The sequence below is a fragment of the Dermacentor albipictus genome, chromosome 10, assembly GCF_038994185.2.
Source record: "Dermacentor albipictus isolate Rhodes 1998 colony chromosome 10, USDA_Dalb.pri_finalv2, whole genome shotgun sequence".
Classification (NCBI taxonomy): domain Eukaryota; kingdom Metazoa; phylum Arthropoda; class Arachnida; order Ixodida; family Ixodidae; genus Dermacentor; species Dermacentor albipictus.
The window spans coordinates 52,523,049-52,583,996 of NC_091830.1; the positions used below are offsets into that span (position 1 = coordinate 52,523,049).

General features: G+C 48.1%; 1 protein-coding gene across 1 annotated transcript; it reads left to right on the forward strand.

Moving 5' to 3' along the window:
• The first annotated feature begins 11,346 nt into the window (after nt 1-11,346).
• Nucleotides 11,347-60,157, forward strand: LOC135907687 (chymotrypsin-1-like). Its single transcript, XM_065439390.2, has 8 exons — nt 11,347-11,555; nt 13,187-13,214; nt 15,786-15,859; nt 36,377-36,486; nt 44,446-44,587; nt 51,794-51,905; nt 55,132-55,295; nt 59,854-60,157. The coding sequence occupies exons 1-8, from the start codon at nt 11,454-11,456 to the stop codon at nt 60,076-60,078; spliced, it is 957 nt and encodes a 318-aa protein (XP_065295462.1). The 5' UTR covers nt 11,347-11,453; the 3' UTR covers nt 60,079-60,157.
• Nucleotides 60,158-60,948: the final 791 nt, after the last annotated feature.

Genomic DNA, 60,948 nt, shown 5'->3' on the forward strand with positions numbered 1-60,948 from the left:
GTCAGCATCGTGATGTCTCTCCTAGCCCCTCCGCCTCTTTCCTCCGTATATGTGCATAAGCGCGTGTTATTGTCGTCTTCTCGGTTCGACGTTGCGCGCATGTGATTTTCGCAGCGTTTTCTCTGTGGTGAAAGATTGCTCGTTGGCATGCAGGCTTGAGTTCCGTGCCCTGTTCCAGCCAAATGTACCATCGCGTAAAGAAAGCGAAGCAAGCGCACTGCTTTGCGCCTCTATGCGCGCCCGGTTACGCATCATCAAGGAAGACGGGAAGCGTGTCACTTTGTTTTCTGTGCCAAAGGAGCCCGAACCTTATGAAACGCGGTGGCGGGCTGTCCGTCGGGCTGCAAATTTCTCAACGAGAGATCAGCTCTCTGTGAGCTGCACCTCCAGGTACAATACTTTGTGTGGCACTTCACACACCTGGCCAACGGCGAAACAGTCATGATTCCCCGTGATCAACCCGTGCTTACAAGCGAGGCAGTGCCAACAATTCACCCAAATGCGCCATTGCACCTCTCCAGGAAAGCTGCGGTCACCACTGCTGTTGACAGGGGAGGAACTGTATATACGTCAGATCAGCTGAATACACTGGTGACATCACTGGACAACACTTTCACCCACTGCTTCAGTGTGAAGCAAGTAAGAAGCGAAAGCTTTATGGATCTGGTATCGCTTCTTCAGCTTACCAAGTTGAAACTCATTGGCTGCCATGGACACAAAACAGCATTTACGAATAGAATCATCAAGTTCTATGTGCTCACAAGGTTCCATTTCTGTGTCAAGTCCCAGAACACGAAACGAGGCAAAACTAGGGAGCGAATGAAGATGCTAAAACTGCATCGATTCTGTGAATTCTGCATTGCCAACCTTGCTACAAATCTTTTTTGATCAGCGATATTAGTTTAACTAATGTGTAATTTCTCTGTGATTTGTGTTGAGAAGTATTATTTCCTGACTTTTTTTTATTTGGGGTTCTACGTGCCAAAACCACTTTCTGATTATGAGGCACGCCGTAGTGGAGGACTCCGGAAATTTTGACCACCTGGGGTTCTTTAACGTGCACCTAAATCTAAGCACACGGGTGTTTTCGCATTTCGCCCCCATCGAAATGCGGCCGCCGTGGCCGGGATTCGATCCCGCGACCTCGTGCTCAGCAGCCCAACACCATAGCCACTGAGCAACCACGGCGGGTTATTATTTCCTGACTACAATGTGCAATAAATGTTTTAGCAACCTGGATTTGGCTGCTGAGGTTCATGACTGTTTCTGCTGTGCTCCTCCATTAGTTGGAGGACGCACCGTGAACTCGCGCGGTGTAAATGCAGTTTCTTTCCAACGCCTGAAAGAAGCTGCATTTACTTCAGTTCTTGGCAGGTGTTTACACGCCGATAAACAAAGAGCGCAAGTGAGGACCTAAAGGCCTATAGCGAGAAAAGTTCTACTTCAACTCTTGAAAGCGATTAGAGGACCGCACTCGATAGGGAGGAAACTCGTGATTCTCATACGATGTCCGAGCTCACGACGGCCAGCTTCAACTAATGAAGGAGCACAGCAGAAACTGTCACGAACCTCAGCAAGCATATGCAGGTTGCCAAAATGACATTCGTTGCACATAGCATTCAGGAAGCAGGACTTCTCAACACAAATGACAGAGAAATTGCTAAACGGTGCCCGCAGCCAGCCCGGCCCAGCGCGCTGGGCGCTCCGCGCATCACGCTATTGAAAGCAGCGCCCCTTACGCAAGACATGAATTAGAGGAGCGGTGTTCGCCGCCCGTTGGCGTCACCTAACAACTTCTAGCCACCACACTCCGGCCATCTCGAACGTGTTGGAGAAAGTGTGGCGGAGCTCGCGCACTGTTTTTCGCAAAGGAGCACTGGGACCCCTAACGTCTACGCTGTCATACAAACTGCGTTCCTGTTGGTCTTGCTGCTGCTCTAGACCCCTGAAAAGGGAGAAGTTTCTTCGGCCCGTGTCTTTCTCGCAACAAATTCTGTTCGGGGAACAAGCTTACTTTGGAATGTTCTGTGTAAATTTGAAAGTTGTGTTTCGGTTCTGTGAGTGGGAGTGTCAGCCAACAACAGAGACACTCAAGCAATCAGGGTGCCGGACTTTGTCGTCGTCTTCAGCGTGCTGTTGCGAAGAGAGTACACTGCAGGGCTCTTTGTTTCCGCGACTGTTGTGTGTTTATCGATGCGGGGGAGCCTTTGTGTGGGAATGACCGCGACGGTGAATCGGCCATGTGCTCTCGCCCGGCCGACAACGCCGTACCTTGCAGTCACTTTGTGCACGTGTCGCACGGTCGTCTCACCCTCGGCTGTATCGGGGGACAAAGATTGATTAGTCATGGTCAATTTTGTTGTGTGTGCAAACACGCGGCTGATGATGCGCATCCCAGGTTTGCGGAGCCAAGGGAAATTTTGGCATGATGCAGTTAACACTGCACTGATATGTTACATAGTTGTTCTTGGACGACCTAGTACGAGAGGATCATCGGTGTCAATTGGTATCACGTAAGCTTCAGGAAAAAATGCTAGGCCATCTCCATATAATTTCGCAGCACGTGATGGCAAAACATTCAACGAGTGCCACGCCAGCTTGCACAAGCCCGAGGAAAGGAAAGGCTCGCCGCACGCCCATTACTTGTCACCCGATGAAAAACTATGTTTATCGATACTGCCAGTGCTTTTTACCTTGTCCTTAGAAACGTATAACTTTCTCTTGCAAAAGATGAAAGCACAAATGCAAAGAAAGTAATCGTTTTAAAGCGAAGCTTTGTTTGCTCTTCGTTCTACTTTGGCGTGTCTGCTCTGTTCTTGCACGTTACGTTGAGTGGTTGTTCAGAGCGTGTATAAACATAGCAGGAGCATGACAGAAAAAAACGTCGACGAGAGACACTCGTTTGCATATTTCCATCATGTCATATGTGCACAATGCCCACTGGAGCTCCCTCGGTGTCGCTATATTGGCCTCTTGACAGGTGTAATTACCCGTGATTTGCCTCAAAAACATTGCAGAAGCTGCAGCGCTTACCTTTATACTGATATGCAAGTCCAGAGGAGACGTGTATCTAACTGTAGAGAGGGGGGAGGAAGCAGAACAAGGTTAGAAGCGACGCAGTCGCGAAACGGGTGAATAACAGCCTTGCCACTTTCGTAGCTCCCATACAGAGGGAGAGGGAAAATATGACCTGAGAAGACAAGGAAGCAGCGGCTGCCGGCGGACTGATGATGTGTGGTGTTTTAGGGCGCAAAGGCAACTTATGACCAAAGAGTACCATGACACATGACAATGTGTCCGATGTACTGCGGATGGTATGGACAATGAGTTCATCATGGTAGATCTGACATGGCTGTAAAAGGCCTAAAAGGACTTCCTGTAAATACGTAAATCATGCGTACTAAAACAATGAGACTGACTGGTTAGTGGTGTAGGCTATGGCAATTAGGTTTTGTTAAAAAAATAGATGCAACAAAACATAACACTGACACTAGAGCTTGAAGAGTGCCCTTGAATACAAGCGCTGTTAATACTGTGCTGAAAATTACATGGCCAAATGACTTTAAGAGTGTGTTTCAGGTAAAAACTCTAACACTAACTTCAGGGTAAAAAGTGATTCATTACCAAGAATAAATGCCGGGTGAAAAGGTATTTCTTCACTAAATGCAGAAGGAAATACCTTTTGCTCTCTGCGTCTACTGCAGGACATTGAATGAGAACGTGCAGGATTAGTTGTGAGATTTTTGCCGCGCTTACAAGTCAAAGAATACCCCCCAGTCAATAGATAAGAGTGAGTGCCGTGTGTCCTTTTTCTTATCGGCAAAGGAACACTGAGTTGTATCGTGATGTTTCCTTCAATATACACTGCTCTAACTTGGGTTTGATCAAATGCAGTTTATTGGATATCTGAGTATTCCACTGTTTCTAGCAGTGGATTTTCAGCTTGCGACGTAAGTACGGTTTAAGATCTGTGGCTAGGATGAGTATGTTTGTGTCGGTGTCGCTAAATGTTGCTGATCTAGCTTTCGCGTCAGCAGCTTCATTGCCTTTTATGCTGCTCTGGCCAGGTACATAGCATAAAATGATTTGTTTAGGGCTATAAGCTGAGCATAACAATATATCATCATCATCATCATCATCATCATCATCATCAGCCTAATTACGCCCACTGCACGGCAAAGGCCTCTCCCATACTTCTCCAACTACCCCGGTCATGTACTAATTGTGGCCATGTTGTCCCTGCAAACGTCTTAATGTCATACACCCACCTAACTTTCTGCCGCCCCCTGCTACGCTTCCCTTCCCATGGAATCCAGTCCGTAACCCTTAATGACCATCGGTTATCTTCCCTCCTCATTACATGTCCGGCCCATGCCCATTTCTTTTTCTTGATTTCAACTAAGATGTCTTTTACCCGCGTTTGTTGCCTCACCAATCTGCTCTTTTCTTATATCCTTTAACGTTACACCGATCATTCTTTTTTCCATAGCTCGTTGCGTCGTCCTCAATTTCAGCAGAACCCTTTTCGTAAGCCTCCAGGTTTCTGCCCCATATGCGAGTACTGGTAACACACAGCTGTTATACACTTTCCTTTTGAGGGATAGTGGCAACCTGCTGTTCATGATTTGAGAATGCCTGCCAAACGCACCCCAGCCCATTCTTATTCTTCTGGTTATTTCAGTCTCATGATCCGGATCCGTGGTCACTACCTGCCCTAAGTAGATGTATTCCCTTACCACTTCCAGTGCCTCGCTACCTATTGTAAACTGCTGTTCTCTTCCGAGACTGTTAAACATTACTTTAGTTTTCTGCAGATTAATTTTCAGACCCACCTTTCTGCTTTGCCTCTCCAGGTCAGTGAGCATGTATTGCAATTGGTCTCCTGAGTTACTAAGCAAGGCAATATCATCAGCGAATCGCAAGTTGCTAAGGTATTCTCCATCAACTTTTATCCCCCATTCTTCCCACTCCAGGTCTCTGAATACCTCCTGTAAACATGCGGTGAATAGCATTGGAGAGATCGTACCTCCCTGTCTGACGCCTTTCTTTATTGGGATTTTGTTGCTTTCTTTGTGGAGGACTACGGTGGCTGTCGAGCCGCTATAGATATCTTCCAGTATTTTTACATATGGCTCATCTACACCCTGATTCCGTAATGCCTCCATGACTGCTGAGGTTTCGACTGAATCAAACGCTTTCTCGTAATCAATGAAAGCTATATATAAGGGTTGGTTATATTCTGCACATTTTTCTATCACCTGATTGATAGTGTGAAGATGGTATATTGTTGAGTAGCCTTTACGGAATCCTGCCCGGGACTTTGGTTGACAGAAGTCTAAGGTGTTCCTGATTCTATTTGCGATTACCTTAGTAAATACTTTGTAGGCAACGGACAGTAAGCTGATCGGTCTATAATTTTTCAAGTCTTTGGCGTCCCCTTTCTTATGGATTAAGATTATGTTAGCGTTCTTCCAAGATTCCGGTACGCTCGAGGTTATGAGGCATTGCGTATACAGGGCGGCCAGTTTCTCTAGAACAATCTGACCACCATCCTTCAACAAATCTGCTGTTACCTGATCCTCCCCAGCTGCCTACCCCCTTTGCATAGCTCCTAAGGCTTTCTTTACTTCTCGCGTTACCTGCGGGATTTCGAATTCCTCTAGGCTATTCTCTCTTCCACGATCGTCGTGGGTGCCACTCGTACTATATAAATCTCTGTAGAACACCTCAGCCACTTGAACTATCTCATCCATATTAGTAACGATATTGCCGGCTTTGTCTCTCAACGCACACATCTGTTTCTTGCCTGTTCCTAGTTTCTTCTTCACTTTTTTTAGGCTTCCTCCGTTCCTGAGAGCCTGTTCAATTCTATCCATATTATAGTTGCTGATGTCCGCTGTCTTACGCTTGTTGATTAACTTAGAAAGTTGTGCCAGTTCTATTCCAGCTGTAGGGTTAGAGGCTTTCATACATTGGCGTTTCTTGATCAGATCTTTTGTCTCCTGCGATAGCTTACTGGTTTCCTCTCTAACGGCGTTACCACCGACTTCTATTGCGCACTCCTTAATGATGACCATGAGAATGTCGTTCATTGCTTCAACACTAAGGTCCTCTTCCTGAGTTAAAGCCGAATACATGTTCTGTAGCTTGATCCGGAATTCCTCTAGTTTCCCTCTTATCGCTAATTCATCATTGATTGGCTTCCTGTGTACCAGTTTCTTCCGTTCCCTCCTCAAGTCTAGGCTAATTCGAGTTCTTACCATCCTATGGTCACTGCAGCGTACCTTGCCGAGCACGTCTACATCTTGTAGGATGCCAGGGTTCGCGCAGAGTATGAAGTCGATTTCATTTCTAGTCTCACCATTCGGGCTCCTCCACGTCCACTTTCGGCTAACCCGCTTGCGGAAAAAGGTATTCATTATCCGCATATTATTCTGTTCTGCAAACTCTACTAATAACTCTCCTCTGCTATTCCTAGAGCCTATGCCATATTCTCCCACTGACTTGTCTCCAGCCTGCTTCTTGCCTACCCTGGCATTGAAATCGCCCATCAGTATAGTGTATTTTGTTTTGACTTTACCCATCGCCGTTTCCACGTCTTCATAACAGCTTCCGACTTCCTGGTCATCATGACTGCATGTAGGGGCATAGACTTGTACCACCTTCAATTTGTACCTCTTATTAAGTTTCACAACAAGACCTGCCACCCTCTCGTTAATGCTATAGAATTCCTGTATGTTACCAGCTATTTGCTTATTAGTCAGGAATCCGACTCCCAGTTCTCGTCTCTCCGCTAAGCCCCGGTAGCACAGTACGTGCCCGCTTTTTAGCACTGTATATTCTTCTTTTGTCCTCCTAACCTCACTGAACCCTATTATATCCCATTTACTACCCTCTAGTTCCTCCAATAACACTGCTAGACTCGCATCACTAGATAACGTTCTAACGTTAAACGTTGCCAGGTTCAGATTCCAATGGCGGCCTGTCCGGAGTGTATATATATGGTGCATTAAAGACAGTGCTTTTATGGTTTCGCTGATTTATTAGGGCTCGAACTATTATCAATGAGTCTGTTGGACACAATCGCCCTTGTCAGATTAATTTGCTTGATGTGCTTTACTGCAAAGAGTATTTCATAAGCTTCCTTTTTAAAATTACATCTATGTCGATTCAATGTACCGGATATTAAAAACGATGGTCCTAGTACTGTGTAAGCAACACCAGAAGGATACTTAGAAGCATCTGTGTAAAATTCAGCACACGAATACTTCTCCTGAAGCTCAAGAAGATGTGAATGTATTTGTGCTTCAGGTGGTCGTTTTGATATTTGTATAAACGAGACGTCACATTCGATAGTCTGCCACTCCCAAGGCGGTGGAAGGCGCGTAGGAGCCATTAAGAAATTCTCTAAAAGTGAGGCGCCCGTTTCTTCCGACAGCGCTTTCAAATGGAGGGACAGAGGAGTTGTAGTGCCTGGGCGGTTACAGAACAGCCTGGCCGTTGACAGGTCGTGAATAACTGAATGACATGGATGATGGAAATCTGATTTTCCCTTCAGGACGTAAGAGAAACTTAGATATGTCCTTTGGAAATGTGGAGAGCGTTCGTTTAATTTTAATTGCGGCTGGGTTCTTTGTCTTTTGGGAAAGCAAGGGATTGGCGGTTAATCAGGGCAAACCCCCAAGAGACCCATTGCCTGTTGCTCTCAAGAATGTATAATATAGACATAGACATTTGGAGTTAGACCTATATGTATTTTGGGGGTGAGGAAGAAGAATTTCGCAAGTGATCGTGCCCTTGCATTTAGCTAGCACATGGCACATAGTATTGAACTCGCACATTATCTGCACCCCGATTGAAGGGCTGTGCATAACTTGGCGTACACGTTGTTTCTGCTTAGAGATAATAGGGCCACGGAACCTGCCACAGATCTTGAACGTGTGATTACCATCGGAATTTGTTTTCTGCAATCATCATCATCATCATCATCATCATCCTGGTTACGCCCACTGCAGGGCAAAGGCCTCTCCCATACTTTTCCAACAACCCCGGTCATCACGCGTACAATATAGATTGAGCCCGCAAGAGCGAGCGGCTTCAGCTTCGTGCTCCCTGTCGTTTCTTCGCGTATGAAGCGGCGAGAACACAGCGCGCGAAGCTATCAGCAGTCGGCACTTTCCGTATGCGCCGCATATCGCGTTCAAGATACGGTCCGTGTGGCACATAATAGGTGGACGCGTAGGCATAAGGCACTATAGAGCGATACGAGCTTATAATGATCGGAAGCTGATCCGCGCACCTGGCGCCGCCGACTGGAGTAGTGTACTTGCCTCCTTAATTCGCCTTGCGCAGCCGTCCGCAGCAGTTAGTGCTGCCGCAGCGTTGTCGTTTTCAGCGGTCGTATCAAGTTTCATAACATTGACAATGACACCGGGCTGCCTGGAGATGAGCAAGGGGTACAATGTTCACGCATACTTAGGCAACTCCTGGAGGAGTTTGTGCGCGAATTTGATTATACTTTCCGATTTTCGACAAAACTTTTTTAAAAATTTGATGTCTTAAACCAAATTATCTTTCCTATAGATTTCCTAGAATTAAACCTTCCCTTCGAAATGCAACATTGCGACGCTAAGCCACCCTGGAGCATATCCTATGGGAATATATGGCTATAATACACACTAACGGTGATGTAGCCTCAAACAGCGATAGCCTCCGCGCGCGCTGGGAGTCTGCGTTGCTCAGCTCGGACCTGCAGCGTCAACTCTGGGGAATCAAGCGAACCGAGCAAACCTCCAAGGGCCAACAACCCTTGGCCGAATCCTAGGCGGGGTCCAGGCCCACCTCACCAAATCGCAGGAGGCTCAATAAAGTTATTTAAATGAATGTATGAAATGCAACAAGTTTCACTCGAATCGCCCCATAGAATTATTTCTGCGTCTTACACGTATTAGAATATCAAAATACGGAGTTGGACTGAAGCTAGAGCTTCCTCTTAAGACGACCGTGATTGTACGGGCAGAAGCCTGATTCTTTATTTGCTAGGCACGTCTCGGCGTCTATGTCGCAAAGAGCTTTGCGTCGGTCGTTCAACCTTAGGTGTAAGCAGCAATAACGTTGATGGAGGATTCTGGCCTGAGAAACAAGCCGGCCTCAAACGTATACGAAACAGTAGTAGTCAGCCACTAAAACGCTGTCTAATGCGGCGAATTTTCTGGATTGTAATTTTACGGGGTAAGTTCGAACAGCAAATTTTTTTAATCAAACCAAATGCGAATACACGCAAGAAACGGCCGCTCAATACCGGATCGAACATTTTTTTTGGATTTCTAATCAAAGTGATAGGATAGGTAAAAATAAGAAGTACTCTTTTTCTACACTTTTTTAAGAAGTGCACGTAATATTGTCTACATCTGCACGTACTTCCGGCCCACTGAGTACTTTGTGAATAAGGAACAACTGATGCTCTTGTCTGATGCACCAAGACAACGTGCGCAATGAAAGAAAAAAACAGCACGTCGCCAGACTCACATAGAATTTTCGGTTCATCGAAGGAGCCAAGTTTCATACTACAGCATCGCACAATATATTAAAAGGATGCAAACGTGACGAGACTGACCAAATAATAAATTACCTAGGCCAAATACAGACATTATACCTACATACGGACTAAAAGCAAAAGATTCTTATGAAATGACTGGCAATTATTGAACGGAAGTTACGGGATGCGTGCGTTTGCTCAGGTAACGACGCATGTACGCAACCATCAATGGTTATCATGCCGCAGAATTATTCGAAAGAATCCTGACTTGCCTCGAGTGGTCTTTCTCCCTTAAGGCTGCAGGAGGTGTCATCTCTTATAATCGAACAAAGCGAATATTCGTCAAAGTCGAATACTTTATTTTTGTATCGGTAACGAATCAAATAGCAAATACTATTGCACATATATTTGAAATTTTGAATACTTGCGTCATCTTAGTGCTTACCTTGTAGCATTGCGGCATATTAGAGACATACCACATTTCATAACTACGGATAATTTGCACAAAATTGGCTCTGGCAATAGCGGACATGGTATAGCAATTCCACCCGTTCAATCTCAGCCTCAGCTTGCCGGTACGGTGCAATGTCCTTGCAATTTTTGATCAAAGCTCCTAAAGGCTTAGTCGAAGTCGTGACAGAGTCCATGTAGGCGAAGGGGCACAAGGCCACAAGTGGTCGCCATGGCATACACCGAGACACTTTGCCCTGTTTACAGCACTTACACTTACTGCACAGAACTTTTATCACACTTCACACCGTTTGCGTGGCTATCTCGTAATCGACAGAATTAACATGCGTCAATATTGTGTGCATAAACTAGGAGCTGCACCGTCAAGTCTTGTAAGTTGGCACTTTTTTATCCCATTCAAGCTGAGCGATTCGAAATACCGAGAATAAATGCGCCGATAAAGCAACTCCGCAGCGGGCTGAATAAAAAAAGTCAAAGAAAGAAATGTAATCAGAGCCCTTCCAATTTGATGTTGCTAGAGCGTCTAAATGACGTTCAATGAAATCTTCTCACTATATGTGATGTTGTCCCGACGTTCTAAAAATATACGCACGTATTCTTGGAATTTTGCAGACGTGCGTGCCTTGAGAGAAGCTTCCGGAGTACGTCGTACATCTTGCTACGACGGGCATTCCTTTACGCGGAGACTTACGGGCGTACTTCCAAAAGAAAGGTGCTGCAGTGATTTGTGCAATCGATTTTTAGCAGTTAGCATTTGAATTAGTCCTTTCATTGCTTTAGAGTTAGCAACAAAACTCACGCACAGCTAGTGCATTTCCAAATGATGTCTTCTGCACAAAACTTCGCGTATATGATGGGATACATTGCCCAAGTTCCATTGTCAACGCGCACGATAGGATCGATTGAGAGTCGAGCACACAAAGGCGCCACACGTTTCAAACGCCAAACGGCACTCTCCGCCAACGCTCGGGACCCGATGCTCAGAACAAGTACCATGTGTCACGCGAGAAACATCCGACGGCTAATAGCACGTTCGTTCATCAGCACGACAAACTGAGAATATCGTTAGCGAGCAGTTCCACTTAAGCGTGAAGTGCAACTGCAGCTGCCTGACGCGCAGGATCCAGAAGGGCAGGTAAAGTTTATCTTTTTTTTTGCTTAAGACTCATGTCCGTGTAACTGAATGGAAAGCTTTAGAAATGAAGGCGTGCGATCGAGGAAGATTCATGGCGGCAAGTTCATTGTGCGAAACTTTCTAGTTTCATACATTTATCAGACATTGGCAGCCTGCTTTCTACGTCTGCATTTTAGGTTCGCCTTACTGGTTTATAGGCTGTAGTGACGACACATAAGAAGCATTGAAAACTGCATGCTCTGCCGATGTTTCGTCTTCTTAGGACGCATCCCGATTTCTTGATCTCTACAAGAGGGAAACGTGGAAGGCATGGCTTCCTTACGTAGCGACTGCGTACCATGGTATACGCAACTTTATCTCACAAAGGTTGCTCTCGTAATTTTTGTCATGGCGCTTCCGCTAACTGCTAACGTAAGTTGTTTTACTCGTACATACTTGACTAAACTAATGCATGCTTAACATAGATTGCACGCACCATGATGACCAATCGGCAATGGCGCCGGGTACTCAATGACTGAACTGTTTTGTAGTTTTCAGAACTATGCGTTGATTGAAAGAAACGTTGTCATTTAGGTGATCTTGTGTTTGATAACCGGTATGATAACCGGATTCATATGTCGGTGCGTTGTTTTTTCTACACAGGGATGTTGAGTTGTTGAGAAGACATGGGATGCAGTGTTATCAATCATGCAGCTATTGAATCGTTTATTAACTTAAAATAGAAGAGCACTGAGTACAGCTGAGAAATTGAAATCTGCGCGCTTCCACATTAACGGTTGTCTTTAGCTTTGTCCGTGAAAGCTTGTAGCCGAGATTAGAGCACTATATATTGTGAATACCTTTATATTGCAATTGAAATGACGAACTTCCTGCCGGAAAGAATAACGCAACCGTAATGGTTACATTTAAAGGGGATTATAGAAATGATATAGTGAATGATTAACCCATTCATGTTCTTCCTGCAATATTGTAGAGATTCAAAATCACTATTATAGAGAATTGAAGGCTTAGGAAAATATAATTTGTGGACGCAATCTGCCTCAACTTACCAAAATATTTGCAGCATTAGCCCAACTAGTAGAAAAATAGCCAGTCCTAAAAAACTTTAAACACCAGGAATATCAGTCGGATGTTTAAAATATCGTGATTATACTTTTTTTCTAATCGACATTATAACATTTTATTTCGCGTTCACGGAGTTCACAGAAGTTGAGAAGCACTGGATTAAGCTTATTAATTAACCACCAGAGAAGAATTTTGCAGATACAACGCTCCCACTAGAAGTTATGCGAAGCAAAGCTTTAGCAAAGCGGTTATTTGCGCATATACTTGGTCAGCAGACAAGGAGTATTCAAGCCAGTTCACTGGTATTTTTGTTCGGCACACATATAACCTTTGCGTGTATGTATGTCCACAAATTTATCTACCGAGATAGTCCCCGATGCAACACCCAGCAGCCAGGCAGTCGTGCCCAACCAACACCACCTAGACAGCACAAGGCCTCTTCACTCCGATCCGTGACGCCATGTTGCCTGGCCCGACTGCCATAGAATCTAATGGGGATGCTCCCGAGTAGGCAAAAGTGATTTTGATGTCACCGCTTTCATGATGCCAGCCTTCTCAATGAAAATTTGGGGCAAGAAGCGTGACGTCATGGATCGGAATTAACAGGCCTTGTGCTATCTAAGTGGTGTTGGACCAAGGCAGAAAGCTGGTCTAGTTGGTGTGTCATCATTAATCAAAAGATTAGCGCAAATAACAGGGACACAGACAGAGAAGACGACAGGACGGGCGCTAATGCGTTGGTGTCATCAACCCGGTAAACTAGGCAAACAAAGCGTCGCTTTATTGAGAAGTCATTGAATACAATCACCTATTTCTGTAAGAGGTCAGTCGCTTTAGGCATTCCTGTGGGCCAAAATTATATGCCCAGGTTTAAGGTTGGGGTTCGTCTTTTTTAATTGCTAGAACATAGGTTCCGCATTGAAGCTAATTATGGAGAATACTGCTATTCAATGGGACCGTTATTACTCTCTCCGCAGAAAATGGACACTAATTTGAACCAAGCCGGTGAGTGAGACCTTTATTCTTCAATACTGATTTCACAACGTGATCGAAATAGGCGGTTTTCTTTAGCGACGAATACGATCAAGCAGAGAATGAATAATATTTCTGCGTCCGCTGCAGCGCGACGATGAAAGTAATTATGATGATTTGGGGTTTCTTTTATTGAAAGTAACCCACAGTAAATTTTCTGCAACTCCAGCGCCAGTAGAACCAGGCTTAAGAGTTCGCAAGGGTTACGTAAGCCTTGCAAATACCACCTGCATAGCCTTCTCGTTTCAGGTGTTCTTTGTGTCATGCTCATTGGAGAATTCCTACATTATGGGAACTCGCATAAACATCATATAGATAAAAAGAAAAGCGGGCTAGCAATTGTTTCTTGTAAAGGTCACGATTCCCACCCACTTAAAACGGAGGTGAAGAAAATCCTGGCAGGATGAAACTTGGTTGATGTCTTTGCAAGCAATATATAACGTGTTGAGCATTACGATAAGAGACGCACTGCAGTCATTGACCGCAACCCTCGGCCACCTTGGTGGGCCTTGTCGAGATAGCAGTGCCTTTAATCAGCGTTAAAACATTTTCAATGGCAAGACATGGCGTGCCTGACGTGGAACAAACGTGTCACATGCGCAGCAGTAAGATGAGAGACGTGCCGCAAATTTCTTATCGCTGCCAACGAAGAAGCATCGTTCGAAATGAATTATCGGAAAATTTTGTTTATTTGTTGAATTCATTTCTAATGACGACTAGCGACATATAGTGTCCCAAGTTGGCTATAAATGGCCAGCGACTGACAAACCATAAAGGGGGCAGAGGCGAAAGCCAAAGAAAGTTATCGCTCGAGAAAAAGAGAGCGTTACATCACAACAGGTCCCATGCACAGCACCAGCACTATAGATCAGAGTGCAGTTCCGTGGTTGCGATAAATTTTAGTACAACTTTGTGAGCCCGACAATGATTTAACGCACGACCTTACGCAAACAATAAACCATTGAGTGCAGTTCGAGCAATATTAAGTTGGTGGAAGATGTTCCGCTGCACGCACCAACAACTGTTGAACGCTGAGCATTTCAGCAGCAGGTGCTCAAGCGTTTCACAGCAGTGTCCACAAGTTGGGCACGAATGACTCGGGGCACATTCTTGACGGTGAAGGCCGTGTGCTACATCAACGCACGCAATGCGTAACTTTCGGAGTACGGACCTGTTGCGGTGGGTTGAAAGCACGGACACCGATTGGTGCAGAGTAGGATCCCTTGGCGACACGTTCGTCAGGGTGAGAGCGTTGTAAGTTGCGGCATATGAGGCAGTCGAGTGTCATCAAACTAGCATGAGATGTTATGGGTCAAGCCACTAGAGCATAAGCTGCCTCGTTTCCTGAAATACCGATGTACGGCAGTGCTCACTGTAAAGTCAGTGCTCTTCCCTCAGATGAGATTCGATGGGCGACTTTGAAAACTTAAAGAAAGGGAGTTGATCGCTGAACAAGCGGTTAAGAGCCCCGCAGGAGTCACTTAGGATCCCAGCCTTTGGCAATTTAGGATGTGAGACAATATACTTCAGTGACATACTGAAGCTTAAAAGTGCGCAAGACGTCTTGGGCATGCAGAGCGTTTCATTTTTCGGAATGTGGGAGCCGTCTTTGAGAAGCCACTTGATGATCTTTCTGCAGAAGAGACACTACTCGATATGGAACATTGATCAAGCACAAATTAATTGAATGCAGGAATTGCCGTTGTCAGTGCTATCACATTAGGATCTAGAAGTTAGAATCTAGACACAGAAGTCGGCGGCTTTGTCGGTTTCATAAGTTCGACAACCGGTAGCTTGGCAACTCTATCATCGGTAGAGCTTACCGCTCGTAATACCACGCAAGTAATTTGAAAGCCATTACTTACCCGCTTCACGACCGCACTTCAGTCAACCTTAGTTATCTTTTTGTGCGTATCTCGATGGGCTGTAATGACCTCCTACCCGTTGGCGTGTACACGCGCTAATACCGCTCACTTCTGGCGCATAACTGATGATCGTGTTTGGCTCAAACCTACCCTGCACGTAATACCTCTTCGATGCGGTATTGGAGGCACTCAAAAATGAATAAATAAATAAATACTTGTTGTTTGTTTTACGCGCAGTGTTTTGCCTCTTACCACCCCTGTGCGGGTGCTAGCTGCTATAGCTGCTACGTACTTGATGCTGGCTGCTGTATTTCGCGACTGGCCGGTCCTGGATAAGGTGCACACTGGCACTGGATTCATTCATTCGTAGAGTTTAACATTCCAAAACAGCTCTGGATCAGTGAGACGTCGTTTTGTAGTGCTCCGAAATAATTTTCAACGTGGGGTTGTTTAGCGTATACCGAATTCTAAGTAAACAAAACGAATTACACGTCCGTTCTTGCTATTCACCTTATCTAATAGTATTTTCACTAATTTTCACTAACTAGTGCGTCATTTAGCATGTCTGACGCGCCTTCTAGCATTCGCCACCACTAACATAACGGTTCATGAGAAGCGATACTTCTATCTCCAAAAAGCTACTTTACTTAGTCTTCACATACGTTGTATTCTATTGCAGGTTGTGGAAAATTGGGGCCAAGGGGAAGGATACGCAACGGCAAGCCGACCTCCAAGGAGAACATGCCGTGGATAGTTAGTGAAGCTTCTGTTGTTTATTATTGTTCCTATATGTGAGATTTATACCCAGCGCACGCACTTGCATGGAAGGTTAGGGCAGGAAAACATGCTTTGAGGCAAAAAAAATGAAATAGCAGAATAAGCTGGGAAGGTTGGTGCTCGTCGTGTTTGCTTTTAATGCAAATGACAAATACTAAAGAAAACAGTGTACTACGGAATGGTGACAATATAGCTGCCAAAGTAGTTCTGTGGAATCCCGCAAGGTGGATGAAAGTTCAGAAAAGGAAAAAAATGGTTGTCCATTGGACTGTAGCGCGAAGCTATGTATACAAATGAAAACTATACAAAAGAAACCTATAGAGAATTGCGAGAAAGAAAGCTTCACAGCTAAAGAAAAATTCGCCTTGGTCTGAGATTCGAATCCGGACCGAACGCCTTCCCGGGCGGTCGCGCTATCATCTGAGCTATCCGGGAGGCTAGCATACCGCAGAGAGAGGGTAAATTAATTGAAACCTCGAAGCGCTGGGGCACTGACCATGACACACCAGTTCCGCAGAGTCACGCAATAGAAAAGCTCATTAAAGGGGAGAGAATTGTCATCCACCTCGTTGTAGCACGACGCTACAAAGGAAACCAACCCAGGTTGCTAAGTGACCTGCGAGCTTCGTCCTCCAGTAGGGCAGATGCCATTTCTTTCCCATTCGTAGCAACGTAGCTGTATTGAAATGGTAAAATTTACAAAAAACGCTCTATAGAATAAAATCATATTGTTCTTCACATTACGTCTGCCTTAAATGAACCCCTTACAACGGCCCGCGTAACCGCCTGACTAGCCGGGCATTATTTAGGTTTTCATTCACACTTTTCTCCTGACCTACCGTAGGTTTCGACGTACCATGAACCAAAATACAGTAAAGAGAGAAGATGGAAAACTCCCGGTATTAGGTGTCGCATAATACCCTCCTTATACCCCTTGTTTATTAAATTGCGCTTTGCTTGCAATACCTCTTCATAAACATCTCCGAAGCAACCACGGTAAATATTCACACCGGATATGAAGTCAGATGCATGCATTGGTGATTGGCGCACGGACGTGGCTTAGTCGCTTGCCATCAGATTTCCAGAAAATTGAGGTGAATGTGATCTAGACTGTTCTGATTTTATGTTCTGTTCTGTAATATTGTAACGTAGATTGAAGACGGAGTCGCACAAGATAGGCGCTTCTCTTTAATGGTGGGCCAGATGAAAAACTTGCAGCTGACGCGCTTCATCGTCTTTCATGGCGCCGACATATGCGCGTGCCGTCACGCCGTGCGGGAGCCCCACATCATTGTGTCAATTGCCCCGGATGCGAAAAGCGATCATCTCGGTCGCGTGAAAAAGTTCTTTCAGCGACAAGAAATGGAGCTCCTCATGTACATCTCGGCGTTCACGTACGGGCATAGTAGCGTTTCATGCGCACTACATGAACAACTTCAGCGCGAGGACGACGACGGAGCGAGCCGGGATCAGAACTGCAGGGGACGACTTCGTAGGTCACGTCACTGAGGCGGCGTGTAACCTTGTAGGGACCAAAATATCGGCGGAGCAACTTTTCCGTGAGCCCACGGCGACGGATGGGGTCCAGACCCACACGAAGTCGCTGGTATTGTAATGGACGCCGCGTCGACCCTGGTTGTAGCGAAGGGTGTCGTATGATGTTGGCTCCGGATACGTTGCCGAGCAACCTGGCGCGCTTATTTGGCTCTTTGTACGAACTCTTCCGTGTGTTCGCTGGTCGGGTTATTATGAACCAGAGGTAGCATGGCGTCAAGGGTTGACATGACGTGACGCCCGTATACAAGTTCGAACGGCGTAAACTGTGTAGTCTCCTGTACAGCAGCGTTATACGCGAAGGTCACATAGGGCAAAATCTCTTCCCACGTCTTGTGATCTACGTCGATGTACGTGGACAGCATATCAGCCAGCATTCTGTTCAGACGTTCAGTTAACCCATTTATTTGAGGGAGATATGCAGTGCTCTTGCTGTGAGAGACATGCGTCAGCTGGAGAACGTCCCGCATAAGTTCAGCTGTAAATGCTGCACCGCAGTCGGTGATAAGAACAGGCGGTGCACCATGTCGTAGGACGATGTGGCGTACAAAGGACTTGTCCACTTCATACGAGTTTGCTTGCGGAATAGCTTGGGTTTCGGCATACCGGGTTAAGTAGTCGTTAGCAACGACTATCCATTTGTTGCGCGAAGAGGTCACTGGGAATGGCCCAAGTAGATCCATTCCTTTTTGTTGGAACAGTGCTTGAGGAGAGTCCACAGGGTGGAGAAAGCCAGCTGGTTTAACTGGTGGTTTCTGGCGGCGCTGACAATCACGGCAGCATTTCACGTACCGTTGCACAGAAGAAAAAATCCCTGGCCAGTAATACATCTGGCGTATCCTTGCTAATGTCTTAGCGAATCCCACGTGTCCTGCGCATGGCTCATCATGGCAGGCTTGCAAAATGTCTTGGCGCAGTGCCGACGGCACGACAAGGAGGTATGCATTTGGACCGCTTCCGCAGTTTTTCCTGCAAAAGACGTTGTTGTGCAAAGAGTACGATGATAAGCTGCGCAAGAGCGAGCGGAGTAAGACACCTTCAACTCCTTTGAGATGCTCGATCAGCGGCAGCAGGTCAGGGTCAGTGCACTGGTGCTCAGCCATTTTTATGGCGTCAATAACGCCGACAAATGGAAAGTCATCGTCAGCATCCGTGGACGTTGTAGGGAGTGGTGCGCGTGACAAACAGTCAGCGTCGCTGTGCTTCCTTCCAGATCGGTAGACAACTGTAATGTCGTACTCTGGCAACCGCCGGCTCCAACGGGCTAGTCTGCCTGAAGGACCCTTGAGGTTGCCAAGCCAGTACAGGGCGTAGTTTGGTCGTTGACAGCCCTAAATGGTCTGCCGTACTAGTAGAGTCGGAATCAACTAATTGCCCACACAACCGCTAAGCATTCTTTTTCAGTAGTTGGGAAGTTTTTCGCAGCCTTGGTGAGACTGCGGCTTGCATAAGCAATGGGGCTTTCCGCACCAGCTTGCCGCCGCACAAGAACTGCACCGAGGCCCGTATTGCTGGTGTCAGTATGAATTTCAGTGTCAACGTTTTCGTCAAAATGAGCAAGTATTGGGGCCGCTTGCAAACGCTTGCGCAATTCATTGAACGACTGCTGCTGCTCGTCCACCCAAATGAAAGGCACATCGTCGCGTGTGAGCCATGTCAGATGTTCAGCGATTCTCGAGAGTCCCTCGACGAAGCGCCTATAATATGCGCACAAACCAAGGAAGCGTTGGGCAGCCTTCTTGTCTGTGGGTGGCGAAAACTCGGCTATGGCAGCTAACTTTTCGGGGTCTGGTCGGACGCCTTTAGGACCAACGACGTGGCCAAGAAATTTGAGCTCTTGGAACCCAAAGTAGTACTTTGGACAACGTTGAAAAAAAGTCTGCAAATTCATTCACGAGACCCTGTCGACGGTCTTTCTGATAGTCTGGCAGAGCAGCGTTAACGTGAATCCGTTCTTTTAGGCTGGGTAACTAAGATTGCTGAGACGATGCGATTTCTAATGTGGCAATGTCAGTAACGTCAATGATTTCGCGAAGAAATGCGATTGTCGTTCCTCGCGGTACATGCCGATATTCTTTGCTAAAATTTGTTAGCAAGGCGACCGCACATTTGTTGCGCATCTGAAGAAGCCCTCTGACTATAATGATGTGGCGCTCAAGAAGCAGGGGGATGTTTGCCTCAGCAATTCCTTCGGCGTCGTCCTCCATGTCCCATCGGACAAGGGTAAGCACGCTGCTCTTGGGTGTCAACGTGACGGGATCGTCAGCTACGCGAAGCGCGATGTCATGGTGGTGGTCATTGCTGTTTGCTATTTCTTGCGTAGTAGCGGAGCTGACTCTTGACTCTTGCAAGTCAATGATGGCACCGTTTGCCTGAAGGAAATCCACGCCGAGTATAAGGTACTTTGAATATTCAGGAAGAATGACGAAGTCGCCGATGTACGTGAGGCCCCGAACGTTGACTCGCGGCGTGCACCGGCCCATTGGAGTTATGAGATGCCCTCCTGCAGTATGAATCTGAGTTACGGTCCATTGTGTGGAAACTTTGTTCAGTATGCGCGCGAGATTCAGGTTCATAATAGACGTGTCCGTACTCGTGTCCATTAATGCCGTGACTTCATGGTCATCTATGGTAACCGGTACGTCGCAAGATACTGACATCGAACTACACTGTTTTGTCTGCGTCTCAATTACATCATATCGCTGTCGTCGTAGTTGAGGATCTTCAGCGTTCGCAACGTCAGCGACCTTACCTCCGCAGGTCGCTGGACTCAGTTTTCCCGGGAGGCAGGGCTGGGTGGGCGACGCCTTGTTGCACTCGGCGTGAAGACGGGGCTGGAAGACCTGTTTCGGGCGGGTGATGGTGACCGAGGGACACGGAATCTTGAGGCGAACGAGCTCCTGGTGTCCGCGGGATAGGCTTCAATCTCCAGGGGGCGTTCACCATTGCGTGGGCACCGCGCATTCTGTGGAAACCCACGTGTCCTTAACGCAAGCTCGGCGTTAAGGACAGGTCCTGTAGAGGTGATCGGCTTCACCGCAGTGGAAATGGAAACACAAGGGCCTCCGGTCTGCAGTGCGCCATACGTCGCTCTTGCGGGGTGGTCGTGTTCCAGCCATGAATGGCGTGCGGCGACGCCTGAAGTTGCCAGTTGCTTGTTCAACGGCGCGCACACCATGAAAGTCCGGGACGTCGCGCACGTCGTAAAAAATCGGGGACAACGAACTTTGCGCAGCTTCCGCATACGACATGCGAGGCTGTGGCTGCCGTACCTCCTGCTGTGGTGTCTCGCATCGCTCTGGGACTTGGACTGCCTGCCTGATTTCCTCCCGGACGACCTCAGCCAGAGCGAGTCGCGGTACCAGTACCGGAGCCACCTGAAGCTTTTGAAGCTCTTCTCGAACGACAAGCCTAATGAGCTCCCGCAAGGCGTCGGTATTGTCCAAGGGCACAGCGAGAGGGTCACGCGATAGGCTCGACACGTCAAGGTGTTACTGCCTTGTTCTCTGCTACAATGCGTTTTCCATTGACATGGCTTCCGCGAGAAACTCTCCAACGGTCTTTGGTGGGTTGCGTATTAGACCACCGAATAACTCTTGCTTGACGCCGCGAATGAAGTTCCTGAGCTTTTTTTGTTCGGGCATGGATGGGTCCGCGCATCGAAAATGTCGGCACATATCTTCGAAAAACATTGCGACGCTTTCGTTCGGCCGCTGTATTCTCGCCTGAATTGCAGATTGAGCTCGCTGCTTGCGATCGTGGCTGGCTTATGTGTCGATTAGCTGGCGTTGGAATTCGACCCATGTTGATAGGGCCGCATCATGGTTCTAAAACCATGTCCGCGCATAGTCCTCGAGGGCAAAGTAGGCGTTGCGTAGCTTGCGCTCTGGAGTCCAGCCGTTGAATTCTGCGACACGCTCAGAGTGATAGAGCTAGTCCTCTACATCCTCAAAGGTGTTCCCATGGAAGGATGTGGGGATTTGTGGCTGGTTGAGGATGACCTCAGTCGGCGCGGTTGAGGAAGAAGATGGAACCGATGTATTCATCCCTCTGACTTGATTGGGCAGAGGCTCGTGCTCACGCGGCAGTCCTTGAAGTCGACGGCTTATCCGTACGTGAACTGGAGTCAGGTCAACCGGACTTCGTACTGGGCTTGGAGTGGTAGTGGTAGTATGTACTGGGAGTGGTAGCATGTACCCCGTACCTCCACCACAAAAATGTAATGTAGACTGAAGACGGAGTCTTACAAAATATACGCTTGTCTTTAATGGAGGGCCAGAAGAAAAATGTGCAGCTCACGCGCTTCATCATCTTTCATGGCGCCGACCTATGCGCGCGCCATCCCGCGGTGCAGCTGCCCCACATCATTGGGTCAATGTGGCTGTGCTGATCTGTTTTGTTCTGATCTAGACTGCTGGTTAATGTGATCCAGACTGTCTTTACGGAAGGCGTAACGCTCCCGTCGAATGCGTTAGGAATGCTGCGATACACGACATTACTATCGAGGATGCAGGCTGAATATGCCAGCCCATCACTAAAATGTGACATAAATCGTAGTTTAGGCAAAGAATTTTTTTTTGATTTTTTGCTTTTGCGGTTGCTTTCTCGACTTTCATGGAGATATTAGTTTCAGCATATAACCACCATGTTTAGACAAAGCAGTGGTTGCACTGTAAACGTGCCACAAGGCAATGCCTAAGACCTTCATGAATTTACTTGGCCGTAAGTCCCCCGCAAAGTCTCAGGTATCCCCACATCGCGACCCAGGTGTGTTGCCAGGATGTTGACGACTGGATCAAGCTCTATGAACATAACTAATGATCTTTCATTGAATTTGCATACTAATTATATTACTGGTAATGCTAATCGCATGTTAGGATACCTTCGTCGTAACGTTTCTACCGTTCCTACTTCGGCGAAATTGACACTCTACAAAACCCTAGTTTGCTCAAAACTTGAATACGCATCTGCCATTTGGGATAACAATCAAGCATCACTAACCGTAAAACTTGAAGCAGTTCAAAATCGAGCAGCTCGCTTTATTTTATCTAATTATTCCCGCCATCCCAGTGTCACATGTACGAAAACAACCCTGAATCTGTAAGATCTTTCATTACGCCGCAAATGTGCTCGTCTTTGCCTATTTGTCAAGGTTTATCACTCGAACCAGGTGATCAAGAATAAAGTTATCACCCCACCTTCTTACACTTCATCCCGTTCTGACCACAGATATAAGGTTGCCGTCCCATCCTCCCGAACGAACAAGTATCATGATCCTTTTTTACCCCGCACAAGTGTCGACGGGAACCACCTTCCTGCATCCATCATTCAGGTCACAGATGTAACTTCATTCAAAACAGCAGTCTACCACGCTATCCCTCAACGTTGCCTGCATAGTACATAGTAAGACATAGTACATAATACTGCATAGCATAGTACATTGCTTGTTATGCACCACTCCTTTCTGTAGTGCCTTAGGGCCTTGAAAGTATGTATAATAAATAAATAAATAAATAAATAAATAAATAAAATAAATAAATAAAAAATAAATAAATAAATAAATAAATAAATAAACACGCCAAAGCTAATAACAGGTGCGACCCAACGATTATGCTGGCCAATGTCATCTTTTATCTCGGCGGCACCCCACGCGTCTGGCACCAAACGCATGGCGACGAGATAACCAGTTGGGAAAATTTCAAAGAGAAGCTACGGGAACTGTTCGGTGACCCCATTGGGTGCAAGGCTGCCGCGAGAAAGGCTCTTGCGTCTCGTGTTCAGTCATCTACGGAGCCGTACGTTTCTTACATCCTTGACGTCTTAGCTCTATGCCGCAAAGCTGACGATGCTATGTCCGAAGCCGATAAAGTGTCACATATTCTAAAAGGCATCGCCGACGACGCTTTCAATTTGCTTGTTTTCGGGAACGTCTCGACTATCGACGCCATCGTCAAAGAATGCCGTTACCTTGAGCAAGCCAAGAGCCGCCGTATCACAAACCACATCACGCGGCTACCCAACACTGCTGCTACGTCGACATGTGAGGGTCGACCACGTCAGACCCCCACCTGTGACGACGTCACCCGTATTGTCCGCCGCGAACTGGAGGCCACCTGTTCGCCAGCTTTCTCCACGACGCCTCCCGATCCGGCAGCAACCACCATTGGCATGATTCAGACCGTAGTCCGACAGGAATTTGAGAACATGGGTCTGAACTCCGTGTGTTCCACGTCTCCACCCAGCGTTCCCCAGTTCTCTAGCGGCCCTCCTCGTACTCGGCAGTCCTTTTCCGCCACATCTCGCCGCAACCCGTCCGACTAGCGTACACCTGATCACCGGCCGATCTGCTTCCACTGCTGTCGCATCGGGCACATCGCTCGTCACTGCCACAACCGATGGCCACCACCTCCTCGGACATACACTGCCACTTATTCCCGCACCTTTGGACCTTCCGTTCCCTATACCACCCGCCATGAATCCACTGCCGCTGATGCTCCTGCTCCGAACCTTCAGTACAGCCGCTCGTGCTCACCTCGACGCCATCAGTCTCGTTCGCCCCAACCCCGTCGCTTCCCTTCGCCGTCTATCGCCTCCCGGATCCAGCCGGAAAACTAGGCACTGCAGCTTCTGGAATTGAAGCTGCGTTGCCGACCTTGCCCTCAAATCTTCTGCTCATCTCACCCACGAACAGAAACCTTCTTGACGTTGACGTTGACGGCTATCTTGTCACGGCACTCATCGATACAGGAGCACATCTTTCAATTATGAATGCTGTCTTCCGACGACGACTGAACAAGGTCCTCACCCCAGCGTCGGCACGCGTCGTCCGCATTGCGGATGGCGGTACTTTGCCTATCATCGACATTTGTACGGCACGCGTCAGCATCGCCGGCCGCTACACTCCTGTCCTCTTCACAGTAATTGCTCATTGCCCCCACGACCTCATTCACGGCTTCGATATTATCTCCGCCCATTCTGCTTTTATTGACTGCTCTTCCGATACCCTTCGCCTTGAGTTGCCGATGCTCGCAGAACCTTCTGACGCCCCCCACTGCCGCTTACGTCCCACCGGCTTTCTTCGCCTGCAGCAAAAGTCGATAGCCTACATTGAACTGTTGTCTTTCTCACCAGTTCCTGATGGCGAGTACCTCGTCACTCCTCTGCCCGACATTCCAATAAGGTATAACGTTACAGTGCCTCACAGTATACTGAAGATTACTGGGAACCGAACTCGCATGCTAGTCTGTAACTTTGGATTGGCGAAGCAAATTCTACCGCAAGGTATTTGCCTTGCCACCGTTGATTGTCTCGGCGACCAATACGTGGCAGCGTTATCGACCGATGGTTCTCGAGAGCTTAGCAGGCCCCTCGCGCCAGCCTCGGGTGCCGATCCCAATATAAAGAAATTGGTTGCGACGGACCTGTCCTCGGTGCAGGCTGAAGAGCTTTGCGAAGTATTATCGTCCTACCGAGATATTTTCGACATCGACGATCGCCCTTTAGGCCAGATGCTCGCGGTCAAGCATCGGATTCTTACTGGCGATGCTACGCTTATTCACCGACGACCGTATCGAGTTTATGCGTCGGACCACCGAGTAATCCAAAACGAAGTCAACAAAATGCTCAACAAAAACATCATTGAGCCTTCTGTTTGGTTAAAAAAAACAGGTGTTGCTTAAGAAGAAGGACGGCACGTGGCACTTCTGTGTAGACCACCGTCATCTGAACAACATTACTGATAAGGACGTCTACCCGCTCCTACGGATAGACGACGCCCTTGACTGCCTGCACGGTTCCAGCTATTTCTCGTCTATTGATCTTCGTTCGGGATACTGGCAGATTGCTGTTGACGATATGGACAGAAAAAAACGCGTTCATCACACCTCATGGCCTATACCAATTTAAAGTAATGCCGTTTGGATTATGCAACACACCTGCCACCTTCGAGCGTATGATGGACTCCTTGCTCCAAGGTTTCAAATGGTCCACATGCCTCTGCTACCTCGACGACGTCATCGTCTTCTCGCCAACGTTCCACACTCACCTTGAACGTCTCACAACTATACTTGATGTATTTCGAAAAGCGAAGCTGCAACTTGACTTGTCCAAATGTCGTTTTGGCCACCGGCAAATTAGTCTATTGGGCCATCTCGTTGACGCTTCCGCAGTACAGCCTGATCCCGACAAAACTCGCGCTGTCAGAGAGTTTCCGGTTACGAAGACAGCCGCAGACGTTTGAAGTTTTGTAGGGCTATGCTCGTACTTTCGTCGCTTTGTTCCAGATTTTGTGACAATTGCTAGACCCCTAACTAATTTTTTGAAGAAAGGCGTACAATTCTCGTGGTGCATTGAAGACGCCGCCGCCTTCTCTCTTCTCGTCACTCTTCTAACCTCACCACCCATTCTCGCCCACTTCGACCCTGATGCACCTACAGACTTGCGTACAGATGCCAGCGGTCATGGCGTAGGTGCAGTCTTAGCCCAGCGTCAGCGTGGTCAGGATCACGTTATTGTTTATGCCAGCCGCCTCCTAGCACCATCGGAGCGCAACTATTCCATTACGGAACGAGCATGCCTTGCTGTTGTCTGGGTGGTTGCGAAGTTCCGTCCTTACCTTTACGGTCGCCCTTTTTCCGTAGTCACTGACCATCATTCTCTCTGCTGGCTCTCTTCGCTAAACGATCCTACAGGCCAGCTTGGTCGATAGGCTTTGAGGCTACAAGAAGTTTCATATTCTGCGGTGTACAAGTCTGGCCGTCTGCACCAAGAGGCTGACAGCTTGTCGCGTTACCCTGTTGACGACTCTGACTCCTCTGATATTGCCAGTGCTTCTTGCATATCCTCTGTATCACAGCTGCTTCATTTCGCCGACGAGCAACGCCATGACGCCTACATCAGAGCACTGATCGACCATTTTGAGCCCTCTCCGGCCAATACTACTCTACGCCTCTTCGTCCTACGCGACGGTACTCTGTACCGTCATAACCTTGAACCGGATGGCTCTGAGTTCCTATTTGTAATACCTAAACACCTCCACTCCACCATTATAGAAGAGCTCCACGACGCACCAACTGCAGGGCATCTCGACGTATCTCGAACCTATGACCGCGTACGTCGCCGTTTTTTCTGGCCGGGTCTTGCCCGTTCCTTACGACGTTACGTCGCCGCTTGTGAAGTTTGCCAACGACGCAAGAAGCCTTCCCAGCTCCCTGCTGGTTACCTGCAGCCGCTCGACATCCCTGCGTCTCTTTTTCATCGTGTCGGCTTAGACCTTCTCGGCCCATTTCCGGAATCTACATCAGGAAACAAGTGGGTTGCGGTCGCGGTGGACTACGCGACCCGCTACGCCGTAACCCGTGCTCTTGCGACCAGTTGCCCAACTGATGTTGCGGACTTCCTCTTACATGATATTATTTTGATGCACGGTGCTCCGCGTCAATTGCTAACAGACCGTGGCCGTACGTTTTTGGCGAAAGTCATTGATGACATCATGCGTGCCGGCTCAATACGGCATAAATTTACAACCTCCTACCATCCCCAAAAGAAAGGCATCACTGGACGTCTAACCGCACCCTTAGAGACATGCTATGCAAATACGTTTCCGACGACCACCGTGACTGTGACCTGGCTCTACCTTACATTGCCCTTGCATACACGCTTCATACTACTTGCATACTAATTGAGCTTGTTCACGATGTATCGTTAAGTATTGACCAACAGAAACAAATCGATCTTATCTTTCTAGATTTTTCAAAAGCTTTCGATCGCGTAACACATAAGAAATTAATTTATAAACTCGAACTTACCTTGGGAAAGGGCCCTATTCTGAACTGGATCAAAGACTACCTTACTAACCGCACTCAATTTGTAGAAGTTAATCAGCAATATTCCATGAAATCTAGCGTAAGATCCGGAGTTCCACAAGGAAGTGTTCTGGCTCCAGTTTTATTTCTCATTTACATTAATGATCTGCCTTCTAATATTCCAGTCAATGTTAGACTTTTTGCTGACGATTGTGTTTTGTATCAGGTAATCAATTCTCATAATGACCATGTGGCCTTGAACGACGCTTTGTCACTTGTGTACAAATGGTGTATCGAATGGCAAATGACTTTAAATATTAAAAAATCAGCTATTTTATCAATTACTAGAAAAAAGCTCCCATCAGATTTTAATTACACTATAAATAACGCCACACTTAACAAAGTGAAGGAGTACAAGTACCTTGGCTTAACATTAACACACGATTTCAGATGGGAGCGCCATGTTAACAACGTTACCTCGACCACACAAAAAAAATTGTTTTTCCTGAACAGACGTCTTAGACTAGCACCCCCATACACAAAACTACTAGCATATAACACATATGTCAGATCTGTATTAGAGTATGCTAACGTTGTTTGGTTTCCTTTCACCAAAGAACTCATTAACAAACTAGAATCAATTCAAAGGAAGGCACTCAGATATATTTACAACAAACATAGGTTAACAGACTCACCCACAGAATTGCTAAAACAGGCCGGTATACTGACCTTACAAAAACGAGCCAAGCTTGCACGATTAAAATTTATGTATCAACTTATTCATAATGAATTGAAAATAGACAGTTCCAAATAGATATCTTTAGCACAAACACGACTCACCCGACATAAACATTCACTATCATTAAACGAACACCCATTTTATACGGAAAGCCATAAGCATTTGTTTTTCCCTTTAATGGCACGTGAATGGAACAAGCTGGACCCTAATATTACAGACAGCCCATCGTTAACTACTTTTTTGACATTAGCCGAAAATGAATTGCGCGCTTCGCAATTATGATGTACTTGTGTCACCATCTATTTTTGTGCCATTTTATTTCATTAGATTGTGTACATAATCGCAATTTCTTTAACGACACCTTAACCGTATCTTATGGATTACTACCTCTTGTGTATACCTCACTTTTATAACTTATATTACTTGCCATTACTGAGTACTATTGTTGATTTATGCAAATTGTTTACTTCCTTCTTGTTGTAATTATTGCTTACCACCATTGATGTTTGACAGGCTACCTCATTACCCCTTGTTACTCTTAAATTTAATGCTATGTATTGTGTAATTTATGCATACCGTTTTGTTCACCTTTGTATGTTTTCTGGCTTTGATTACCTGTTGCTTTTTTTATCAACATTATTAGAGTGTATAACGTTACTTTTATGCCTACTACATTGTCTGCCTCTGCTAACTGCATGTTTAATATGTCTAACCTTAATATTGCGCTAATTATTATTGTTACACTGCAAGATAACTATGTATGCCCTTCCTGTTATGATCCCTGATGGGATCGACAGTATGAATAAATAAATAAATAAATACAACTCTTCCCGTCTCGAAACTGCTGGCTTTTTCCCGTTTTACCTCTTGTATGGCCGCGAACCAACGCTACCACTGGACACTGTGCTTCCGTCTGCCACGGCTTCAACTGGCGATTATGCCCGTGATGCAATCGCCCATGCTGACCACGCTCGCCAACTTGCGCACGCTCTTCTACAAGTGTCTCAAGACAAGCAGAAGCAATGCTACGACCTCCGTCACCGTGATGTCCGTTTTGTGCCCGGCAGCCTCGTGTTGCTTTGGTCACCTTCGCGTAAAGTTGGCCTATGTGAAAAACTCCTTTCTTGTTACACAGGTCCACATCACGTGCTCCGCAAAGTGACCGATGTCACCTATGAAATCGTTCTCGCCACGCCCACTACGTCCTCCGCTGTGACAACCAGTGGCATTGTCCACGTCGCCCGACTAAAGCCCTACAACTCTCCACGCGCCTTGGATATTTACCAGCACCGTGACGGTGCTTTTGGCACCGGGGGGGTGGGGGTGGTAGTATTACGATATCATCGAGCGATGCTCAAGAAACGAGCCGCCGCGAGAACGACGATGAAGTTGGTCGGTGCGCTTGGCGCGAGCGACTGTCTGCCTGGCTGTCTGGCTACGGCGTAAATAGCCTGTAAATAGCCTCTTCTGTCTGTGTCTTTCCACACGCAACAATATTTATGCAGCAACACAGGCAACGACCTCCGTCGATCTGCCTGTGGTCCCCCCCACCCGCCCCAACCTGCGGATAACCCAGGAGACGCCACGAAGCCGGCAGCCCCCGAGATAGCCTCGGAGCCCCCCGAGGGCGGTTCCCCAGCACACGAGGAGCCCCATGCTTCAATATCACTCCCTCCCTCTGACGACGAGGATATGGACCTGTTCAGTTTCAGAAAACGCGTTTGCGAAACAGAGAGCGACGACGAGGAGGCGGCCTTGCATCGCAAGCAGCCGTCGAGTGCTGCCTCTAGCTCGGAGCAGCACGTGGCAGCCAGCGATCACGTGGAGCAAGCCCTTCCGAAAAGGGTGACAGCCACCTCCTTTGCGCCTCCTCCGAGCGAGGACGTGCCTGGCACCACCCCCGACCTGCCGTCTGCTCGCGATGGTGGCATGCCCCACGTAGCGTCGTCTGCCAGCGGTCAGGCTGCACAATAGAACGCTACCAACGCGATGGAGCTGGCATAGGAGAAAACTGCAGAAGGGCACCGGATTGGGCGAGTTGGTGTTGCATGGTAACAATAAAAATTCAAACAGCGCATAAACGACGGGACCAGAATGAGGAGGAGACAAACCACCGTTTCGTCACCGCAGGGCCCCGTGCACCCCGCGCGCGGTTCCTGAAGGACCCGCCATGCCAGACTGCTACGCGGCCGAAGCCAAAAGGGAAGAAGAAGAAGAAGCAGAAGCAGAGAAAGGAGCCTGCCGAAGTCTCGTCAACCACAGGCCCAACATCGTGGCCGACCACACCACCACCCAGGAATGCCTGGAGTGGTTGCTCAAGCTCACCGAGCTGCACACGATTTATGTGACTGGCTGTCTACCGGCGGCTGAGCGCGGCAAGAGCACCGGCTTCCTGCACGGTGTGAGCGGGCTGCATGCAGACACATACCTACTGGGAGACATCGAGTCCATCATGCCTGTGCTGTCGGCAATGATGGACGGGAGCACCGTCACCATCCTATTTGCGGGACCGGTCTTTCCGGAGCACGTACGCCTCTTCAAGCTCGGCTTAAGGGTGAGGCCAGCCAGGCCCCGCCCAGTACAGTGTCGACAGTGCGGCCGCTCCGGGCACGTCCTGGAGTCCTGTCAGTGGCCGACTGGCTGCATCTCCTGTGGCAAAAGTCACGAGGCGAACGTCTCCTGCTAGGCCGTACGCTGCAGGAACTGCGGGGGCTCCCACAGGGCGGACACTCTTGCTTGACCCAAATGGCAGGAAGAATGCAAGGTGGCCACAATCATGGCTTCCTCCATCACGCCATTGTTGAGGCGTGCTGTCAGGGCAGCAGTCCGCAAGGAGCAGCGGCCGCAGCAGTCCTCGCCTCAGGCGAGGTCCTATGCCAGCGCGCTGAAGGGCTCCAGCCCGGCACCCAGGCCTCCGGTGCCAGCCCCTCGTGCCTCCCGCCGCCAGGAGACACAGGACACTGCCGCTCCTCCTGCCCAGACTACCGTGGATCAGCTGGTTGCGAACCTGCTGCTCATCATGGCAGCAGTCAGCACCATACTGCCAGCTGACCACCCACTCCGCCGCATCTGCCTGCAGACAGTGGCTTGCCATCAGCCAGTCAATAACCCTGGCTTATCAGCCAACAGCAAGGAAGGGTCGCCGCCGCCCGAGTGCTCTCCTGTGGAACACTAACTCTCTGCGGCGGTGACACGCAGACCTTTCCCTGCATCTCCTGCAGAGCGACTACGACGTGCTTGCACTGCAGGAGGTGTACGCGATGGACGAGGACCTGCGACTCCCGGGATACACCGGTTACTCAGGCGCCATCAGCTGCACGACACGCGGCTGCACGGACGCGCCGTGCCTGGACGACACCCACCAGCCCGGCAAGCCACGGACAGCCATCAACGTTCGGTGCAACCTGGCGCACGCTGTGGTTGCAATGGCCGACGTCGTAGGAGGGCCTCTGGAGTGTTGTGCTGTCACGGTGCGTCTCGGCAGCCAAGACACGACCATAGCGAGCATATACATACGACAAGGAAAGGCACGAGACTCCTCCATCCTTGACCAGCTGGCTCTATGCCTTGGGAGGCAGACAGTCCTCTGAGGCGATTTCAATGACCACGACACAGACTGGGGAAGTTGCCGCTGCTCCAGCCGAGGCCGAAGCCTCCGCGAGGCTATCAGCAGAGCCGGACTGGTGATCTTGAACAGCGGAGGACCCACCAATGTCCGCCGAGGGGTGAACTCAGCGATCGATCTATCCCTCACCACAGAACAGTGCTCCTACTCCTGGGACACAATTTCGGACACTTGGGGTTCGGACCACTTCCCCACTGTAATCCCCTCTGTATATGGGAGGAAGCCAGAGACAAGAACTTTCCACGTCATAGACTGGTCTCTGTTTAGGATGTACTGCAGTGACGCGGCCGATCGCTGTGTTTTTCTAGATGCCATCGCAGAGTGCACCCAGGCGGCTACCGTTCAGTGTTCTGCGCCACCGGACACCCCTGCCCCAGATCTCCGCCTACTCAATCTCTGTGGCTCCAGGCGCCGCATGGAGCGCATAGCAATTCGGGCAGGGAAGGCAGAGCACTGGACTAAATACAGGCGAATGGACGCCTGCTGTAGAAGACAGGCCCGGCGCAGGAGGAATCAGAGCTGGGTGAGCCGGTGCTCCAGCATGAAGGACCGTTCAAGGGGACCCCTAACCTGGCGTCTACTCAAGTCACTCACCGGCAAAAGGACGAGTCGTCAACCTCACGTCAACCACCGCAACACATCCGCAAGGGGCGTGCGGCCTTACAGAGAGCCCTACAGAGGCCCTCTGCCAGGCTCTGTTCCGTCGAGGAGTGCTGAGAGTCAGAGCGAGGATGACGTGACGTCAAGGCGATCCCCTCTCCTCTCACACAATACCTGGCCAGCTATAGCGCCGTAGCAGGTGTAACCTTTCAACCGCTCTGCCAGGCTGTGCTTCGTAGTGGAGTGCTGAGAGTCAGAGCGAGGATGACGTGACGCCAAGGCGATCCCCTCTCCGCTCACACAACACCTGGCCAGCTATAGCGCCGCAGCAGGCGTTCCTCTGTCCTGTGCAGCAAGCGAATATGCATCGTTAAAAACGACACATATTCGGTGCATTCATGGCGCAGCTCAGTAAAGCGTTGTCGTTAAAGATATCAATTAATAAGGCGGCACGTACCCAGCGCGATTGTCGCGCACCCTGCGAAAGCGTTGGGTTGCTGTCCTTGAGGAATCATGTTTACGTGAGCTCGACACCACCCAGCATCGGATAAATTTAAGGATCTTTCTGATCGTTGAACGTAGAGTGGCACTATGCCATTGGCGCATGCCTATTAACGCAAGATGGCGCGAAAGAGGGCACCTACCTACTGGTGATCCATGTCGGCATCAAAGATGTTCATTGAAGAGGACGGACAGATCGAGCGGCACATACGCAGTGGTCCAAGGTGGCGTCAAAATGTCTTATTATGCATTTGCACCTATCCAGTCACGCGTCTACATTGACCCATGTAGTTGTGATAGTGGTTCGTTGAAAAGCGGCAGATATGTGCACATTACCACATACTAAGTTACAAAAGTTGGTCCGACGGCTCGTTGTGAACCACGCTCCCTCAGTAAAGCAGCCCGACAAACTACCCATTTTGCCATGAACTACCCAGTAAACCAGATGCGGGAAAGGGGTTAGAGACAAACATACATAGCCCCCGGGAAGTACGTGAATCGCACTCCGAATGATAATGCAATAAAATCCAAAAATTAAAGCAACACAAATAAATTGGTTAATGTTCACTCGATTATGTAAGCTTTTGCTGACACTCTGCGACATCCTCGCGAAGATTGCAGCGTGAGAGAAGTGGCACGTTCCGTGAATTCAATGTGAAAAACCCAAAGTAACAAGATTCCCAACCTAACTATAATACACCAGAGCAGTGCGGCAAATCCGAAAACACCGAATGACTCAGGTCCGGCTCGCCAGGCCACTTCGGAATAAAGCACTGGACACCAAGCATTTCAAGGTCCGCCGTTGTCTCACAGGTGGAACAGGTGTGCAAACCACAATACAAATTTATTCAAGCGTAGACGCGCATGCAGCACGGCCAGTACGCACCCGCTCTATCCACGTCGACATCAGTCGCAGTGTAAGCGAGTGCCCCATTCGCACTAGGCAACAGCCTCGAAGTCATGTTTAAGCTGGATGCGGGTGTACTAAGGAAAAGGAAGATTACGAGCGCTGAAAATGAAAAACTGATTAGGTACCACTCGGGCAATGGGCGTTGATATCGCCTGCTTTTGACGACGCCGCCGGAGCCGTAGGTTCCGGCCTTTTGTGACCTTGCTCCCAAAGCGGTAGGGGAAAGCGAAAGCTACGTTCTAATATGCATAATGGTTCTAATAGTTCATGGTTGTAATGGTTCATGGTTCTAATGGTTCATAATGGCATCGAATGCTTCACCCTCTCCTGCGAAGCTTCTCACATTTCCCTTCCAAACTACCTGTATCGTGCAGCAGAGGCGCGAAGAGCGGACACAGCTTTAGGACGGAAATGGGAAGCACGGGACATAGAGGAGGTGCAAGTATGGCGCCGTACATGTAGACTGAACGGCGATGGTGCTTGATTTGCCCGCGGTGCGACGGCTTCGGACTGGCACCATGCAGGGGCGTAAGTGCCGAATGTGCGTGCGCGCGTGAGCGAAAGAGGAGGTGCGATTACCCTGAGGATGCAACGTAGATCCAAGTGTAGTGCTGTCAACAGCGTAGCGCCCACGTGATTCCATGCGCACCGCTCTGCGAAAAATTTGAGGTAGCCATAGTCTCCACAATTCTGGCAATGCCTTCATTCTTTAGAAATTGATGTTACGTGGGAAAAATAATCAGAACTCACTCAGACTCACTCAAAACTTTATTGTTGCTTAGTGCTTGTGTTCAGCCGGGTTCACTAGGGGTCAGACTCACCAGAATTCTTCTCAGCGGGACTCACTAAGCACAGAACTCACGGGTTAGTTTGAGTCTGAGTGAGTCGACTCATGAGTGAGTTTTGCCGACCGATGCGGTAAACTAATAGAGAATGTCTAAAAAGTCCTACGATGCGTCAGTATTTCTTAAACTAAGCTACATGTGCTTCTACAATCCTGAAATGTAGTCAGTCACAGAAATGAGAGAATAACAAACAGCCAACACCAAGAAGAAAAGGCAAGCAGGCGGTTAACCGTGGTTGTGCTCGGTTGGCAACCTTACTCGTCAGGAGATAACAAGATGAGAAGGATAGCCCGTGTGCACATGCTCGCACCTGAATGTTCACCCTCGTACAGTCACACGCGGTCGACAACCCATTCGTATTCAGGACGCGCATTACTGCCTTGTTGGCCTCTCGAATGCGCACCGGATGGCTTCGGCCAAGGTCACACGATACTTTGCTTCCGAGAAGGGTCAGTAGTTTGAACGGTTACACGTACGCAGAGCACGGCGTTTAGAGTGGAAGCGTGGACAGTGGACACAGAATTTGTTGTATATTTGCGTCACGCCCGCAAGAATGGCATGCGGCGCTATTAGTCGCTAAGACATGTGCCCGGAACTGTTTACTTAAGCTTTGGAGAGAACAGTGATGCTGGGCAGGTCGTGTAAGTAATCCTTGCTCAGTCTCAAACACTAACACTAACAAGCATATGTCGTAGATCATTAGAAGATACCATATGGTCCACCATCATAACATTTCTAAGAAAACACGATTTATTCTTTAGCAATAAGCATGGTGTCCTTCGTGCTAGTTCTTGGGAAGCTCAACTCTTTGAATCGGTAACTGATCTGCACGAAGTCGTTCATGGTGCAGGGAAGGGTAGGTGGCGGGTGAATATCTTATGGTACAATGAGATGCTATATACACGTTGTCCAATATGCGGATACGCAACAACAGCGTGACAGATATCAAGGAGTCGCTTTCATTGGCCACCCTTCATAATCACACATAGCAATGACTCTGTTGTCCCATTTTCATGCGCTTCATTAAATAAATCCCTGTTCCTCAAATCTCACACCAACGCAGTTCATTGCATTTTTCAGCGTTTTGATCACCCGTGTAATGTAAAACCCGTTTTTAGCGCGCACTAATCTGCATCGTCATTCACAACTTCTTTTGGCAATGTAGCATTTCAATAAATTACCAAAGGGTATTGTATCTGTCACTAATCATGATGCTTTTTTAACGAGTCGAAGCTGTGCCGAAATCCTAATGGTGTGATTATGGTAGTGTTCATGTTTATTTGCATATTGTCTTATTTCCTGTGTACAATTATGCCACTGTACCTAAATAATGTTCGTTTTTTGCACGATAGTTATTGTAACTGACTCCCCCCTCCAACGTAATTCCCGAATAGGCCTTCAGGCTATATTAATAAATAAATATGAATCAATAGAGATCAAGATCGGTAGCTTATCAGGGTGACAAAACGGAGGTCGAGAGAAGGAATGCGCTGCGTAAGGCAGTCGAGAATGAAGCGGCATGTTGAGAAGGCGAATTTTGCTGCAGCACGACGCCTTCCGCTGACCCAAGACCAGAGTAACCGGAAGTCGCTTGGGCATGCCTTGGTAATGCCGCGGGGGCACAAACAGTCTGAGCGCGAGGACATCTGTAAAGCACAAGGCACGCGGCACCGCTGACCACGCAGACTTCCAGATTGTCTTCGATTCAGACGGAGCCTGTTAGATGGAACTTCTAGTCGTCAGGCGCGCCAGATACCGCAGAAGTTGTCACAGATGTTCGGTGGCCAGTTTTATGTTCAAGCGCTGTTTTTTGGTGGCACGCCCTGCCTTAAAACTAAAGCATGCTCGAAAAATGATTTGCCTTTGTGTGGCATTACGCGAAAAAAATAACGCATGTCGCCTTTTTTCTTCTGTAGGTTCAAGTTAAGGGCATATATGATCTTTCATCGAATGTTGCATTGAATTGTGGCGGGAGCATCATTACAAAGAACCTTATTCTGACTGCGGCGCACTGCTTGTTTGAAAAGTGAGTCCTTTAAAGTGCTTCTGTACTTGATATAAACAGCAACCTGACTGAATTAGTAGGTTAACGTCTTCGAAGACGAAGTACAAAGCAGACTATGTGAACAAAGAATCAGAGAACACGAGCGTTGATTCATGACTAAATATTTAAATGAGGAGACGAGATAATACCGAACACAAATGAATCACGTAGCACTTGCCAGATGTGCAAGGTGCATCAGCAAATTATGCCGCCAATAAATTTTACTTTTTTGTTATGCAAGCTGTTAAATGTCTCGACTGTATCGCAGTTTATTTATTTATTTTTCTTTGTTTAAATTTCGGAACAAAATTTTAGTTTGATAAAACACGGTTCGGTTCCGAAATAAAAAGGCAAACAGACTATCAGGTAACTGAGGCTTATAAAATGTGCAAACATTCTACCTCACGTGTAAGTTAAGCTGCTAAACTACGCGCTTGTGCTTTATTTTCTCGCACTTAAAATATTTTTCGCACTGGATACCGTCTCGCACCGCTTCATCCTGGAGTCTGTGGCAGGCCTCGGCCTCGGCCAGAGATTTCAGGAGTACGTACGCTCCTTCCTAAAAGACAGAGAAGCCCGACTGCGAGTCTCGAACCTTTAGTCGGACCCCTACGCGCTGGGCTCCATCGGAACACCACAAGGCTCAGTCATCTCTCCATTACTATTTAACATAGTGATGAAGGGACTTGCAGACAAACTAAGACACATCCCAAACGTAAACTGCGCACTATACGCAGATGACATTACCATCTGGAGCCCGGGAGGCTCCGTGGGAGACATGGAGCAGGCATTACAGTCTGCCCTTGATGCCACGGAAGAGTACCTTCTAAACACAGGAATGAAACTATCCTCAAAGAAATCGGAACTATTACTATTTCGCAAGTCTTGCCAAGGAGTCCGCCACCTAACACCTCTAGACGAACTTCCGCTCGCACTACACACAAGAGACGGACAACAGATTCCGCGAGTCAACCACATACGCATTCTTGGGCTCCTAATCGAATCCACCGGATGCCACGGACACACGATCAAATACTTAACCGCCAAAACCGAAAACATGATCAGACTCATCCACAGAGTCTCGGGGCGCAGGAAGGGTCTCCGCGAAGATAACCTTCTGCGCGTATACCACGCGTTCCTTATGAGTCACATTAATTACGTCGCCTCTGCCCACAACTGGACGAAACTAGAAACTCATGCGCAAAAGCATCAAACAGGTCTTGGGAATTCCACAAAGAGCAAGTACAGCAAAGGTTGACCAGCTAGGTATGCACAACAACATCGACGAAGTGATCGAGGCTCAGACTATGGCGCAAATACTCCGCCTATCCTCGTCCAAAGCCGGTAGGCTAATCCTAAATGACGCCAATGTCTCCCCGTCTCCCTATCTCGAGCACGCGGTTACCCTACCGAGCGAAATTAGAGACAAATAGAAAGTCTCACCGTTTCCCAGAAACGTCCACCCATAACACAACGTGGGTAGGCGCCGGGCCCGCGCCCGCGCGATTCTCGACCGCATCGACGCGGTTCGTGAAGCCACCGCATTTGTGGACGCGGCCCAGTACGGCAGCACATCCACTTTCACAATAGCGGTCGTGGACGGCAACGGAACGCTACGATCATCCGCATCGGTTAAAACGACCACCAGCGCTAAAGCGGAACAAATAGCCGTAGCCATCGCCATGGCAGACCCCACATTTACTTATGTCTTCACGGACTCGCGTGCCGCAATTCGGGCCTACGAATGCGGCAACGTATCTAAGGAAGCAGCGCGTATACTACTAGCGAGCTCAAAAGAGAGCAAACGGTGCCTCTCCTGGTTCCCCGCTCACATGGGGAAAGACATTCACCCGCAAAAAGCTAACCTCAATGAAACGGCCCACGACCGTGCGCGAGAACTTGCCCGCCGCGACGGTCCCACTGCCTACGAGGGGCTGGACATTCAGTTTAATGACCCGCTGCTCACTTACCAAGAGATCACCTCCCACTATCGGAAAGGCAGAACCAATTTCCCGCTCCCACACGCCAAACTCGAACGCGCGCAGGCGGCCGCGTTTCGAATGCTACAAACGGACTCGTATCCGTCACGAGGCCTACTAAGTCACTATAACTCAGAAATCCCGGCAAATTGCCCAGACTGCCCAGAACTTTATTGCTCACTCTCGCACATGCTCTGGCAATGTACCGCGTTACCAATGCCCGAATGGGAAGAAGCCCTCAAAAGCCCGGACCTCAAACTTCAACTCAAGGCCGTCCAGAGGGCCCTAGAACTGGCGGAGCGTCACCACGTTCCCGTCCCGACTTGGGTGTCGCCTACGGTTTCTGCCGGAGGAGTTCCCTGCGTCGGATCTCCAACGGATTGAAACTCCTCAGGACTTCAATAAAGTTCTTGACTGACTGACTGGATTCCTTGCCCACTTATGCTTAGTTCGGCGATATGGACAGGCCACTGAGCCTCTTGAGTGCTCACTTTCTTCGACTAGCCGTCCGTCCGTCCGTCCGTCCGTCCGTCCGTCCGCCCGTCCGTCCGTCTGTCCGTCTGTCCGGCTGTCCGTCTGTCCGTCTGTCTGTCTGTCTGTCCGTCCATCCGTATGTCCATCCGTCTGTCCGGCTGTCTGTCTGTCTGTCTGTCTGTCTGTCTGTCTGTCTGTCTGTCTGTCTGTCTGTCTGTCTGTCTGTCTGTCTGTCTGTCTGTCTGTCTGTCTGTCTGTCTGTCTGTCTGTCTGTCTGTCTGTCTGTCTGTCCGTCCGTCTGTCCGTCTGGCCGTCTGTCCGTCTGGCCGTCTGTCCGTCTGGCCGTCTGTCCGTCCGTCCGTCCGTACACAACGCAGTGGTTCAAATCGTCTACTAGCTTGGGCCACGAGGTATGTGCTCGCTCGTGGTCGTGATGGCGTTGTGGTCATTGCATCGTCGTCATTCCAAGCTTTGTCATCCGACTCTCGTCATGCCGTTGTCCTCGCACCTTCGTCGTCAAGGAATTCTAATGCATTCGTTGTCAAATCATCATCGTGAAGCGGTCGTGGTCGTTCCGTTGTCGTCACTAAGGCTTCATGATTAAACTCTCGTAATGCCCTCGTTATGACGTCATCGTCATCATGCGTACGTCGTCATTTTGCCTTCGTGGTACACCGCCGTTCCACCATCGGCGAAATACACTCGTAGACACTGTACTGTCCTCATACCGTTGTCATCGTCGCCACTGCGACGTCATCATACAATCGTAATCATGTATTCTTTGTCATAGCTTCGTTGCGTTGCTGTCGCGCTCTCCGTCGTCGTCACTCTGACTTCAACATCCGACTCTTGTCACACAGTCATCGCCATACTATTGTGAACCCGCCATCTTCATTATACCGCCTTACCCGTTCCATCAACTTCATTGCTTCGTCATTCCATCAGTCACTGCATCGATGTCATCCCGTTATGCTCATAGGCCACCTTGGCAAGCTAGTGTAGTAGCAGTACGGGCCGATACCGGAGACAGTCTACGTCGCATGTAGCCGAAGCAACGGAAATCTCAGTATGACCACGGCAGATTTTGAATAAACGTGACCTCAGCAATACAGCGAGCCGGTACATTGTCTCAGTGCTAATCGCATTACCGTCGAGAGTTATCGTGCGGTGGTTCTGCCGTGTCTTTTTTTAAGTATAGTTTATCACTGCGCAATTTCGTTGTAAACAAGGCAGCAGCCTTGTTTTTAGGGATACGGATATTTAGGGACAGTAAAGATGGTAGAGCTGTTTTGCATGTAAGCTATTTGGCAAGACCGCAGCCGTGGTCAAGAAAGTCCGAGAGAGTTTGCAAAAAACAAAAGAGCCACGTTTTAAAACCGCGGTGTTTGTCTAACACACTGGTGGACACCTTAACCGCGGTTTTGGGGCAAAGTATAGAATGCCATGAATGGAAAGCGCTACACATTTTTCCTAGCAGCATGATTTACAGTGAGTCTACCGGTCATGTGGACGTCGACGCTGGCGGTAAGGTCGATGCCCCACAAGAAGTCTTGTAGACCTTTAATGGGGCTGCTACGCCTTGAGCGCGTGGCCCCGGAGGGAACAGGAGATCCTGAACGTTCGCCTTCCGGAAATAGAAGTATCGGTATGCAGACACTATGCGGCTACTTTCGGCGTTGTGACCTGAACATTACAGAAAAAAAATCTGAAACCAGGGCCTCATTTTCTTGAAAAACGAAGGAATTTCAGGGAGGTTGTTCGACCCTGCTGGGAGAGTTTCTGCGGTATGTACACATCCGATCCTCAGCACGAGTATGAACGAGTGGTCGTTGCGCAAAAGGAATATCCGACACTGGTCTCTTTTCTCCTCCAGCGGACGCTCGGTCACGTGACCTACACACAGGGCGCGCGAGAGGGTGCTCTCATGAAGCCACCAGTCTTTTCGGCGCTCCCTCCGGAGCTTCCCTTGCCCCTTTAGCCTACGGCGTTAGGGAGTGTCGTAATTGCCGGTGAATTTTTGTTGTGAGTGAGCGACTTAAACGTCAGCGTCATTTGTTAAAGGACTCTGGTAATGCGCGGGTGTATCACTTAACCATTGTTATAGGCTTGAATTTTTCTTTAAGCTTAAGGCCAATGGTTTTCAGTGAGCGCATGATTAGCAGTGAGACGCGTTGGTTGCGCTCCGCTAGCGCACGTCCTATGCAGACGGGATGAATGTTAACGGCTGCATCCCCCGTGTGCGCTGAAGGCGGCAGTGTTCCGAGTTTTATCTTAAGCGTTCATGGAAGCTGTTAAGAGTTGACCCGTTTTTTAAAATGTCCTTCTTGGTGCGTAAGTTACGGAAGTTTAGTTTAGCGGTTCCCTTAAAGGCGGTCCTGCGTGGAGAAAACCTCTGCGTGAGGTGCAAGCATGCGCTGTGAATTGTGACCTAAATATTGGCGATACTTTCGCCACGTACCGGCAGAGTCAACAAGGCTGCTCAGTGGCCCCAGTACGTGCGATAAGTAGTCCACTGTGATAGAGTGTGAAGAGGCTGTTGATGAAGTTATGCCGTCTAAATGTTATGAAGCATTAGTTACTTAGAGCCTTTTACTTTGGTTTAATTGTACGTATACATTTGCTATAGTAGAGCGCGACAGTCAAGCTTCGTCGGGCTCAGGGAAACGCAATTGCTCTCCCTGGTGGCACCTCCAAAATTTTGGCATCGAAAGTTTCAGTTCTTAGTTGAGCAGCTCATATTAAAATTGTAGTGTCATGCCCAGTGGTTTAACAGCTGATTCCGGGGTCGGTGATGGGTGTGCTCTCCGGTGGGATCGTGGGCACTTGCAGACCTCCTGTTGCACGCAGGAGATGATAGGTCGCGTATTGTGACCGAACAGTGCAGCCAAGCCGTCTCTCTCTCTGGGCGTCTGCGCGTTGTGTGGTACTGCGTTGCAGGGATCGGCTCTTCCGCACCGGTTGTTGTAGGATCGTTGCAAGCATTCCAAGTCTGTCGTTGTTACAGAAGGCCAAGCCATTTTCTTGGTCACGAGCCATTCTCATCCTGCCCAGCGGTTGTCCGGGCTCGCCAGTTGACATTTTCCTTGCCGCTTGGGAGATGTTAAGTTTTGCAAACTCGTCGAAGAGCGGAGGCCGGGGTCGGTGTGTTACCGACGTCAAACAGCATTCCACAGAGTCGATGCGGACGCTGAAATGCTGAAGGATTCGGCTTTCCTACCAGAAGGTGCGCCTTTCAGTGGCGACAATTTGGTAGACTTCGGCCTGGGAACGAGACGTCAGAGGGTTTCCCCGAATTTCACCGAGAGATGGCAGGACCTGGAGTGGCTTTACCTTCTGGCGAGCTTGGGCCACAGACCTCTCCCCGGTCGTCATTGAAACACTGGGTCTGGTATGCTTTCCCCCTTTCCAAGATCAGTTTGGAGCCGACACGTACATCCTTCTGTTGTTCGGAGGCGGTGCGCTGCGTCATTACGAACCACTGTACTGGTTGAGGGAGACACGATCTGGTTACCCAGTGGGTGATCTATTGGAGCATGCTTTCCCAGAACGACGTAGTAGCTATGACCAGTAGCTTCTGCGTGCTACGATGTACGGCGCTCCGTGCTCCTGTGAGTGCGAGTATGACTTTTCTCTGTAAATAAGTTTACCTCACCTATGTAAACAATCCGCCCTCTCCTTGTGCCGTTTCTCCATCCTCTCGCCCTCGTACTCATCACTAAAAAGCAACCATCGTTAGGAAGGCACGGACGACATCATGGGCCCACTAAGCCTCACTTTGGTCCCCCGGTGGCGAAGGTCATGGCAACCCGCTTCGAGACGCACGGGTGGCGCAGGCTAGAGGCCCACCCCCCGCGGGACGCCAGACACGGAAGTCTGCGACCCCCAAATCGTATAGACTACAACCCAGTCACGCCATCTATGTTTACAGTAGCAGGAAAACCAGATGTGAACAACAGAAAGCCAGAAAACGAGAAGCAGGAGGAAACGGTTACCTTTCAGCCGCAAGTTATTCATTTATTTCGAAAAAAGAGAGAAATATTTAGGATGAAAAGAAGGAATAAATTGTATGTTTTGTTTTACGCTGCGCAATCTACAGATGTTCACATTGGCCGACTACATCTTGGCGCACAGGAAAAGATGTGCGCTTCAGTTTAGTAGCTCTGGCTGCGCTGCTACTGAAAGCCGTAGCTGGGATTAGGTAGGTTCCTGTTTCGCCTCGCTTTTAATAAAAAGGACGATAATGCACGACCGACGGTTGAATGGAACCTCTGCCGTCGAGCACAGCAGCCGAACCCTCTAACCAATAAATGGCTCGATTTTTTTTGGCTCGTATGTCACTGATATTTGTAAGCTGTCAAGAAACGGGCAATAGGGCCTGTTAGATGTGGCGCCGTTTCCTGAGGCTACTTCGAGTTCCCCCGGACCACATCGAATCGCAGCACATTCCAAAGGAGCGCTCGAGCCAACAAGTTCACATGCAAACAAGTTCGTACGCCGCCGGTGGAGCTATTCAATGCTTGAGTTTTCCAGAAAACGAAGGGATAGTCCGGCATTGTTTCAAGGAAAGTGGTTCCGGAAAGAAGACGGCTGCGATGTACCGGGAAGGCCTGGCAGCGTCGCCCCCACCTGGCTTTTGTGATGGCGATCAAGCAAGGGGGACCAAGCGGCGACTCTCTCCGCCTGGTGTGGCACCGCGGCACGGGCGCCAACCATTGGCCGAAAATGGCGTCATCTGAGCGGACTCTCACATTGGTCAAACATGACGCGACTTCCAGTGCTCGAAGGGTTTATAAGAAGCATTCCAGAGATACCAGAGCATTCTGGAGGATTCCCTGATTCACCTCTCTCGAACTTCTTGCCGCGGGCCGCAGCGTCCGAGTTTCTGCCGGCCCGTAATGACTGTACGACTCTTACTTGACTCTCACCTCTCTTTATATAATGTAAAATAAATTCCCCAAGTTTGTTTTCATCCCGAAGTCCGTCCTCCAACCCCTACAGCACCGATGAGGTGCATACTTATCGAATTACAAAGCCAGCCAGCTCTTTCAAAGGATCGGTCAGCCACTTTCGCGTCTTTTTCGTTTGACTGCTGGGGCTCTAAGGAGCCCCAGATTGGCCTAGTCCGCGATATCGGCGGAGCCTGGATTGCGCGAGGCAACATCGAACGTCCGCTTTTCGAACGTGTACAGATAGCGGCCCTGGTACCTGCAAAACGGTTCGCATAAATTTATTCCTGCAGCAGCCTGCCATAGTTTGTTTATATTATTTCCTAAAGACCTCGAGCAACATACGGTAAAGTTACGTCTAGCTATAACGAAGTTGGCTCCAGCTCTCTTCTGCTTCTTTTCCCCCACAATACTCTAAACGCCTCTTGCTTATCTTGACTGCTGACCACAGTATAGAGAATAAACATCTACAGGCGAAAAGAGTACTTAATGTATATACGCTGTTCTTGTTACAGTTGTTAACACATGCTTCTTTATTTCAGAGGCACCTTTGCGCAAAAGGTCGTGGTGGTCTACAAATCCAACCTGCTTAATAATGGTAAAGCATTTGAAGCTGAAAAGATGATGCTCCACCCAAAATTCGTAACCAATTATGAGCTGGTGCATGACGTCGCACTTCTGAAAGTAAGTTTGAAATTCTGAAGCATGCTTCAGCGATCATACAAGCACTTTAGCCTTATGCAGTACACTAAAAGGTGCACGCATAAAGAAGAGGTACAGCGCTTTTGTATTGCTATTTTAGACAAGATTTTAGTAAATATTCTGAATGAAGGGAATGAATATTTACAGGAATTTATGTCCTAGAGGGGCACACTCGTGAATGAGGGACGCCGCATAGGAAAGCACCACTTTATTATCGACCAAGCCGGTATATCGTAGCATGTGCCTACCTCGGCAGTGTTTTGCATACCGTCCCCAATGAAATTTAGTAGCAACAGAAGAAAGAAAAAGTATAGAAAATACATTCCTGAAAAATAGAATTTTACTGTTCCAATGCCAGTCATTTAATTTAAAATCACATGTCATAGCTGCGAACAAAAATGTCTGAATTCAGTTTTTCGAAACTAAACTGTTGCAAAGAGGAATATCAGTTTTCGATTTCGATATGCTGACAGCGTTGCTTACAGGAGTCAGGCAGGTGACGTCATATGTGTGACGCCACAGAAGCTTCGCCGTCGGGGGACTGCGAAAATGCAAGTGCCTCCTCGTGCTCTTTACAAATGCCATCTACGTAAAAAAATTTTAAAGAAATATTTTTTTTGCCCGTATATATTGACACGTGTACTTATCTTTATCGGGCGACCACGTTTCGCCGCTTAACAACTGTAATCGCACAGCGAGGGACGCGCCTGCATGTATCCGACGTTTCTGGAAAGTTATCGATGCTTCTACCCGGCTGTCTGTTGTCGCCGAACCTTGTGTTGTCTGATTTCATCGCGTAACGCGAATGGTGTAAAGCTTCGTGGAAGCCACGCGGGTCCGAAAGATTAGTCTGGAACATTCGACGACTGCTCTATAAAAGCCGACGCGCTTGACCCGCGGATCAGATTTACGACGATCGCCGACTGTGTCCGCCGCTGTCGTTGTGCTTTAAGTGTAGGCTGTTTTGTGGGCACAGGTTCGCCGAATAAAAGCTAGTTTTTGCCTTTCACAGTATTGCTACTGTGTTCTTTGACGTCACGACCACGTGACAATGTGCACTGTAGGTGCAAAAGGACCGTCAAAATTTCTTCAAATTGATCACAACTTCATTTTCAGAGAAGTGGTCCACAGAACCTGTTATATGCTATAGCCAGGACACAATAGTAAATGTAGGAGCGCCTAACCCACAGGCAAAAAAAAGAAACCTTTATTGGACTTGCCTATTACAAAGCGTTATTTTACGTACTATGTAATGAAGCAGACGCGCCCCTGTGTGTGTGCCGTCTGAAGAGGAAGACGAAGGGCCGTGCCGTGATCTCGAGCGACCCCGTGCTTCGGACAGCCCTTGCAGTGCCTTGTTTTGCCTAGCGTTCCACAACGTCGTGAACGAGAATAAACCTCATCGCATTTGGTGGAGGTTGCTGAGATCCTTCGCCTCGTCCTGGAGCTCCGCACTCGAACCCTGCCAACAAGATCGCATTGTACTATGCCTGATCCCGCCACCTCGTTGCCCGCCCCACCGGCTGCCACTGTCATCTGCGCCGGCGTCCCTCGTCAGCGCGACCCACCCATTTTCAGTGGGACCGCCGAACACGACGTGGAAGACTGGCTCTCATCGTACGAACGTATAAGTGCCCATAACCGATGGGATGACCAGTCTAAGCTGACCAACGTGCCGTTCTACCTCGCCGACGTAGCCAAACTTTGGTTCTTCAACCACGAATCAGACTTTACAAGCTGTTCCGCCTTTAAGACTCTGTTTGCAGAAGTGTTTGATCGCCCAGCTGTGCGTACGCTACGCGCTGAACAGCGTCTACGCCAGCGCGCACAGCAGCCTGGAGAAACATTCCCCAGCTACATCGAGGATGTTCTCGATTTGTGCAAGCGGGTCAATCCCAGCATGTCAGAGGATGACAAGATCAAACACATCCTCAAGGGCATCGAGGACAGCGCTTTCCAGATGTTGCTAGCCAAAGGCCCAACTAGCGTATCCGTCCTCATTAACCTCTGCCAGAGCTTTGACGAGCTGCGCCGCCAACGTTCCATCGCCCGCCAGAACATCCAGCACGCCGATTCCGTCTCCAGCATCGCGGTTTCTACCGAATTCACCAACTCGACTCTCTCGCAGCATATCAAAGATTTTATCCGTGAAGAGGTGGCCAGGCAGCTCTCGCTGCTGCCTCACAGTGACGCACCTACGGCAGCTTTGCCTCCAACGCTGCAGGAAGCCATCCGAAATCACATATCTGAAGCGCTTCCTGCAGCTCCTACAACCCCCCCACCCAACCCTATGAGTGTGCCGCTGGCCCATACCAACTTTGTCAACCACCCTACGTCGCTGACGCTCAGTTATGCAGCCGTGGTTGCACGGCCACCTGCGCAGACCGCTTCCTTTCCATCGCCCATGAATCCGGCTTCATTTCAAGTTGCCCGACCGTCACCACACTTTTTTCGTCCCACCGAGACGTGGCGCACTCAAGACAACCGGCCTATCTGCTTCGCCTGCGGCATTGCTGGCCATGTGGCACGCTTCTGTCGCCGCCGCGCCTCAACTGCGTGTACCACCTTTGACAGGCCCCGCTACGCACCACAATACGCCGCCACGCCTCCATTATCACCGCGACGTCTCGACACTGATCGCCGGTTGGAAACTCGGCGTTCCCCTTCCCCTCGTCGGCGTTCGATTTCGCCCCTGCGTCGTCGAGTTCCCGCTGAAGAGGGAAACTGACTGCTGCAGTTCCTGAGGCAAGAACTGCAAATACGTCGATTTTCTCAAGACCTCAATCTTATTATAATCTTATTATTATTATAATATATCATCCTATTATTATTATAATCTTATTATAATCTCAAATTATTATTTAAGCTTTTGAGCAATTATTGCTTACCGGTGCTGCGCAAGTGTGTGCGCTGTCACAAAAGACGACAGTTGACCTTGATTGGTGGAAAGTTGTTGGGTATACTGACATCGCATAACTGTAGATGGGATTAAACACACAGCACGAGGAATACCGAAGAAAGGGAAAGAAAAAAAAACTTGAAAATACCGGAGGCGTTGTCAGCTGTGCCATGTACGAAACTGGTTGAAGTAGCTCCTTGGTAGTGCACTCATCCAGTTGCCAGCCTCCGGAACCAGAAGTACACCGAAGACGTCCTAAATCGCTCTTTCAATATTGCCAGCCCTGCAGCTTTCCACATCGTCATTGGCGCTGGCCTATCAGTTGATGTTAACGCAAATACAGGGCCTCTTCAATATTCGGCGTTCTAACAGCCCACTGTCTTCTGGTAGCCAGACGGCAGCTAGATAGTTCCTGCAGCGCTCACAGATGACGTCTTGACCACGTGGGTAGGGAACCGAAGAGGAGTCTAAGCCGCCCGAACGTCGCGAAATCGAATGCCGGGACAACTTGGGCCGGGATAAACGTAAACGTGCCACTAGCACGGCCGCGATCGTTGCAGCACCACCCCGTGTAGTCGGCGTGCCTGAGCGTTGCTCACTTGAAATGCGTACGCTTGCCCTGAGCGCTGAAGCGGTATTGGCGTGCAATGGAATTCGGGGATGCGATCACTCTCGGGAGATCTTGCGTTACCCGGCAAAAGATGCGCGTCGTGCCAAGTTTACTATGATCGCAGAGGACAATGCACAGTTGGCACTCAGAATGCTAGTGTTCCAGAGCGGCCGTGGCAACAAAGAAAAAAAGAAAAGAAAGAAACGCCGTCCTGTTCTAAAACACGAAATCTCACGAAAGCTATCGAATCCCCCAAAGGCAACCGCTAGATGATACTTGCTTGCAGCGATGCCATCGACCAGCGGGCGCTTGTGGCCAAATCGGCAAATGCGTGCCTATCATTGGTGATGACTGGACGGCGTGCACTAGGCCTTCCCTTATGCTTGCCCACGCTCACCGCTGTTCGCGTTTTATTTCACGCTGATAGTACAAGCTTTCGCGGCAACATGCTTGGGCTTCGATTTAAGAAGGATGTGTCGGGTAATCGGGTCTCTCTTAATTCTGGCCCCTGCGCCAATGAATATGGAGCTGGCACGTGGAAATGGGGTCACTGGAACGCCGCGGTCGAAAGACCGATAATCAAACATAAGTGCGGTTAATTACATAGACCGGCTCATCAAGCCAATCACCGCATTTCACTGGCATTGACGGGCTAGTCGGAAGACGCCCTTTCGACGTCATTCACGAAGCCAATTATTGATAGCGTTAGTACCTTTCATGTCTTCGCCGCGTTTTCACTCAAGGACTTTGAAGGTCGACTGAACGACGGGGCACATAAAGCCTTCGCCCTAATAAGCGACGATGAAGTAATCCAGGCTGTTTTCTTGTTTTGTCCTACCGTACATCACTAAGATAAGAAAATCCTCCACCTGTATGACAAATAAAACCATGCCGCGCTCAACAAGAAGTTAGTTCCATTCAAATCGGGCTTTGAATATAGCTCGATACAAGAAAACTAGTTGCTTTTCGAAGATAAAATGAACCTCGTTGCGCTGAACCTCGTTGAATGTCCCAGCGCAGTTTATTCCGATAAGTTCACTTCGAGTTAATCGTTATAGACCATGGTTCGCGAACGTGGTTAAAGAACTAGGTAGCAAAAAGAAAAAAAGAAAATGTCTGTGCCGCCTTATTAGACTAAGGCTGACCTCAAGCTCCCGGGAAAACTACTATGCAGCAGAAAGCGCATACTCGACAGCTATCCGGCAGCCGAAGGACTAATTTTTTTCTTTTGGACTTACCATGCATGATAACCGATAACACAAAAACATTCTGGCAAGTAATCAACGCGAAGTTATCCCCTATTATAAAAATTTTCTATTATGGCGAACATTTGTCCCAGCTTGACTGTGCCATCATTTTCAACAGTGCATTTTTATCAGTATTGACCACCGAACCGCAGGCGCCTCTTCCCGCTTTCCTACTTCGTCTTGAAGGCCGGGCATTCCTTTTTCGCGAGATTAAATATCTGCACTGAGTGATAACCTCAAACTATCGTCATCAGCCGGTGTTGACGAAATCACCTCAAAGCTAAAAAAACCCAAAATTTATCTCCGAGATGTATCTCACCTTGCTGTCCTCACAGTCACTGCCATCAGGCACCCTATCAGACGCGTGAGAAATGGTCAAGGTCGCTCTTCAAATCCGGTAACTGTGAACAGCTCTTAATCTATCGTCCCGTTTCCATAACTGGTGTCGCTCGAGAAATAATGGAACATGTAATACACTCGCACACATTTAATGATCTAGACAGCAACTTCTTTTTCCATCCATCACAGCACGGTTTCCGCATACGTCTGTCATGTGACATTCAGTCAGCCACCTTTCTTAATGACCTATTCAAACCTCGATACGAACACTCAAAGGGATATCATCTTTGTTGAATTCGCAAAGGAGTTTGATAAAGCAGCCCGTCAGTGCTTAATATCAAAATTTTTCAGTTGAAGTTTTGCACGCTGATGACTTAACATGAATAAACGAATTTCTTAGGAACTGCTCACAGACCGTCAGTATTGACAGCACTACTTGATACTTTCTTCTCGTTACATGTGGCGTTCCGCTAGGTTCGGTATTAGGTTCCCTCCTGTTCCTCATGGACATAAACATTCTATTACTGCACGTTACCTCTCATATTAGAACGTTTCCTGACGACTGCACTATATACCAATCTATCACTAACATTAACGGCCACATTTCGCTGCAGAAAGACCTAAACAGCCTCACCGAATGCTGCGATTGCTGGTTAATGACCATAAACCCTACTAAACATAAATCAATTTCAGTTTCCCGTAGTGAAAAACGTTACCACCTCCTTAAACAATTACTACATCGCCATTGGCACTGCGGACACGTTTAAGTATCTAAGCGTTACTATCACGCACGACCTAAGCTCGTACGTAGCTAACATCACATCATCTACCAATAAGAACCTTAGGATTTCTCATAAATGTAACCTTCGCAATGCTCCTCAGCATGGGTAATTACTTGCATATTGGGCACAGGTCAGTCCGAAACTCGAATATACATCGCCCACATGGAATCCTCACCAGATTTACCTTGTACCAATGCATTAGAATCCATGCGAAATCGAGCCACAAGGTCTATTCACTCGACATAAATAAAATTGTACGGCAATTAGAGCGACGCCATTTAAAGCAGAATCGGGGTTTAGACATCCTATGCCATCGGTGCGGTATCGCTAGCTTGTCGTTATCTCACAAGTTCTGCACCAGTACACTTCGCCACGTCCCTTAAATTCTACCACGTTCACGCATATCTCTACACACAGGCCATGCACTAACTGACGCTCGCTCACGCCCCCCCCCCCCCCCTCCATAAGTACTGTCGCCTTCTTGTTATATCACTTTCTCCCGTCGCACAGCCGCAGACTGGAATGGCCGTTCCCACCCCTTCACTGCCGTCATCACTTCAGCTGGCTTCATGGATAAAATAGCAAGTGCATTGCAAATAATATTGGGAACAACCTTTTTAGTTATTTGTATTCCCACCCCTTGTGGAACACCCCGTAAGAGATTTTTCAAGGAAATGAAATGAAATGGAAAGGAATAGAGTGCCAGAGCGTTGTGTGCGTATCTTGCATGACTGGTTGTGCACATAAACAATTTCAAAGGATGCGTTATGCGTGTCTCGTTCTTCAAGTATGTTTTCGCAAGCCTCATGGAAGTTTCGTTGCGATTGTCGCCACAGAGACGCCCATTATTGATGTGGTTCCCCAGTGTTCCAAATCTGTTATACGCATATACATGTTCATAATTGTCGGCATAGTTGTGACTGTCGCTAGATTTGACGTTACGTGAAAGACACATGTTGGTTTGTGTTAGACACATGTTGTTATGACGAGTAAAGATCGTTAAATCTACACGAATCTTTAAGGTGAATGTAACTATGCTTTGGTAGTTGTAACCATGACTAAACATTACCTGAATTGCTCGCCACTTTATATATACTGGCATGCAGCAGGGAGCGATATACAGTCTTTCATTGGCCTATATTTACAAAATCATGCTGTTTAGTACTGAAAAAAACGCATTACTGTTGATGTGACGTTACCTCCGCAATTGCTGATTGTTTAAATGTGTCTGATGCCTCATGTGGATGTCATCTGTTGAAACATTTTCTCTTAATCTGGAAATGACCAGTTACATAACGTTTCATTGAACAGCTGGCAGTGGACCTGGAATTCAACAGACAGGTTAAACCAGTGTGCCTACCTACAGCAAAAATGGACCTTGCAGGCAAGACTCTTGTAGTTGCCGGCTGGGGAGCAACAGAATGTAAGTAGCAAGGTTTTTATAGTGCAAAGTTTAAGCTATGTTTGTTATAAATGAGGAAATGCATAAGCTCTGAGGCAAGATGGCAAGGTGACGGCGTTTGGCATTTGCAGAACTAAGCACATTTAGCGTGCGAAAGACATGCACAGTTACCGTTTCACATACTTCCGTCAAAATAGCGGATAACTGCATCTTGCTCCACTGCTAATTGTTAGGCTGACGGCACAAATGCGTTCCCAACAGATATTGCTTGCCTAGCTTAGAGCCATGAAAGACCAGAATACACAGGTCTCCGTAACCCGTTCTTCTGATCAAACGGCAGTTTCATGGCCACAACTTCGGACTACACCATCTTACGAATATACTTAGCTCACACTTTTTAGAGCGCAGCTCTTTGGCGTCCGTTCCTGGGTTTCGCGTCGTCGTTGTCGGCGTTGTTGTCGGCCTCGTAACCAGCTTCGCCCCCCTTCGCTGGAGTGGGAGACGAAGGACGCGAGCCACGAATGGCGGAGACCAATGAGAGCGGCCCCTTCAGTGACGTGCGCGCGCGATGCTGGTGTCATGCGGACCCTCCTTACGGCTCGATGCGCACTCGTGTCTGGTCTCAGCCGATCCGCTCGTTTCGTACTATCGTCTGCTCGCGCCACAGCTCTCGCCCGCGCCTGTTTGCTTCTGTTGGGTCGGTCTCGTTCGCGCTTGTTTTGGTTGTTATTTCGACAACAAACGGTTACAAATATCCCTCGAGGCCAGCGCACCTTCCACAACTTAATGCGGTGAGTGTAAGACTCGTATCTCCGCGAATCCCATTCATGGAAGTGCGACGACTGATGCACGGCGGAGGCCAATATGGCATTAAGGGCCCCGTTGTGAACGTCTTTGTGAACGTCTTTGAGAATCAAGCATTGGTGTACCAAGTCGAACATATATCAGTCTATTTCTCCGACCACAAAGCTTCCTTCATGACTGTCAAGAACTGTTAGTGGAGTCTTTGTTAAAGGAATACGTGTGAAAAATAAAAAAAAATTGTGTGATAGCGCATACATGTGTTGCTCGATTTCTTTGCTTCAATCTATCGAAAAGGTGAAACAGCTTATTTGCTGCGCTCAAGTTTCGCATTAGGAAGTAACGTAATCGTCGGTAATTTTTTTTTCTAAATTTCAGTGGAGACAAGGTAGAAAGTGCCGCGCAGAATCCGAGCACGTAGTGCTTCCCGCATACGTTTCCTGGTAAAGATTACTGCCGCGTAAGCTGCCGCACCGACGGCATCTTGCGACGTAGGATTTACGTCACTAAGCTTTCGCATATGAAAGAATCACCCTAGCAACTGATTTCAATGTTGTTGCAGCAGCGCTATGGACGATGGCGTGCTGTCAAATTTATCACCACTGCCATTGCTACCATTACTCTAAATTACTATTATTACCATTACCCTAAAGCAATAAAGCATTTCGTTTCACCCTCAGCAGTTGTAGCGGTGGTTTTCCACAGCTTTGCTGGTCCACTATCGCAGCGCCGCGAAAGTGGTCCCCCCCCACACCCCCCCCCCGCCCCCACGGCAAGCTTTGCCTTTGAACTAAAAACGTTGGCTAAAAGTGAATTTTCTTACAACTCTGCAAGTGTGTTGTTACCGCCAATATTTTTACAAAATTTGTTTATTCGTTAGAAAAATGGAAGACACAGGCTGTAGATTATATAGGGGAGGGTCCCGAAATTAAAAATTGGAACGGCACCCTCAGGACACTTACCTAAGAGGAATGATGCGCTCTGCGTCCTTTTGGCTGTTTATACGTTATTTTACATCCATCATCTCCCACAGGCCAGACTTCGGCTGTCTCTCACCGAATAAACACAGGTAATTCCGTCCCATCAACCATCAACCTTACCATGTGTCCACGTAAGAGCGTGAAACCATTCAAACGAAAATGAAGATGCTCGCTAAGGACATAACCGAACCATCAAATAGTCCTTGACCGTCCCTGCCGATATCTCCGAAAATAGATGGCCCACGTAAGGGGAGTTTTCTTGTTTACCACGCCCAGAACGACACGAAAATTTCCTTGAACTGTAGAGACACATAACTACGCCGTGAGAGAACTCCGTCTCTATTCCAACCTGTGAAAGTGCACGCACGAAGCTGTACTATCAGTGTCAAATGAAAGGTGAACAGCGGAGCGCGTGGCCTAAGCATAAGTGACGGTGTAGCCCGCCGCCCAGTCATCGCCAATGAGAGGCACGCACATCCGGTGTGGCCGCTCGGCACTCGTTTTGGCTAAACGCGCTCAGCACACCAATGCCGGCCACCGTCGAGGCTGCCAGCGATACGGGGCTGCGCAAATGTGACGATTCAGAGAATGATGTGGCGCACCTGCGGCAAATCACGTGAGCCAATCTATAATGATGACGGTGCAAATTGCTGGGCACGCATCGCTGTTCGCGTCGGTGAACTGTTCGACAATACTCGCCGTAAAATGCAAAATTTAGCTTCTGTTGTCTTTTATTTTTGTTTTCCACCTTTCGAATGTAGGATTCAGCTCGCAGGCGAGAACATTTCAATATTGGGGGATCGCGCGGTGTGACAAAATCTGCAAATACGTTCCGGTCAATGGTGATGACTGGACGGCGCGCACTATACCTTCACCTATGCTTGGGTCACGCTCGCCGCTGTTCAGGTTCCGTTTGACGCTGATAGTACGTCTACTTTCATTTTGAGTCGCTACGTCTTGCAAGCTCACCGCCTACAATTCGTGAATGGCGATATGTGCCAGGAAGTAGTTAATTGCGAAGTTAACTAGTGATTTTTGGTAATGACTTGAATACGTGTTTTGATTTCTTGTAGGAATGCCCCCCTCTTCAAATAATCGAGCTCAAGGACAAGAATGATCCTATCTGACACAGGCGACATTTAGAAATTTCTGAAGGCTTAGGAAGAATACGTATATATCACGAACAGAGTGCAAAATAGAAACCGCACGATTAGAAATGTGTAACTTCTTTTCGCATTGCCTGACACATGCCTACCACTCCTGTATAAAAGAATGCATTGAATGATTTCCAAGTAAACCGGAAATTCAGGTGCGGGTCAGTGCTCTTGTAGTGTCCTTCTAGCATATTTACGTTGCGATTAGCTTCTCAAAACCAACTATTGTTCGCGATTGGCTTTTAATTCACCTAGCGAAGATATTATGGAAAATGGTTATTGTCCTGATTTTATTTTCTTTTTTCTATATAGCTGCAAACAAGAGCAAAATCCTTCTGCACGCAGAAGTTGTTGCTCTCACAGATGAACAGTGCCAAGCATTATTACCAAGAATTGTACATCCCATCACGGGGGATCGCGCCCTGCGTCCTGGTCCCGCAATTTGTGCTTCCGGCGATAACCAGGGCTCCTGTGAGGTAAGCACAGTTCACAGTTGCTTTAGGAAGTCAAGGTCATGTACAGAGTGTTTATTTAATGGATTACTCTTTAGTTAGCTGCGTTGAGGATACGCCGCTTTCTCACTGATAGTGGCTTTTCGTGGCTCCACTTTTGTGGTGGGGCGTTGCCGCATATTTTGCCCGAGAGAAGATGTCCCTACCCTCACAGGAGAGCTGTCTATCCTGAAGCCACTCCCCACACATTTCGACGGACCGCAAAAGCGGGCGATGAGCGTGCGGTTGTAGAGGCTTTAATCTAACCGAGTGGCGGGGAAGTGTTCCTTGTCCAACGCCAATCATTGGCCACGAGGTAACATCTTGGCGCCGTCTGCCGCCAGCCACCCGAGTTACGTGTTAAACTTGGTCATGTACCGAGCTGCCTGCTAAGGAGAGGCCGGGCGCTACGTTTTCTGTATAATGGCCACGCAATTTCGGCCGTTCGTCGAGAATATTCTTACGCCATGTAGTATTTTGTTTCGATACAAATGTTTTGTGCGCTGTGGGAGAAAGACGCTGTCAATTTCCGCCGCATTTATGAAACATTGGTTTGCATGTGGCCTGCACGGCAGATGTATCACGGGGAACTGGACAGACAAGCCTTTCCGGCATCTCACCTGTCGCTAAAATCTGGCGGAACCCCTTTAAAGCAAGAAAGTATCGGGACAATATCACTGCGCTTGGGCCTGAATTGTTGTGCATTTAGGAAGCATGAATCTGGTCGCCGAATAAAGGCTCCTGGTGACTAAAGATATGAAAGCTTATAGGAAGTTACAGAACACATACGGGTTCCTTAGTCGCACTGTTTCTCCTAAACGTCAGTGAACTTTTCAGTGAGCAGCGATAAGCTTTGCGTTCTTTTTAATAGGCTACCTGACTTGGCGAGTTTTTGCTAATCTCCACTATTACTGATGACTTGATTTGTGTTAATTGTGCGCGGTGTATTAGGAGCGAGTTAATCGTAGTACCGAAGGATTAGAAGTAGCGCTTGTTGTTTTGTGCTGTCGTGTCGCTGTCGACTCCTGGCGACACCACGAATTAGAGCACTCTACGGACCATTTATTTTTCTTGCTGGGGCCTATCCGAGCTTGCAAGTGCCATGCGGAGGCCCACCCAAACCCTGCCAGGTGGTTTCAAACCTAGCTCGTACCTGACCTGGCGGGGCGGGATTCGGCCTGTTATGCCTTGAGCATAACCAAACATGATCCAGTTTTGGGTTATTGTGAAGGTATTAGCTACACACAGAGCATTTTTCTAGAGAATCCTGACTGTGTCAGGATTTCCAGTGGCGCACTTGTAGACAAATGAACCGGTCAAACAAAAATACAAGTTGTATCTTCGGTTCGTCTTGGTCTTGAATTAAAACGTGCCAGGAACACATATACTATATTTTCCAAGTAGTAGCACAGTAATATATAGCGAAAGCATAAGCGACCACTCATACTCACACCGCTATAACCACTTAATCTGAGTACTCCACTTCAAAGAATCATAGCAACGTACAATGCCAGGACTCGAGCCAGTAATCTTGGCGGGAAATTTATAGCTTCGTAAAACAAATTGGTAACGCTTGTGTGCAGCCACATACATTTCACGTGCAACAAGCCTTTCTCATTGCTTCATTCGGCTTCATTCTAATGGCGTCTGCATTTCAGTGAGCAAATTAGGTGCTGTGTTGCGTAATATGAGTGAACTTGGACTTTCTCTGATTTTGTTGCGACATGTAGGGTGTTAAGCACAATGCAGTTACGGCACAGTCTCTCCGAAAATGCAGCGTGGAGCCGGACGTCGTGAGGCCACCAACCCGAATGGCGGCAACATAATCACGTGTACGCTTTTGATTATTATTTTTTCTTACCGCGTGTACCAATTTGTCGCGCTGCTGTCATCGCCACAATTTGAGCTATGGCTTTTCTTTTTAAAAAATAATACATGAAGAAATAGAAAGTTGCAGCTGAACGGGTTTGTGGACCAGCGGGCCCAGCGGGTGAGCAGAGAAGCCGGCCGATCGTTCGCTTGTCCCCTCTCCCCAGCGGAGGAGATGCAGCGGACCTTGTGTTTTTTCGAAATAAACATGGCGACCACCGCTAGTGCGCGCAGCAGAGGCATGTCATCGGTGCCGTCTTCTTAGGCGGCGCTGTCAATATGAAATCATATAATTACAACAAGCATGTACTTTGTTTAATATTTGCAGCGTAATAAGAGCAGGCTTGGCTTGTGTTCTTTTCATACTAACTCCAACCTTGCTCCAGAGGTGCCGAAAAAAAAAAACGACTACTGGACCGACAGTAACTTCGACTTTCTTCGACAGGTGGGGCAGCAAAGCGCTCCGCTTGGCCGAACGAGGGATCACTGAGCTAAAACTCCTCCTTTCATGCTGTGCTCCGGTGCCCTCGTCGCACGCCCGCTCGTAGAGCTGGGAAGTGAAGCAGTTCAGCTGCACACACGCACACACATTCCACGCACGCGCACACGCACGCACACACTCCACGAAAAGAAAGCTGTTGGAATACTCTGAAAAATTCAAGTAGCTTTAGAAACATAACGGCTTCATATTGGGAGGTTGAACCGAGCTGGCGATTATAATACGGTTACATAAGCTGCAGTTGCCGGTAAGCACGAAAAGCAGTCAGGGTCTTTGAATGCTACCGCATTCCACCATTAAAGGCGAAGCCTAAGCGTCCTCCAAATTTTTTCTCGGAATTTTGAGAATGACAGCCCACAGACAAATGTAATTAAAAAAAAAACACCGACAGCGCATATCTTGATCTCTTCTCAGACTGAAATATTAAAAGTGCGAAAGGATAAAGGAAACCTGAAAATGCTGTGGTCTTTTTTTTTTTGGCGGGCCCGTGCATGACCTTCGGCATGGGCCCACGCAAGAGGCCGCGTTTATACCTGAAAACGTGCCTTCGTGCATGGCGCTCCCCGTCAACGTTTCCTAGTAAACGTTGCGGTTACATAAGCTGCAGCTGCCAGGAAGCGTGATAAGCAGTCAGAGATGTTCGGAAAATATTGCGTTCTAATTTTGAAGACGAATAAGGAATTTTATCCATGACACCGGTACACCAGATAGGTTCCAGACGGGTTACAGCAAATTCACATGGTAGGCTTAAGTGTCCTCCAGATTTTTTCATTGTGTTTCCGGTTCGATTCGGGCTGCGGCACGTTTAAAAATGTCGGTTTGGGTTCGGTTCCATCCAAAGTTTCGTTTCAATCATGGTTTTTGGTTCGAGTTCAGTTTGACACCCTACTGAATATGCTTTGAACTATGGCAGAATATTCAAGTAGCTTGAACAAAGAATGAGGAAATCAAACGGAAACCAGTAGCAAGTTGCATTATGACCTAGCACGTGTACCTGTATTTGTGCAGGAATACTAAAAAGACCATTTGCTGCAACATTAAAGAAACATCTCATAACTCGAATAAATCGTTTAAAATTGTTTATTCTTGTTCATGCACTCAAGTGAACTCAGACAAGATCATACTTCGAGGCACATAGGGAAGAGGACCTAAGGAATTTTTCGTAAAGCTTTCAAAATTCAATCACATTTACCATCTCTTCAGCGCCTTCGCAATGCAAATGCCTCTATAACTCGTCGCCGTGTTCTTGTGGTTCTGCGACGCCTAGTAAAGGGAATAAGGTTTCATACCTGCTGGCTCCCTCTTATACACCATTAAAGCAATGGCGCCGATTGATCAAGTCCTCAGGTAGTCAATGGAAGCAAGCCCTGTCGAAAACGCCGGTGGAGTTGGCTGAATATGTGTCAGCGGTATAAATACGTCGGGTCCGAAATTTAGCAGTTAGGCATTCTAATGAACTGTGCTACAGAAGTATGTTAGGGCTTGTGGGGCCATCCATAGAAAGCTCAAGTTAATGCATAAAGCTTGTAGTTTGAAGTTTCTAATAAGTGAGACACATATATCAGTGCCCGTTGAAGAGACGTCGCGAACATGCACACTTGACACCGCGGTGTCAAAGCACAAACGGATAGGGTGTGAACGATCCATAAAATAACGTAATTTGATTTTTCATTTTAATAGGATGCGAACGCGGGTATTCTCTTGTCCACCTTCAGGCGCCTTGTTCCTGTGGCGATCGCTACCGTCGCAGCGAAAAACAATGTCGCCGATTACGCTTGCGTGTAAAAATTTCAGTTTCCGCGGTAGATGCGAGAGAAATGCGTTAGCATTACCTCGTACCTCTTTGAGGCGCCGGATACATGATTTAAACCACGTCCGCCACATTGCGAAATAATGTTCACACGTTACGGTTGTCCAGATCAGACCATCGGCAGTTGTATTATATATATATACGTACTTGCAAACGCTTCTAAACTCTCGCATCATCACTCTACCTCTACTATGCGACCGCCTTTCGCACACTTCACACACGCGCGCTCTTTTTTCCGCTTTCACACTCCTAATGCCAAGGCATTAAAAAAAGAAGGAGGCATAGGAGCTTAAGTCATTTCACGCATTTCTAATGTGCGTGTCAGGCTGATGACCTTCTGCATTTTCTCTTCTTTGCTCCGATAGGGGGATTCAGGCGGACCGCTAACGCTCACGAACGACGATGGAAGAACACTGCAAGTCGGAATTGTTTCGGCTGGTGTACCGTGCTATATACCGACTGGTATACCGTCAGTGTACGCGCGTGTTTCCAGCCACATCAGATGGATTCGAAGAGCCCTCAAAAGCCCCAGAAAGTGGACAAAGCTCGTGTATACCCGGGCGGAATGGAACCTCGGCCAGGCAAAATGAGGCTCTTCGATTGTAACAGTGTTGAAAAGTCTACTCGGAATCGTCGGCTAATTGGTCAGTTATGTTGAAAAAAAAACAACGCTAACACGCCGATAATACAACCCCGCCCCCCCTCCCTACTCCTTGAAAAAAGAAATAAAAAAAAAGAGGCAATGCTGAAACCCAGTTTATCAATAAAGTTGCTTATTCCATGGAATACAAGAGCTCGCAGCGCCAAGCGGTGTAGTTTTTTACTGTTCTAATTTTGGAAACGGCCGCTGACTCTCTAGGACGCTACATTGGAGGGCTATGGGTGATCTCGGAGTGGATGAAGTTCAGCGCCGATAATTTTAATATCAAGCTTCACAAAGTGGTTCCTTGGGCGAGTTGTAATATCTCAGCCACGATGGCGATCTGCGCGCTACGTAAAAGAAGCGATAAAAACATGGATGGAGCGCTGTATTCCGACAAAATTTTTTTTTCGGACAACCATAGGCTTATATGCGGGAAAACCAGAACAGGAAACAAAGGACAAAAAACCGACAAAGCTCTTAAAATGTGACACAGGCGCTAAGAAACGCGCGGAGGATGGAATTCGTGAATGATGACGTCACCCGAACACGTCGCGAACGCGCCAGATACGAACGTTACCGTGTTCAAACGTTTCCGTGCAAGGTGCGTTGCGTCGGTCACGTGGTATGTCGTCGTTTTAGCGGCATCTGTTGCTGCCACCTACCCGGCGTTCGTGCCAGTGTTCTGGCACTTCCTATATATATATATATATATATATATATATATATATATATATATATATATATATATATATATATAATATATAAAGGAAGCAAACGCCCCGTGCTAGTTGAGCTCAGACTACTGCATGTATTGTGG

Excerpts from the sequence above, each read along its gene's own strand:
- LOC135907687 (XM_065439390.2), top strand. The coding sequence starts at position 11,454 with ATGGCTTCCTTACGTAGCGACTGCGTACCATGGTATACGCAACTTTAT. Across the intron at positions 11,556-13,186 it reads CGCTTCCGCTAACTGCTAAC|AAAATGGACACTAATTTGAA; the intron begins GTAAGTTGTTTT and ends CTCTCTCCGCAG. Across the intron at positions 13,215-15,785 it reads CACTAATTTGAACCAAGCCG|GTTGTGGAAAATTGGGGCCA; the intron begins GTGAGTGAGACC and ends ATTCTATTGCAG.